Here is a 72,089-nt window from a genome sequence, read left to right on the forward strand (position 1 = left end):
TCTCTGTAAAACTCCCTCTCAGTGCCAATTCCTTTTTGACCCTTTCAGTGGCATTCAATAATGTGTCTGGATCCTTGCCTTTAAGATTCCAAACACACACGCTCTGCTAAACCAACTGCTGCAGGGACGCGACTGAAAGGGAGTGTTTGCATTCAGGACTCGTCTTAGCTGCTATTGATAGACCTTTATTAACTTACAGTAACTAAGTTCAAGATTTGCTGCCTGGTTCCTCGTTCATCAGGGGATAAACCTGGTCCCCTCAAGAACACAGTGGATTTGGCTGGATTTTGATTATCAATGTTGTATTTTTTTGTTCCCATTAAAAATAGATAAAGAGAACGTTTAGGGAGAGCGTCATGCACTGTCACTCCAGCAACAGCTTCTCATGGACAGAGAAATATATGATATGACCATCTAACCAGGAGCGCTGTTATTCTATTACAGCATTTGACATAGCAGCAGGATGATAGAGATTTAAAATGGATGTAGTTCATTCATGGTATCCTTAGAAACATTAGCAACTGGCCCATGAAAAGATCCATCATGACCAGAAGGCACATTAAAGAGAGAAAGCTGAGCACAAAGAACAGTAATACTGATAATATGCAGTTTGGCAACTCAGTCGAAAAGCTCGACAGAAATAAACATTTGCAAAAGAGAAATTCCAGTAAATAAAGCATGTACTGTTGTAATTAGAAATCCCCTCAATCATACTGTAGATATTATTTTTAGAAAGCTTATAAATAATGGAGGTATTGGGAAAAAACAGTTCTGTGTTTTCAGGCTAGTTAACATTATGTGTCCCCCTCTCTGTGTGAGAAGTTCAAGATGACACTTGTGCAAGCAGCATTGTGTTGAATAACCGCATTGCTGTCCCTCTGAACTCAACATTTGGTCACACTGATCTTTGCAGCTCACAGCAGGAGTGATGTGTGTTCAGCACAGTCACTGTAATACAGTGACTGTGCATTTGCAGAGTGGTCATGCCATTATAATACTCCATAATCATGTAAACTCTGGTTGGCATATCACAAGCTGTTTCAAGGTCGGTTTTGGTTTGTTGCATGACTGTGCAGCAACATGCCATAAAGTTATAATATTTAATTTTTTTTTTCATATCAAATCCCATTATTGATACTATTTCTGGTTGGCGCTGTTTTCAGCGTAAGCCATTCCGCACACGGTAATTGCTTCTGTATTGTAGTTTCATTGTTACTGATGGGGTTGGCCTTGTTGCAGGATTCAAATTGGCTACCAACACACAAGAGATTCACAGGAAATGTGGAAGACAAAAGTCGCCGTCAGACGACATTTTTTCCTTCTTCATTAAAACGATAATATATAGGCCGCAGCTGGTTTGGGTGAGTGTTTAATTTAAAAATACTTGCTATTACAATCAGCAACCACAGGGGTCCCAAAGTCAACCAAGACTAAAATCTTAAGTCCCGTGTGTGGGGAAAATGCCACTCTTTTACCTTCAAACTTCTGTCACAACGTACACTGCTAAAATGCAAAATAGAGAGAAAAAAAAAAAAAAGATGTACAAGCAAAATACTTAAGTATCTTCATGTGTTGCTTTAAACACTGAAAACACTCCCAAGGAATACACAAAAATACCTGCAAGAGCTTGCTAGCTTATTTTGAGAGCTTCAGATGGATTGATACATTATTTACAGTGATATTATATGGGTTCATGTACACTCTTTTAATTATTAGGACTTAAAAACTTTCAACAACAGCTGAGTCAGTGCACCGAAACTTCAGTCTGACACATGGATTCAGGATGCTAAGTCTGCAGGGTGGGTGAAGATGAGACACAGTTCTAACGGACAGAACGGGAGTTGCAATCTTGGCATGGATCAATGGAAATCTTATTTTGGGCACATTTAGCAAAACACCCACTGCACCAGGAGCTCGTTTGTCCTATAAGGAGAAAGAGCACTTGTAGGGTTTCAAATTAATTTGTAAGTCTATGCAAGAGCACTGAGTCATCTCCTCAAAGATACAGGTTGCATGATGGTCCTTTAAACATGCAGTGAACCTAAATGAAACAGTACACTGATTAACAATGTATTCAGTTTTTTTTTGGTTTTCCCTGTATTAATCAGCTATTTAAATGAGCTAAATCCAGCTTTGGCACGTAGGAAAATTATAAATCCACACAATCCGAACTAACTATTTTACCGCTAAGTGCTATAAAACATATAAACAATATGTCTAACAAATATTCAAATATCAGATCCAACGGTCATGGGAATTTTTAGGTTTCTTCCCACGAAATCCTCATATATAATTATCCTGTGCTTGCATATACTTAAGATAGATATAGACAAAAGATATAGACATACTTACATATACCAGAAAATGTTGAAATATTAACGGAACAGAAACTGGAATACCTCGAGGTTTTTCTCGTCATATTTATGTTTATGTTGTTTTTGTTAGTTTGGTTTTCGTCTTCCACGCTAGTAGCTCATCAAGCGAACAGACATTTAGCTTCGTTGATAACATCAGTATGTGACTATATTTAATGTTGACAGTTGAAACTATAATTTAAGACATGTGGTCCTTCTGTCTGACAGAATTATAATGTATTTTTGTTATGCATGAGTGTAATTTTAAGTGCTATTATAAATAGAAGCAGAAATAGCACAAAGAGGTGATGCAGCAATTGCAACATCAGGAACTGGAACAAACATCCAACCATAAAAGTTTAATCCTACATGCCTCTGATGTAAAAACAGTTTCTCTATTTTGTATGATCAGCTTCAGCTTTTTGGTCTCAAAGTTGTATTTACTGTAAAATAGAATAACAAAATACTGCAAAAGCATAAGCATCAGAATTTGTCTCATAAAATTAAGAGGTGCAATATATATGTAGTATCCTTTAATGGTGTACCATGAAGTGATGCATAGCCAACCCCTGAGCAAAAATTAAACCTGTCCACTAGCTTTTAAACACACGGAAAACCCATCTTCTGCTTAATGGGAATTCATATTTTAATCTGTAATTAGACCTTAGTTACCCTAGTAGACAGATTTAAAGTGATGTGTTAATGATTGTGTAGTGATTAATTACATTATCTCGAACAGTCAGGGATCATGTATTGAGATGTGAAGGGGGAGTAATTACAGTGACAGACACGCAAGCAGTACACTAGCAAACACACATGCACACAGACACGTCTGAAAACACTAAACCCAGCACTGTTTGTAAATGAATTCTGTCCTTCTGTCCCTACATTACATCATCAAGAGGCATGCTGAGGTTGGCAGTTAAACATCAGTTGATGAAAGAGCTGGGGAAATTTAAAATCTTTCCAGTGTTTCAACTTCTATTTATGAATAATTGATGTTTTTTTACAGTACATTCACATTGCCTTGACATTGCAAAACATTGTGCTCTGCTGCACATTATTGTAGAACATTTCCATTTCCTGACCATGGCAATGGGGGGGGTGGAAATAGTGATGGTGTATTATATTGTCTGTGGTATTCAGTTACGGAGTAGACTGTTAAATCAAACAGGAATACTTTCTGAGTCACACCCACCTTATGACAAATAAGGACCAATGACCACTTTGATTTAGTTGTGTGTAAGGAGGGCGTTTTTCTAGGCTGTAGTAGATGCAAAAAAATGTTGCTTTCAGACTGAAAGGAACATTTAAAATTGGTGCACAGTTATCAAAAGGCCAAAGTGGACAGTAAATACAAGGATCTGCCACAAGGGAAAGGACAAATGTCACAGCACAACAACAAAAACATAGTGCAGAAGCTGCACATTCAAAAGAGAGAGTGAAAAACAGCAGCTATTTCAAGTTACCTGGAAATGTCAAGGGGTTTTGTATTGCATAGACATATTCTTTTACATTCCCAGAAATTATAAACTAAAATCAATGACACTCTTTGAGAGTGATGGACATTTTTTATTGTTTTGTTTCCTTACTGTACTGTGTGTATGCACACTTTTAGCCAGCGCAAGTTTCTACAGCTGCTGTCAAACCCACATATTTAATAGATTTGACTATATGGAAACCCAAAGTGGTTGACCTCATTCTTGAGGACTGATGCATTATGGGACCTTCTGATCGGAAGGGGTTTTCTAATAATTTCTGTCTTTGTGGCTTAATGCTTATCAACGTATCCTGGCGCTGATTAGGCTCCATTCCTGCTTTAATCCAGACAACTTAATTATACAGGAGATGTCAGACTTCCAAGGACGCTCTTATTCCATGTGTGGTAAATCCAAGTGTGAATATTTGATGTTGCCATTCTCCTGCACCATAGAAATTCAGTCTTCTGGGAAGGGCGGAGGGAGATATATGCAGAGTAAATGTGATTTATACATACATGTATGAAAAAATCTCATGTTCAGAGATTGATAATCTGAACCATTATGTGTATACAGCCAAATGAAAAATGTTTTTTTCATTATGTAAAGCAAAAGATTTTGTTTTTTTTATTGCTGGTGTACTGTATATTTAAGTTTAACATACTGCCTGAAACATCTGTAAATAAACAAGAGTCCATAAACAAAATCTGCTCTGCCATCTGCAGTCATCACAGCAGGTGCTGTTGTTGTATGAGCAAGAGGTTACGTCGATTAATGTGGTTAATATTGCCCCTGTCCTAATAATAAAATTGTAGTGTGAAACCATTCAAGAATCGGTATAAGTTGCTATAGCAACCAACCTTTTCCCTGCTTGACTGTTTTCCTGTGAGTGGATGATGCTTTGATCTAGTAGCCAGTGGCTAGGTGAGGAGTTTAACTGCGTTATAACCAGTGGGAGAATTCTCCCTATGGGAAAAAGGGAACCCATCAAGATTGCAATCAACACTCCGATTAAAGGGGAAGAAATTTGATGTAATCTGTTCGTGTGAGTGTATCATCTTCTAGGAATCGATTGCCATCTTTGAAAGGTCTGGCGTGTTTCATTGCACGACATTTATCAGTATGCGGAGACAAAAAAACACATCCATGTTCTGTTTCTTTTTTTTTTTTTTTTTTTTTTACAGGATTGCTTTGTTAAATTCCGAATTTTTGAATTAAAAGATACCATGAATATGCATGCAAACCTCCACACAAACTTGGGTATTTTCGAATGCAAGATATGTGATGAATTATTAACAGTCATTGTGAAATCTAAAATAATGTCTTTGAATAATTTATCTTACATTCTTATGAGTTTCATATAGTAAACTGGTGTGGAGATTGATTTGTTACCACACATTTTTAAGGAATTTGTATTAATTTTTACACCACATTAAATGTACTGTAATTAGCTTGCTATGCAGAGGAGCCGAATCTGGCGTCATCATAAGAGGTCTTTCACACGTTCAGTGAGCTCAGCTGCAGCAGGTGTCTCCGGTGTTCCAAATGAAAAAAAAAGATATTTCCATTCTTTTTCGGAGATCACTTGCATTACACCCTGCTGCGCTGCCACGAGAACGTGCTGTATTTTCAGGGGTCTCTGCCTGTGGTGGTAAGCTCACGTTCTTCTATGACAATTATCAAAAATACAATGACATGTATCTTGTTTTCTCTATGTATTAAACAGACACACAGTCAAGCCACTAGCTTGTTTTGTGTTGCATGGGCATCGGAAAAGGGCAAAAAAAAACAAAAAAGGAAGGTTTTAACTAGGAGCAGATTTTATTTTATTTTCTAAGTAGGCACAGCTGAATATTGAGTTTTGTTAAGTGATCTGTATGGAGTGTGTCAGGCCCGCAGTCACCTGAGTTGCTGTAGCTGACGGTGCAGAGGCAGATACAGCTGCGTTCAAGATTCAACAGGGATTGAGAGTGTTCTCTTTTAGTGTGTTCGGACCATTTTTAGTGCTAACCTCAGCTATATGTGTGGCACCACGCTCGAGCTTGAAAATGACAGGGCTTCTTTTTGATTAAATCCTTGATTTTGAATTTGGTTTGAGGAATGAAACAGACACACGGTAGTTTTTCCTTTAGCCTTTAATGTAATTGGAGATATGTCAGTGTGGATGAAGACTGATTAGACACTCATTAGGTTCAAAATTCTGAATCACTTTAATTTGAAAATCCTGTCTAATGTTTATTTTCAACGGAGTCAACAGTTTATCTGCTGCATATTTTCTGTTGGCCGTTATCAAATGTTCAACATATCATCCTGTTTATGTCAGTTTAATCTATGCTGATTTTCATCTAGTCCTGCAACATTCACAATCACACGACTGTCAGTGGACTCCTGAATTAAGCTTTAGGTTTAGGCACAAACTGTGAGAGGGTTCAGAACTCAAAAGAATTTAGGGCATTTGTTAGCCACAATTTGTTGATTTTTTTATGATGTTTTGTCATCTTTCAAAATACTCCAAAGACATACGTTTTTGTTTGTAGAAAAACGAAACAATCCTTGTCAAAAGCGCTTAAGTCTTTTTGTGGTTGGCTGGACAGAATTTGACATGTCTTTTGGGAGAGCTGGGAAATCTTGGCAGTCATCCAACAATAGCCTGTCAATTATCCAGTCAACAGTGAACAACTGAAGTAGCGTATTACATAAAGTGCGAAGAGCTGCATCAGTATTACCAGAACTGACACATGCAGAGCTGTGGCAGAGCTTCCTCTCAGTCTTTTGGCTTGTTAGGAGTTGTATAGCTGCGTGATACTTAGGAAACTTGAAAGAGCTGTTTTGATGCACTTCCCACCAGCCTACAGTACACAGCCTTCGGCAAATAATGCTCCCCAGTGTAGTTAATGAGGAAAGATATGAATGGTCAAATGTAGTTAATGCTGAGGCATTGGCTTACCACTCTTTGATGTGCTGCTTTTTGAATATTAATGATATTCATGACCTATTTGCTACTTCACTTCATGGAAATTCCTGACGGCCGTGTTGCCCTGATGCATTCATAGAGGATATGAAGATGCTGTTGGCACAGCAACAATATAATTAATACGGGGAGAGAATGCATAAACTTCTCAACAAGACCCAACAATTTGGCATTAACATCGTATTCATAGGTCTTTTGGATGTCTGAACAATTGTGAAAATGAATGTCAAAGTCACAATCTCAATATATTATAAAAAATAAAACTCAAGGTGAATACATTTGTTTGACAGCTTGTATATGGCAGTGATCCCTTGGGTTCAGAAGATGCTTACCCAACACCCCCATCGTGCTTTCTGTCGGGATCTATTGTATCTTGTTGCAAATCCCACAAGCACACTCAAATTGAAGAGAGACAGAAACACGATAAAGTGCTTTTGGGAACCACAGCACACCCTGAGCCTGTCACAGGAGCTGATGACATGAGAGTCTTGTAATGCCTTGAACTATACGCTGCTTAAAAAAGTTATTTTCAAGTTTAAATATAATACTGTCTGACTGGCCACCAAATAACAGAGAGGAGAGTTTTTCTTTCAGTGTTTTTGTAGACAATGCTCTGTACATAAATATCTCTTTCTGAGTGCTCTACGATGCACCGAGACATGTGGTAATGCATAAATAGGATGACTAATAAGTCACACTTGATTTTACGGCGGTGCCTAACTAACTTTATAATTTGTCCCAAGTGAAGATAAGTAACAATGGCTTATGAACAGTGACACAAGAATAAGAAATACAGAAATGCAAGGATAACTAGCAGGTATTTGCATTTTTTCATGAGTCATCTTGAAGATAACAATGATTTAAGTGGACAATAGCCTGTGTTCGACTTGTCAGGGTTTTATGCTGCAGTTTGTTTTTTTTAACTATGTCCCGTGCTGTTAAGTTATTGAACCACATGCGAACAGCGAGCGGGGTGTTGTGGGTCACAGTAGTTTCCTGTCACCCCAAGTGTTTATGCCCCTGCAGTGTCCTTGAGCAAGACACCAAATCCATATCAGCTGAGTAGGTGTTGCATCATTTATCTGACACTGCGCCAGGGTGAAAATATCACACTTCCAGAAAAGTTGAACATGTTTATGGCTGTCACTCATACTGTCTCAGTGGGGTTTAGTTTAGCCATATTCAAACATGAAGGGACTCCGGAAGGAAATTAACAAATTACATATTTCCCCAAACAACTTGAAACAGTGTTGTTGAATTGATATTAAAATGAAAAGCTGATACCAAATGAAGACAGCAAAGTGAATCAGTTTCTCACAGCAAAGGTGCACCACACTAACAATCCATTTAACTTCTGAACACACTTGTACAGCTACATGAGCTGTACCTCTGAGCACAATAGTTAGATAAGAGGCCTTGGCGCCAGCTGGTATTTGCTGCAATGTGCTCAACTCCTTTCAGAGGGGTATGACTGAGGTTTTCAGATAATATTTCCACGCAAATGCTCAGCACTGCAGTCGGAGTCCAATCTGTCCACAGGAACCTCAGTAATGACAATACAGAGCACAAACTGATTTGGAAATCCAATGATAACCTTGACAATCATGAACTAAAGAAAATGGTTCAGTAATCATCAAATGAAACTATTTTTTTTTTTAATATCCTAGCGTACTGTTCCCTTATATTTGTTACACTACACCCTTTTCTGTGCTTAGCTGTTATCACTCCCACTGACTACTAATTTGATGTATAAACTCCCACAGTAAAGATTGAACCACAAATCCTTTAATTATGGATCGAATGTTGAATATCAGAGGGAATGCAGGACTGAAGTGATTTTACCTGGACTCACTTTAGTAATTTATAACAAATTCCAATATTAATTTGGAATGTCACCTTTTTATGCAAGTATGGCCCTTGAAGAAATACTCAATAGGATATGTGGTGGGGGAATACTTCTCATAGTTAGTTTTTCCCACTATGGTAAGGTATGATCAGATTGACTGCTGCTTGTCAGAACAAACTGAAAATTTGAACACTAGCAAGTGAGTGGTCAGTCGCCTTCCTCCAGTTGTCAGTCTGGTTTTACAAGATGGCCAAGAAAGAGAAGAAGGAAATGTGCAACGGTGCAGCAGAAGCTGCATTTAAATTCAGGCTGCCACAGCACATGAGCAATCTGTAATAGTCCACTCACACATCATAGCACTTGATTCAACAGCGTTACAGCGAAGCCAGATTTATCTCGGTGTGTGGAATTATGGAATTGCGACACTACTAAGGAAAAAATGTATGAAATAATACAAAATATGACTGGAAATTGTTTTCAATTTAAATTAGACTAGACTTTAAATATAAATGGATAATATGCCCTTCACTTTTGTTCAAATGGTCAGTTGCCAGTTCTTCTGTAGAAAATCATGCCCTTTGCAAATGTCTCTTATCTTATACCATTATTGTTCAGGCAGGGCTGCTTTTTCCCTGTGAGATTTGTGTCTCTCCCCTCTCTCAACTGGATGAGGAAAAACAAACAGGGCCCTTTCAGGTCACATCTTTTTCAAATCAGGAGGAGACACTACTGTAGTGGATCACACTGTTGTGCTGCATTCATAATTAAATCCAACATGAGACAAAAAAAAACGTTTGTTTTTTTGTTTTGCTTTGTAATAAAGACATATTTTATATTCGCAAAAGCAGTATGTTGCCCATCTGGGCCTGTTTATTGTCACTATAAATTACAGGCCAACAAGCATGCCAGTCTTTTATAGCAGTTATAGTGACACTTCAGGCTAAGATACAGAGAAGGACATGCCCTTGATGTGCTGAAGAGCCATGAGGAAAAGGGGCTGATAAAAAGAGTGTGGGTAGTGGGCACGGGCAGAGGTTAATGCGGGATGAGCGACTCTGCAGGGCAGCATGAGCTGCACAGTATGCTAGTGACTGAAGGAAGGAAAACAGGATATTCAGAGTGGATAATTTAGAATTGGGGAATAATAATAATTTTTCTGGAGACTGTCAGGAAATCTCAGAGATTCATATAATGCAAACATTGTAGTGCAGAGCCCTCAAGAGCTAAGAAAGCCTCTTATAAACATCAATTCACTGTATTCACAACACAACATTTTATTTTGCTTTATGCCAAAGCTTTTCTCTTTGCTTGATGTGAAATATCATTCTCATGTTTAGTGTAGAGTACCATAAATGGGAGGATGAAGAAGGATTTTGTCACTTTTCTCAGGTTGGCAGTCATAAGCCTGGATAAGCCTTCATAAATATTGGTGTGTCTCACACATACTGTTTCCAGTTGTTGCAAATATTCTGGCAAAGTTTAGCACATCCTGATTCCAAATCCTCCTCTCTAGGTTTTTGTAAATACCTCTACAGCCCAGCAGCATGTAATTTCTCTTCAAATCATTCTACAACAATGGACAACCTGGCATACATTATTCACAAGCACACTGGACATGGATAAATGGGAGTTTATGTTCAAGATGTAACGCATTAATTATTACTGAAGACCTTTACTTTGCTTTTGAGTTTTCTGAAGGTTTTTGAAACAAAAATGTTGAAAGAGGAAAAGAGTGGATAAAGGTATTGCCACGTTGGTTGGCTGAAGTCCTTGAGGCAAGCATGAATACACTCTGAGTCAATAATTTATGCACCCAGACACACACATTCAAACACACACATAAAGTGAGAGACAGAGAAACGGAGCATTGCTGCAAAGGGAAACTGAAAAAGCTCCAGGGACAGAAACACAGTCTCAGACTAACAACTGGAAGCCTTACATATGTCACCAGATGTGAGATTCCATTTTACTCTCCACTGTAAAATAAATAGCAGCACATCAAGGAGGTTTGAGTCAGTGGTATTATTTACCGTGTTTGCTTGCCTGGTTTAGGCAGATAGTTAAGGTTTTTCTCTTGGTGAATACTTACAGTAATATGCTGTCTTCAGAATGCCTGACACATCTCTTCAAGCTTACATAATACAGATCTGCCCTGATTTTCGTCTCCCTGGCAAATCTGGGGTCTTCAAGAAGCCAAGCAACGTAACCCCGCCAATCTCAGTCAAAGGTCATCCACAGGGGCTAGGTCTCTTCTTAAAATGGAAACTTCTCAGACACAGATCCTGTGTTCATCGGTCAAACCTAAATGCAGTGCAGGAGATGTATTTCATGCAAGGTGTCTTCAGTCTTTCATATGAAAAGTGTACGACTTAGCGACATGCTACATACAGTAATCGCATGCATCTGTCAAAAAGCTGAGTTACAGATGAGTTCAAACTCTGTGTCGGCGTAGGACCTCTTGCTCTCGAAATTGTTTTTCTGTGTCAGGTAATTGGATGTTTCCATGGATACTGGGCCTCCTGAAAGCTATGTCAGCTAAGAATATGATTTCTCTGTAAGTGTCTGCTGGCATATGCATTCAGATGTGTTCATACTGCACAGTTAGAGTAATTTCAAATTTTCTTATTAAACCTTTAAACACACCACAGCTAACTAAGGAAATACATCCTTTGTTGCTATGAGAAGCTCGAGATCAAATATTCTGAATTCAAACTCGTACAAGAAACTCAAATTCGGTATGTGCATGTCTAGTGATACTGCCCTTGGCTTCTACTGCTGCTGCTATTTGTGCAGCTATTTGAACACTTTGGGCATTAGATAATTGTTTAATTTATACACGAGAGAATTGACTATTTAAGTTTTTAGTCAAAATGTCTTTGGGTGATACTGTGCAAAGCTAAGGCATCATGAAGTACTAACTATGCCATCTCGATGTTGGTTATGTAACACAGCCCCTCTCGTTATTTCCCATTTGCCTAATTGAAACCATGACAATGGCCTGATCTGAACATTTGAATAGGATATTGTGATTTCAGTAATGTTCTGAAAAATGCCAGTGGGGTTTTGTGTAACATTTCAAAATCTGTCCCCCATGTGCACTATGACATTTACTGCAAACCACAATAAGAGTGAAGGGAAAACAGAAACAAGGGTATATCAAATGAATGCAAATCTTTTATTCATCAGCTAACAACTAAAGAAACAGCACACTGTAGATATATTTACCCCACATATTCCTAGTTGTACTATGTTTTTTGCAATACCAGACCAGGTTTTTGCTTTTCAGAGCTGATGCAAATTTGCATGGAAATGCTGATGAAGTGTTCTATTTACAAATTAGAGGTTGACATAGAAAATCACTGTTTCATATGAAAACCAAGCACACAAAAATCAAACATAACAATTGGAATACAAATAAAACACCAACTGGACCTCTTCCTCATTGCAAATTAAACATTTGCACATATACAAAGGACAGTCACGCTTCAATTTAACATATTTTTGGATTATCAGTATTTGTAGTCTCACGTGTGACACAAAAACATTTGCATTTGGTCATTGATTACAAAACGATGAAAGAGAAAAGAAATTATTACAAATTGCTTTTATATACAGTAAATACTGTGTTTCCATTACACAGTTACCTTACCAAGATACTTATAAACAAGATGTTAAAATTGATCTTAGGAAGAATTTCCTCTGAATGCACTGGCAAACTACATTATTTGCCCTGCATTGATGTGCTATACTCATCTGTTGCATTAGTTTGGTTGTACAAAATTTACCAGATATTGAAAAAAAGTATGAATCGTCAATTTTAGAACTGAAACTATTAACTAAATGCTGGCCACTGTTCACAATTTAAAAAAAAACAAAAACATTTTGTGTGTATCTGTCTGTGCCTGTTTGCAAGTTTACAGTGTGTTCACCACTAACTTCACAGCAACATATTGATATATAAAATCCTACACGTAACACGTTTTCAATGTACAAACCTGTGCAGGTTTACATCATGCATCACTGTGTAGATTTCATTTCATTTGTTCTGAGGAGCAGACACAGTTCAAGTGACAAAACAATCACAAAATGACTCCGAACATGTGAAAGGCAACAAACCAAGACTGTATCCTTGATAAACAGCATGACTAATGCTGCAGTGTAATACTTGGTGACATGCTGAAAGGGTCCAGATACACCATGTCCTCTAATTAGCTGACTTAAGACGGCAGGTTCAGTGCATAATACTGCGTATGATGTGAATTCACTCTGTGTATTAAACTCTCAGGGAAAGTCACATGTCTTGGCTTACACTATTGACCCAGAAATTGGTTAGGCTCCATTATGACTGGCTGATGTGCTTACTTTCTTTTAGAGCACAGAACATTTTCATGCGTGACGATGACTCTAGCCTTTCAGCTGCTGCATTCATTTGTTGTGCTTTTCAATCTAATAGCTAAAGCTCTTGTACCCTGTCACACATCTGTAACAGTATCTATCCCTCCTTAAAAAGAGGGACCAGTAATTAAGTCAAATTGCCAGATTTCATACAAACCCACACCAAAAAGATGAGACAAACAATGCCAAGTAATGAGACGGTGGTTTTCATTATAATGCAGTACGTACAAACCCACTTAGTATTCCCATGGAAACACATGTATTTAAAATTATATGACGTTTTAGAAAACTGATGAGCTGTGGGCTTTTGTACAGATTGTCTGGGTATAATCTATATCTATGCATAGTGCAACATTTTTTTAACATGTGTTACTTTTATGTATGCAGTTATCAAACCTACTTCTATGGCTATATGCACGTGTTACCATATTGTGCATTTCAAAAAAAGTGACATCATCGTTGACCTGTAGGTCAATATTGCATTTTTTGCCAAAAGAAAAGGAAAAAGAAAAAAATGAAGAGAAAGAGGCTCAATATCCATATTTGTTTGTATAAAAATATGCAGTCATTTAAGATGTGTTTATATGGGCCTGTGGCCCATATTTTAAAGATTTTCAGATTAATCTTAAACAGAGGAATAAGGAGGTGTAACTGACTCTTATTATATTGTAAATCTACTCAAATGCACTGAAACTGGAAGACAACTGTAGATGTATTCAGACATATAATAACATATAATATAATTCATGTACTCTTCTGGGTGTCTAAGTTTGCATATATTGTCAGCTGATCTCTGAAGTGTTCTGGTAGTGGTACAAATGAAGACACTCATTATAGTTCATCAATTATGAACATCAAGTGTGTTTGTAAGCTGTATGTTCACGTAAAATGCAGGAACATGCATTTGTACACATTTGCGACATACGGTACACATCATCAGTCGAAGCTTATTTTCTTTCTGTTGCAATACATCTGGATACAGTTGTGATTATATTCTTTTAGTTTCAACATTTCTGAGTACAGTCACAATACTTTAATATTCAACTCAATACAAGTGCAACATGTGTCCATAATCCACTAGCGCAGTTGGTTTGGAGATGAGGAGGCTTCCGGGGAACACCACTGATTTTCACAGATTACCCTGCATTACAGTAGGTCGGTTCAGTTTACTTTAAGGATGCATTCATTATTCTCATCCAAATCTGCAAACACGAGAGCAGAGATTTACTGATCTCATAATCTGTGATCTGTGATATTACATTAGAATTTGTTTTATGATGTCATGCTTTTAATATTATCACCCAAGAGCTGTGTACCGTGGAGGACTAACTACCTCTCTAAATGATTCCCTATTTTACTGGAGCACAGTATCTTCACAGATGTGTAGGCTATGTGACTTTTGTCTACACCTGCACACAGGTCACAGATATATTTACTTGCAGAATGAAATTTGATTGAGTCTCATGTCTGAGTTTCATCTTGAATAAATATGTAAAATACAGAAGTGGGAGTCATACATGTGTCTGTAACAAAAACCTGGTTTATAATATCGTCTGCACGCTTCATTGACACTCATGAAATGCAGCTAATTTGAGAGTAAAGCTCAGTCTCACGTTATTGTTTCATTACTCAGTTCTGTAAAGCACGATTCCCGGAAATGCGTACTGCTGCTCACAATGGACTCTACCAATAAAGGATAGAAAATACTTATGCCATTCTTTTTTTAACATGGTCTGATTCCTGATTAAAATGGATACACTGCATGAATGCATCCGCTCTGACCGCCCAGGGTCCAAGTCTCTTAAAACTGTGTAAATGTGGTTCGTTTTTCAAGAACCTCAAGGTAATCAGGATCAATATGAAGCTTTGCTTTAAGTTCCCAGTACTCGCTCCGGTTGGGCTCCGCATAAACAGTACTTGGTGCTGTGCAATAGAGTATTGTCTGTTGTATTCTCTCTGGGTGCATGTATTGATGCCTTGCATCAAAGTCTGAGGTATACTGACTCGATGAATGCGCTGTATGCCTGCATGGTAACGTATTGTAGCGTGCTTGTTTGTGAGGCTCAAGTACATCTCTGTAGTAACATGGATCATCTTGGTGAGGGATGGAGGGCTTGTTAAGAGGCTCTGGAGTAGTGGCACTGTATTCTGAGCTTATTACATTACTGATTGCCTCCTCATCTGAGTTACCCAGAAAAGCACCGCTCAACTCATCAAAGTCTCTGAATCCATCAACTGATTTGCTGTCCGTCGGCGTGTGAGCAGTAGTTCTGCACGTGGATTCTGTGGGAGGTGGGATATACTCATATACATGTCCAGCAGAGGTTCTGACTTTGGGAATGGATCCCTTCTTGTAAAGGCCATATTCCATGTTCAGAGAGCTAATGCAAGCATTCATGGAGTTATTCTGCTCATTTTGACTCTTTTGACGTCTCTTTTTCATTGCCACGAACAATCCCGCAGCGACAAACACAGAAACAATGAACATGAGGAGAAGGGCAAGAATCATCACAGATAAAGGAATGGCACTGTATTGTGTGTCAGAGTCCAAAGATGTTTCTATGGTGATAGTGCTGCCAGGAAAAGATTCTTCAGAGGGTGGGATCATGGAGGCAAGTAAATCAGAGTTATTAGGGCAGAAATTAGCTGTCTTAATGTATCTCATGTCCTCCCCAGCTAGTCTCTTAGGCGAGCCACAGATGACATTGTTTACGACTGTGCCTGTGCTAAGATGCTCCAGCCACACCTTCAACTCCAGTATGCTACAGGAGCAATCCCAGGGATTCTCAAACAAATCGACTTGCACCAGTGCTGTAAGCTGATCTAGCACACCACTGACTGGCAGATATCGCAGATGGTTGTTGCGAAGATTTAGCCTGGCCAATGTCAGGCCATTGAATGTGCCCACTGGTAAAGTTTTCAAGAGGTTATTGTTCAGAAAAAGAAGCTGAAGTTTGGGTACATGCTGAAAGGTATCAGGAGCAACCTCTTTAATGACATTGTATTCTAAATATAAGAACTGAAGGCTTTCCAATCCATAAAACATCTCAGCTGTAAGATGGTCTATCAAATTCCCATTCAGGTAAAGTCTTCTTAGATGTGTCAAATCGCCAAATGCTCTGTCATGTATGCGAGCTATTCGATTATTACCAAGATGAAGCAAATCTAATCCAGTTGCCTCAATAAAATCTGATCGGCGCACCACAGGGATGTAATTCCCTGTGAGATACATCTTTTTTGGGTTGTAAGGTTTGGGATTTAAATCAGAGATATGCTCAATCTTTCGCTCCTGGCAATTCACATTCAGGCCAAGGTCTGAAATTTGAAGATTGCAGGTACAGGCAGTCGGGCAATCTAAAGGCACAGGGGATTTGGTCTGATATGAAATAATCTGGCCGTAATTTTGCGGTTTATTAGATGGGACACGAGCAGTGGGTCTTGATTTTAATTTGCCTGACTGTCGAGGTCCCTTGGTGGGTCTTGATGAGGACCGTGCAATCCCAGATGAGGTGAAAGAAGCTGTGACTAGAGCTGGCGTGGTCCTGTAGTATGCATCACTGCTCAAATGTGGCAGGGGTGGCATCTCATATTCAGCAATGGCTCTCCTCGGGCACAACTCCTGTTTTGAAACCTCATCAAGATCTCTCCCATGAAGCCGAAAAGGGAACTCACAAACAACATCGCCGACTAAAGCTGTGTATGATATGCTCTCGAGCCAGGTTTTGAGAGCAATCAGCTCGCAGGAACAGTTCCACGGATTCTCCTCCAGCTGTAACTCCACAACACTGTTCATGTGCTCCAGCAGACCTGAGTAGGGAAGCACTTTGAGCTGATTCCCCCTTAAGTCCAAATGAGTCAATGGTACATATTGGAAAATATTCACGGGCAGAGTAGTTATTAGGTTGTCGTTTAGAATCAGGACCTCCAGATGTCGAAGTCTGCTGAAGGCATTTGGCGCCACATGAGTGATATAATTATAATCAATTTGTAGATATTCCAGACTTTCAAGGCCAAAGAAAAACTCCCCCTTCAAGGCATCAATTTTGTTATTGTTGAGATGTAATCGTTTTAATCCCTGAAGTCCATTAAAAGCTCCGGCTTCAACTTCAGATATGTCATTATTTCCCAGATGTAATATTGTAAGTCCTCTGTACTCAACAAAGTCATTGGCAGACAGCTTTTTCAAGAGATTCCCTGTAAGCAGCAGATGATACTGGGAGAAGTGCACTGGGCTTATGTCTGAGAGACTTACAATTCCTCTGTTTTCACAGCTCACGGTAAGTATCCCCTCTCTCTCCTCACAGGCACACAGTCTTTGACATATTTCCCCATAACTGCCATACATCTGAACAGTGCACACCGATGTAGCACTGAGCAAAACACATGAAATCCAGAGATGCATTTTCCCGCAAACGATGGCCGAGCTCACAGTCCTGCTAAGGTATCCTCAATGTCATCTAGAAATAAAAGACACACACGGGTGATGTAAAACAGGCAGACTGCAATGACAGCAACTTCCACACAACAAGCTGGAGCCTGCATGAGTCGAGGCTTCATTTGCTGTTACCCAGAGGTAACTTCTGGCTGTGCGGCTGCTGATTTAAAATGGCTCAAATGTAGCAGGATAGAAAGCAACTCCTTCGAGCTATGTAAATAACAAAAAGCAAGGTCAAAGCAAGACATGAGCACAAAACAATGGTCGAAATCCGCTGTGAGGGGAAGCCATATCGCATTGGCGTGTTAAGACACAGAACGCAATTTAATACTGGTTTGAACTGAAAGCTACGTGAATTACACAAGGTTTGCTGAAATCCTGCATCGCACTGCGCGCCTTGCCAGACATGAAGACAGCCCCGCATCCTTTCTGTTCAACTCCTGGTAGAAATACATACCTCACGCACATGGACGGAGCTGTAGCCTCGTGAGGGTATTTTTCAGCGCATCTTTTATTTTTAGTCCGTCAAAAAGCGAGAGAGAGGAAACGGCGTCTCCTCAACGCGGGCACGGTCGTCGTCTCGAAACGAGAGGCTGAAGGAAACGCTGATCAACCATGACTGCCAAATGATTCTCTTTTGCCACGGTGTGAAGAAGGTGACACAGCTATGCCCGGTAACAAAGTTGCTTCTTCTCCCCCTCTCCCCTTCCCCCCCCCCCTCTCTTTCTCACGCACTTACGCACGCACGGGCGCTCGCTCGGTGGTCTAGAGGATGTCAGGTTATTTCATGCACAAAGAATCAGCTCACTGGAGCATCATGCCGGAGATACATTCTCCAAAAGATGTTGACCTACCTACAGAAAAGATGTTCCAAAAAAAAAAAAGAAAAAAAAAAAGCATCAATAATTCAGCGGGCCCGGAGCGTCCCAGCGCTCTAAACGGTTTGTTAAACCGCTTATCGTGTTATTCTCCCTGAAAACAAAGCCTTCACCTGGAACGCCAAGTCATACCAGCTTTTCATAATCTGTCAATCCTGTAACGGTGGGTAGCCGTAAAACACTGATGGATCTGAGTCTTTACTTTCACCTGACCGGAAATGATCTTTCCAACATCACAGCTGATATGTGTTGTTTTTTGTTCTCTTGTCTTTTTGGACATCTCCACCTTTAAAAAAAAAAAAGCTGCTCCAAGTCTCAGTGCAAGCCCTTGTCTGATCGGATTCTTAACTTTTATCACTCCTGCCGGTCAGAGGTTAATGGGTTTTATCGGTTTATGGTTTACTCAGAGTATTTTGTCAAAGTCCGGGTAACAGAAAACCATTCAGTGAACTGTCCCACTGATCCCTTCTCAGCTCATCAAAAAGCATCACTAAAGTACTTATTTGGGCTGCGCAGAACCGCCTTTATATTCATGTCATCCCTTTCAAAATACATGAGCACGCTGCGACTTTGCCACGGTAGGATGCGTATTGATCAACCCCACTGTGGCAGTAGACCGCGTGAAAATGAAAAGGAATACTCTTGAAAAGGTGCAATATTTGCCAGTTGGTTTACGCAGATTGAATAGTAAACAATGAGTCCCACAGAGTGTGACTCATTGCTCTTACTGAGTTTGTTTTCACCTGGTCTTAATGAAAAGCAAACTGTCCTGGCAGGTGTATAATTAGCGTGAATTATCCACTTCTTTCATTTTAATGCAGCCGATGAAGCATCTGAACCGGTGGCACTTAGCGATAGGGGGAAAGGTAAAGAAGCAGACCTGTCATCCCCTTCTCCACCTGATGTGTTGGCACTCATGTGGAAAACATGTCAAGTATCATTGTATATCGCTGTGTCCTCATGGAGTCATATCCATCATCCTCTCCACTTGGCTCTTGCTCACATGGGAGGAGGGCAGGCACATCAGGGACACTGCCTGTGGCTCATATTAAAGAGTATGAAGGCTGCATTCAGCCTGCATGCAATTCATTTGTGCTTCTGTTTCCCCTGCCTACAGAGATTTGTGCTGCATATTGGGCTACACCCTCAGCATTAGCTAAACTCCATCATTACACGACTATTTCTGCATACATTAGCATTCATGTTTGTTACAATATGATTAGCAAAATGTGCAGCTTGCTCTGTCTTATTGCACTAACATAGCTGTCAACCCAAGCATCTCAAAGAGATTTTTTCAGATAACAATTCAAAATATTTTCGAATTGAGTTTTGCTAATTTTGTGTATTTGCACTTTGTTTATGTTCACTCGTATGTTTGCGTCTCTCTGCACTATGATATTCATGTTTATCCATGGCCACAATGTGCAGAGGAAACATGAGGCACACACAGAGGCGATGCATGATACGAGCCTCATTTAATGTCTCTCCAAGTCTTCCATGAGACTGAACATAATCTTCACCAACTGGGAGCAGAGGATGGCACTCTCCACACACACACACCCACACACACGCACACAAAAGGAATCAGCATAACAAATTACTTGAAGAAAATGATGATGACTAACAATAATTTGCTCCAAGGTCAGAAATACACAAATGGAGTTGGAGCCATGCCACAGAAGATGATGGGTATGTTCCTTACAGATGGTGCATTGCACTTTGTCATCTGTGTCCAGCTGGAGCATACAAAAACAATCGGCATCCCAGTGAACTGTTTTGCCATTGTCTGGCAGGAACATTAATTCCAGGGCTCTCACAAGCCTTGCATCCGAAGTGGTGTTACACAGCAAACAACTAGACAGCACTGAGCTTTTTAAAATTGTAATGTCAGTGCATTATGCAAGGATTTTTTTTTTTTTTTTTTTTTTTAGGGGTACTGTCATTTTGTCTGAGTTTTAGTCTATACAGACAACACTCTAAAGCTTTTGTTCCTAGCAATATTTGGGGAACACTTTATAATACGATCCGAGATTTACAGTATGATTTCACTGTATGAATCAGTTACCAGTAACCAGTTCCTACTGGTAATCAAATTTAGGTACAGTGGAAGAAAATAAGACTATGGGAGAACAACAACAGCTGGGTGTTTTAAAGGTAAGGAGAAATAAATTACACTATTTTTTGTAAATACTCAGTACCTACAGGGTACAGTATTGGGAAACAAAACTGAAGTTTGGAAAAAATGGTGTTAACAACACTGATATTCTGCAGAGCCTATAAAGTAATGGTGTAACATATAAAACATATGCTGCCAAACAGCAGGGGTTGAGAAAGGTAATGAAAAGGGGATTTAAGAAAATGTCTCAAAACTTATATGTTATTAATAAACATTGTATGGGTCGCATTCCCAAAATGACCATCAGGGCTGTGGCACAGCTTCAGTTTTGGGGTACGATGTTCGAATCGTGGAATAATGAGGGACTTGTCAGTCATTTATTACCACCCAAAATTACACTGTAAATCACAGACTTTATAATAAAGTATTACCAATATTTTTGCACAAGTGGAACTAATGAATTAATATAATATGAAAACAGAAAAAAAAACTTTAATCAGCATTTTCTGTATTTGTACCTTGCATAACGGCTAAAGCTGTATTTGTAGCCTTGTGTAGAAGCCTCTAGTACTGAAACAACCTGTGACCACATTGAGGAGATTGTGAGATGAGGCTTCGAGAGGCATCTTCAAAGCAAGTGACAAGGAACTGTGAGCTTCAAGGCCAAGTCATTGCAGACAAGTCTGACACACTGCATCGTGATAATCCTTGAAAACACCGTGTCTTTTGTGTCTGGGACAAAGAGGAACTGTGGTGTGTAGGGAAGAGGCAAAAGGGGACGACCAGGGAGGGTAAAAACTGTTACAGGAGGAAGACTGAGGACAGAACACAGCAGAAGAACGTGAGGGAGTTTGTAGGGGCATGCAAAACATTCCTGAAACGACATCTCTAACAGCGGGCGGTCTGAGAACATGCCTCCTAGGGTTTATCTGCTTTCCCCTCGAGAAGGTGGGGTTGAAAAAGGGGATGGACACAACATCAGCCGTCATGGCTGACACCTCGCACCCTCCATATGGATCCCTAAGTGCCCAGGGCAGCTCCAGCTCCATAAATAACGGTATAGCATGTTTTTCATCTCTGCTCCCACAGGGCTCTACAATCACCACTGTTCTCAGCAAAACATATTAATCCCTTGACAGTAATGCATAATTCTACATAATAGCACCTTTTGAACTGTTAATATGAGTATCCAGTTTCATAATCATCCAGCACATCTCCTCAAACCTTTTTGCTGCTGTTGAAATTGCATCCATTGGATATCGTTGCTCTAATGTAGTCTGTTATCTATGAACACTTTTCCCCATTTATTTCAAAGCACACTCACACATCTGTTTTTTTACTTTCACACACTGTATGTAACGCTGTGTTTTGTTAGTATGAGTCTTTATCTCACATATACGGTGCACATCTATCTTGTTTTCTAGACGCCTGCTCTCTTCCTCGTGGCTGTTTTGAAGTGCATGGAGCTTCTTCATCTTTCAAGCTCCCCTGTGCCCGACTCCACCCAGCATGACTCCACCAAACTGCACACTTACTTCATCTACCCAGACATATGACATATCCCCTAACATCACCAACCTGGCACCTTGGACTTATATTAAACTGGACTCCTGGGCTTATTCCATTTGACCTTCAGCAGACTTCCCGCTGTTTTTTGTTTTTTTTTTATAACTGCCATTTTTCCAACTACAGCTCCTATTACATCCCCAGTCCCCCAGCCACCTGAGGGGACAACTTCTTGGTCACTTTATCTTCATTTCAAACATTATAACACAATTTTTTTATATTTCTTTATTTGTATATTGTATTCTTATTGGTGTACATCAATTTATCTGACCTAATATTTCTCACTGTTTTTACCAGGCTGCCCCGTGGCTCTAACACTTAGATTTTTCCCTATAAAATATTTTTTTAAATTTCATAGTAGCCACAGTTTCACACACTCAAGATCATAGCATTTTTTTTTTATATCAAGTGCCCATCTATTGATACTCTTCTGTGTGGATGCCCATTTGAGCTTTAGAAGACGTCTTCTGTTGCATGGTCTGTCTGTGATGTGAGTGGCAACGCTATGTTTAAAGTCCCTCATTTTTCCATTAAGTGAAATTGAGGTGAAAATAGCTTTAACTTTAACTGTAGCTTTCCCACATCTTGTCTGGGAGCATATAGGAAATGCCTCCAGGGCCCCTTGTAGTCCATGAACCTCAATGTGGATACCACCGCTATTGACGACAATAAGAATCAGAGCCCGTTTTATTTTTATTTTTATTTTTTTTACGAGCTGCTATGGCACCACCTGTTGGACAAATTCAAGAAACACAATAGAAACCACAGGACAATTGAAGATCAACGACAAGGATTGTACCTGAGAGTGACTGCTGGTTGAGGACGCTAGCATCCATATGCATCCACATCTGTAAGCAGAATAAAAGCGAGGGGGAGAGGTACGTGTTAGAAAAGACAGACTTTCAAATCAAGTGCATTTTGAATACATTCTGATAACTAACGTACTTAGTGGCTGACCTGTTTATATTAGTCTTCATCCATATAGATGACATGGTCATGGCAGTTTGCAGGGAAAAGTCAGCCTTTGCTGGTGCTCTGCCTCCGCATAATTGCTTAGATACAGGAGAGCAAGGATATTTGAAATCATTATTTTTCATTACAGGTGAGGTCAAATAATATTGCACGTTATATTTTTCAAAGATTAGAAATTGAGGACAGGAAAAAAAACCTGAATTCCTTTTTAACTTGCTTGACCTTGTTAACAGTTGAGATGTGCCTTTGAGAAAACAAGAGAAATGCCTGTTGTCGAGGTGAGTATAACTGAAGTAATGCTGAAACAGAAAATGCTTCTGCTTCATCTTTCTTCGTTTTGGTCTCCTTTTTTTATTCTCATTCTCAAACTTATTCTTACCATAACTCCTCTTACTCTTGTTGTTAGAGTAATATCGTCATTTCTCAGCAACCTAAACCGGATTAAGCAACCAAAGAAAAAAAAAGAAAAAAAAGACATGTAATTTTACCTCAAACCTCAGGGGGTCAGTGCTGACTTAGGAAAGGAATCTTTAGCATCCCTCCAGTATCCCTTTGTCATTCCTTGCCATCACCAGGCTATATGGACATTCACTGATTATAGATATAAATCGAATACAGACCGATTATGTCAAGAAAAAAAACAAACCAAAACGAATTTATTGTGTATGGACCAGCTCCAAAAACTGTCACGTGATTGAACGCTCAATGCAGTTCTTGATGCTGTGATTTGCAGCTTAGGGTGACAGTTTTTGTTTGAATTAATGGCCTAAAGTAGCAGAATGTATACTCTGTTTACAGGGGATTTTCCCTTTAAGTCATAAATTAGTCGCTTGGGCAGCTTGCGAAAACATTTTCTCCTAATTTGATAATGAATCCTGGGCATTTCATTTCAATCTGTCACACATATTTTGAAGTGAACCACCGCAAAATTCAGCAAAAAAGTTAATATTAGTCGTGCAGAAAAAAACAAGACACGCATCAACTGGAATTTAAGTCACAGTATTTTAGAAGAAACACTATGACAAGAGGCATAAAATAATGTCGCCTCACTTGGCTGAAAAAATAATATCCAAAACAGCATAAGCCACCACTTGAAAATGGTAAAAGTCTGTTTGTGGGAATCAAAAGGCTGTCTGAGAGCACAGCTATTTACTGTCTTCACAACTCCTGCTGGGGGCTGATTGGAGCAAGATAAAGTCTTGACATGTTCACTAAGGTCAATTGCTGTGTGGTATCTGTATGTACCCAGATACCAGGAGGGCTTCCTAGCCTCTTAATTAAATACTACATTCACCTTATCTCTGTTCCTCATGCTGACAAGACTCTCCTGCAAACTAAAGAGATCTTTTCATTGGCCGACAGATCAAATGCTAATGAATAAACAAAAAAGCAAAAATCACCATGCAAGTCCAGAACGAACAACTGTGCTGTTGCTCTCAGAGGATTGGCAAAACCGCACTGCTAATCTGATGTAGAAAGATCTCTGCGGGCTTTATCTTTGACTCCGATGACTCAAGAGCCGAGGTAATTACCTTGGTCAGAGAGGTCGTTGTGCAACATAATGGAAAAGTAACCGTGTGGGGAGTTGAACTTACTCACATTTAACCAAGCCACGGCAAGGACACTGAATGAAATGGCAAGATAAAAAAAAGAACACATGAGCTCTGTGATTGTGTCAGATCAGTCAGTAAATGAGCGAGCAGAGACTTAGCAACACTGTGTTGAATAATTACTGTCACCTACATGTGTGACAATCGAAATTGGACAGTTTAGTTGTTTTGTCTTCGGAGTAATTGTTGTAAAATTAAATTCCGGTTAACACAGAACTACTTTGATTGTCGAGTGCTGATACTTTGCCTAGTTTTCCCTGCAGAAACAGGTTGTTACCGAATTCCCCAGAGAGAAGAGACAAACAGTGGATTGTAAAAGTGTGGCAACAGAGTACTTGAGCTTTATTTAGCTGTGTGCCTTTAATTCACAGGGGGATTGGGTGCAACGTTGATTGTTCACAACCCCGGCATTAAAAAAAAATGGAGGTCTCTATGATGTTGCCACGGTAACACAAATATTGCCTCTAATGACAGCCTCTGTTCACATCTTTTTGGTGATCATTTGCAGCCGTTGCACTTCGCTGATTCTCTGAAGTTATAGGGTTACGTAGTTTTTACTGATTAATATGCATTTTATAACAGAGAAAACACATAGTTTCATTCGTTTGTTTACTCATGACAATTAGCTCACAGTGTGTAGGTTTGCATGCGTGTCGGGTCATGTTGTCTGACAGTGTGTCGCTGTGTATTTAAGAGTCTGTGCCTATTTGCATGCATACATCAACACGTGTTGTTGTTGCTTGGTGTTGTGTCCCTGTTCCGCACCAGCGGTGATCGTTCAGCTGACCATCACCTCTCTCCCTGCGCCCATGCGGATTTAGTTATAAAGCAGGGAAGAGCAGCGACTGAGACGACATAAACAGCATGAGAATTTCCATCATGTTTATCAAACCATCCACCATCCAAACAGTTATGGAGTTGCTTTCATTTTCAGCTCATATTTGTATAGCCTTAGGCAGTAACCCAAAGTAATACCTGGTGGCAGGCAGGACTCAGTTGTACATCACTGATGTATTAATGTCTCTCCTCGATTTTGTGAAATGTTATCCCTCCTAATAGACCAGGCTTCTTGCTGCCATTCATAATCAGTATTTCATCTGGATATGCATAGAAATAGGAACATATGTTGGTATCCTCGTTTTGCCTGAATTCTCTATATAAGATGACGGTCTGCGCTGCATACTTAATTGAAAATTCAAAGGATAAGGGGATAATAACTTGCATCTATGTGTGTCTGCAAGTGTGGATATGTGAGAATCTGCAGTTGGCAATACAACTCAAGGTCTTCGTGAAATAGAGATTAATTTTCATTTTAGAACATTATCCCCCTATTAAGTCATTTGGAAATCGGTAGTGAGCACTCACTGGAAAGCTCAGCCTGTTCAACTCAGTACAGAGCTATACAGACTTTATTTATGGTTACCTTGAGGCAGCTGTTTGTGTTTGTGCGCTCTCTTGAAAACCTCCCTCAGTCAGCAATGTTGGTGTTATGAGGATTCAATAGGCGCACTTTACTATGAGTTCAGAGATAATCTTTGGAAGTTTAATTTTGGCCTTAGCATACCTTTGCTCAAAGAAAAGGTTTGTGTATTATTTAAGCTCCCGGAAATTACACACACTCCACGCTTTTTCTTACTTAAAACAATGTGCTTTTGGGGATTTATTTTGACCTGTTGGAATTTCAAAGAGAGAATATTCCAGCTGTGGGCTACCTCTTAGGACCCCAAACACTTAAAAGGACCATGTATTCACATATTTTGGGGATTGTTTTGGGGCCTCGGATTTTACGAAGACTTCAAAGTATAATGGGATAATTATTGCACTTACCACCAGAGGGAAAGAGAAGGGGAGAGAGGGAAACACACACTGAGACAGACAGACAGAGAGAGAGGGGCTGGGAGGGAGGAAGGGAGTAATGAGAGTTCAAAATAGACAATAAATCTAATAGTGTGCAAATTAAATGGAAATAACCTTCCACAGGAACATCAAATCTGTGATTATTATTATCAACTTTAATACTTTTTTTTTTTTGGTTTATTTAATGAGAATTTCATATTGTTAGTTTGAAATTGTCGTAATTTTTTTCCCTCCTTTAGCCTGGAGGCTTTAGCCCTGGTAACACTAAAAAAAAACAGCTGGTGCAAGCGTGCTAGCTGATAGCGGCATGCTCGCGCTGATTAAATTGCAATCGATTTCTGCAAAATGTCAGGAAACGCTAGGGTCTAGTGCCATTTAATGTGTGTCAGATGAGAGCTGAAGGTAAGGGTCTGTGTTATCACTCATATGTCACAGAATGTGGAGAATGACAGGGTGGTGCCAGGGGTTTAATTGGCGTTAACACTTGTAGTGTAGAACGCAGGCTGAGTCTCCTAGGCAATGGCCAGTCAATGCAAGTCAAGAGAAGCACTCAACAGGCTTTGAAGGGAAGCAGTTATATTTACTTACTGAGATGGATTTTGGGGGGATTTTTTATAAAGCCTCACAACAGTCTGCAGAGTGATAGAAGGCATGAAATTCAAAAGAAATAAAAACAGAAAACGATAACTTGAGTACACACAGATCAAGATCAGTCAACACCATGGCTCTCCTGAGGAAAAGAAAGCCTTAGCAGATAAAAACTGATTTTGTTGTCTAATAAAACAGAGCCTATGATCAATATCGCCGTAAATTGCTTTTGTTGGATAAGGTGCCACCAGAACTGAATAAATATAATCATGCAAAATAGCTTCTCTAAATCTACTGGTTATCTAGAACCTATTCACACATGTGGCTGTTATTGCAGTGGCAGAGATAGGCTCATGAGCTACCATAAAATAAGTCATTTGCAAATACAAACACAACTGAAAAGCAAAAAAGACAACACAACTGACTTAAAACGTCTGCGTTGACATAAACCATAAATACTAATCAGCGCAGTAATTGACCAGGAGGGGACGGCCAGCCCTGGTCAACCTGCTCATTTTAAGGTTTCAAAGACATGAGAAGATTATTCTTGGGAATTACCTGAATAGCTTTGGAGGGGGAAAGCCATTAATCAAAAGCACCCTCTGGTCAGGAAATAGTTCCATAGAAAATATCTACAGCCTTCTCATGTAAGCGCAGAGATTTCTGGCAAAGCTGACTGGCCCCTCTCCAAACCCATTAACGATGTGATGATTGAACTCTCATTCACAGAATAACCCAAGACGCTCAAAATTTCATATCAGGTTTGTCAGCAAAGATTGTTCTGACGGACCAAGGTCACATACTGGAAATGTGGTCTTGATGTCGCTTGTTAACGTTTTGACTTTATTCGCTGAGGCATATTTTTGGTAAATGTTAGATGGCAGTTGAACACACATCCCACACACTTGGCACTTTTAAATGTTTTAGTCATACATAATAACTTTCAGAGCACATAAAGAAAAACCTGACTGACACTATATGTTGGCCACTGTCAAAAAGAATAACTCTGTCAGACAGTACATAAGAGCTGCGCTGAAACACTCCCTTATAAACATTATACATCTCCCATACAGATGAGGGATCCATTTCCCTATTTTTTTCATAGACACGTGAATTTCCAAATGAAAGTTACTCTGCAAGCGGAGCTGTGTTTCACTCATGTAAAACACTTTCCTCTGGATGCTGTCCTCCTTTGAATTGACTGGGGGAATCTCCAAAAGTCCCACATGAACCATGACAGATAAATTAAGCAGAATTCAGTCAGCAATTGTTTCAAACACAAGATAATTTATTCTCCTTTGTTTCCTTGTTTTTTATTCTTCTCCACAAGGGGTAGGAAATGCAAACATCCAGCAGTGTGGGTAAAGTGCGGGGTAATTCATCACACAACAGTGCAGAAGATGGAAATGATGCACATCGTACTCTCTGTGAATTATATAATTATTGTTACGGCTTGTATGTTTCTAGAAAATGTTGAAGTTAAAATTCTTTACAGTTTGTAGAGCTGTGAGAGTGATGATTGAGGTGGTGTGGGCTGGATGACAGGGTGAACTGCATGTGGGGGAAGTTGTTTTGTGTATTATTTTGCATTCTGTCAGTTGTATAAACATTGGTCACAAAAAAGAAACTATTCAGATCCTAAGAGCTCATTTGTATCTCTGAGCTATATTTTTTTTAGTTTTAGCTCTAGCTTTAAGAATAATTCCTCAGCTTTACGTTCTCTATATTTCTGCACTGTACAGTGTCATTTGTCAGAAGATGCATTGCTGTTATATTAGTTTTCCTCCACATCAATTACCTTATCCACTGGGCTGCTGCTTCCTCTCTGTTCTTGGCCTGGGGAGGGTGAGGACAGTTTCATGGATCAGCATGCTATCAAAGCCTCATGGGAGGAGTAGCTGCTGACTGCTGACAAAATAATTGCTGTTTTATTTTAGTGTTAAAAAGATGAGGTGATCAGGTCCTTTGTAGCAAATACAAGCCTAAATTTAGCTCAGAATATTGGACAGAAAAACCCCAGTTATCATGTTGCAGCTTTTCAGAAAGGCGATAAAAGAAACTCAGTGTGAGAAAATGTGTTGTGGAGCTGAAGTCAGTAGAACAAAGGCTAGCTTAGAAAAGGGGTGAGACTTCTGCGCTCTATGTGAAACTGCCTTAAGATAAAGTTCTTAAAGTGGCTGTCAGATGCAACACCGAAGTCAATAGTAAAACTCCCATATGAGCTCCTTCAGTGCTCACTTTTATTTCCTTCAGCCTGAGAAAAACCGTGTCCTGAAAGGAAGGAGGTATTACTGTCCCCACCTGTCCTTTCTCCAGCAATATTTTAAAGATGACTCTCAATTCAGGTGTCAGCTCAAACCACTGTCTTTTCATTAGATGCCAAGTTTTCTTTTAGCCGGATTATTACAGCACTCAGCTTGTATCTCTCCCCAGCGTAAGATTTCTCTGCTGCACATTTCACATTTTCTTGACCTCATGACGTGTTTCCATCAAGGTCGAAGAGAAGTGCTCGTGGAAAAAAAAACAAAAAAACAATAGTATTCAGATCCAGCTCTAATCTCCTTTCTCAGGATGATGGAGGGAAAGGATCACATATGACAGAAGCGTCTTTATAATGGATTGGGGAAAAAAAGATGACGAGAGCCCACGCAATCGCTCCACCCTCTGGTGCAAGAACTAAATCCCCAATGGAAACTCCTCATAAACATTCAATTTGTTCAAGGCTGCTCAAAATGTGTTCAGTTTCTCATTTATTGTACCTTTGGTGCATACCCAGTGGAGCGCTGTGGTAGCGTGTTGACCAATCAAATAACCTGGAAACAGGTTTGCCGACTCTGACATGGCTGTTATAAGTTCCACCCCTCTGACAGGCCATCCATTGTAATTTAACCGAGGTAAGTTATACATTAAAATTAATTGTATATGGATTTCAGTTGATTTGGGTTTAATCAGTGATGTGATTTGTTTTTTTGAGATCAGCAGCAACGTTCACAGAACTGCTGGACTGTGGGTTTTAAACATCCTGCTGGATTCTTACGTTTCATATCCCTCACTAAAGAGAGAAAAAATAAGGGATCAAGGGAATGTAAATGCTCCCTCATCTCATCTAAGCCAGAATGAAACTCCACTTTGGCTGCAATTTTCATCCACACATCTGGAGTTTTCGGGAAAGGGAAGACTGAAAAGAAACACATTTGGCTTCACCAACTACATGAAATCCTGCCCAGGATTTGGTGATAAGGGTTCAGGGCTTGAAGAGACACATACGTTTTGTCAGTGAGGCTTTTGATCGATGCCATGAAAGCAGTAAAATAAGTTACACTGGAGAGATAGTTGCCTAATTAGCAAGGTTATAATAATCAGATTAATAGTGTATGTGTGTGGGGTTTTTTTTCTTTTTTTCTGGGTTAGATGCAGCGTCCTTGTTGCAGACAGGCCACGATGAGAATTGAAATGAGAGTGGATTGGACAGGAGGTACTGCATCAGAGTCTAATGGTCTAATGTGGAGTCTACAGTGTCAGTTAAAGCATGCAGGGGGATGGGGGATGCAGCTCATTTGAGTGGAGCTGCCTATGCTTTTGGCTTTGTTCAGGCTTTAGGTAAACAGTAAACAAACCTCAAATGATCTGATTTTGGATGTTTGACAGCATAATTACTCCACAAAATGACTATTTGCAAAACTTAATTGATGAATGTTTAATTTCACTGTGACAAATTCTGGGAGAGGCACAACTGTCAAAGCTGGATCTCACTGTAGTTGCGGCTCTGAGGTCAATATTGTGAACAGTGCTGTGACGCCAACACAAACAATTTTGATCCAAGTGCTCCCACTGATCCAAACAGTTACTTATCCAAATTTACTTCCATTTATTGCCCGAAAAGACAAAGTAGTCCTTTACCCGGCAAAGTGCGGATGCTGTTAAAAGGTGTTCCAAATGATTGATGACATAGCATTTGACATGTTGTCTGTCAACTAGTTCTTTAATTGTGTTTTATTGCTTTCATACAGTGCTCCTTCTGACACAAATTTAAGATTCAGGTCAACGATAAGATCTTTTTAACCTCTAATCAGCATAGATGTAGCACTATGCAGTCACTTAGGTTTCCTGACTTTAATTATGGACTATTATTATCAATGTGGGACGAGCACAGAGGTCACTGAATTTTTGCAAATTGACCCTTACAATTCTTTCTTATTCTCAGCTCTGACTAATGCAATTTCTGTGGTATAGAGAAAGACAAAGAATGATGAAGCATGAAGAGCTGAAGCCCAGCGCAATGCATCTTTCAGTCCAGTGTCTTAACTCTGTCTGCTTGTACTCAACAGTCTAGGTATGATTTAAAATTGTAACAAAATGACAGAAATAATTAGAAACCATCGACGAAAGGGCATCTATTGTCCATTAATAGATACTCCCAATGGCAGGTGGGTTTCTATATAGAACTCATCTGTCTCCATCGTTTTGGTCTGGTTTTTAGAAGTTCTAGTGACAGTAAACAGAGAAGAGATGAAGATGAATTGAGAAGAGAGATATAATAGTGTTGCATGCAATTAGATTCAAACCCATGCAAGAGCTGAAAATGGATGATTTCCCAGGAGGTTGTACTAATCCACTCAAGTGCCATAGCACCTTGTCATGCACTTCTTTAAACAAATCATATTTTTATCCTGGCGTAAGGTCACACTATTTACATGCATTTCTGCTGCTGCCAAAATAATTAGAGTTGGCATCACTTTTTAAAATATTATAGACTATAAATGCTCTGTGCTTGTGGAACAATGGCACCATAAGACATCGGTGTCAAGTCTGTGGGTCTCAGAATCCCATTGTAGTAAATGAATGTATTCTGCGAGACTCCATCATCAAGCAGCTGCTGGTGAAACTGAAAAGACTGGCAGCACTCATCAATACTTGTACATTAATTCAAGTATGCAGTGTGTGTCATGACTAAATAGGTTCCACATAATCATGAGCACCACGATAAAGCTGTAATAGCACAGATGCTTACCGTGTGTTTCTCTGTGCCGATAAACCAATGCATGGACTGTGTCAGTGGCTACGTGTATTTGCATGGAGATTCTCCTTCCTAACCGAGTTACCCAAGTAACTTGACTTTTGGGTCAATGTATAGAGCTACTATAACGGGCCTAGAGTAGTTCATAGACAAATGCTCTCATTATGAGGTGAAGAGGCTTGGCTTGCTGTGATATTTACCCGACTTGCACAGCGTTATGGTTAACCTACTTTTGCTCATTCAAAGAGGGAGGGGGTAGCTGGCAGCTGCTTTTCATACTTATATGCCAGGGGACTGACTCTATCTGTGGGTGAAAGACCATGATAGGTGGATAAGGATATTCTCTTAAATGCTTTATTTATAATGGCAGTGCCTCTCATTTGAGGGGGTTATCAAAATTGCATGAAAACAGCTTAACCCATGTACCCTAACCAGAATATAGCTAATAGCCAGATTATCTGTGTATAAAAAGCTGCTGGTGTGTGAGAGAAATCTCTGTAGCTATACTTGTAATCTCTCAGTCTACCCATTAATGCAACCAGTGAACCTTAAAAGTTTGTTGCTGTTAGATTATTTTGCTAATGTGTAACCAACAGATGAGCCAGAAAACTTCATTTTAGTCACAGTGTGACGTGTTGATGTTTTATCGACTAAGCTGTACAATATAATGATAAGACTGTGACTTACTCGTCCCTGGCTACCAATAAAAAAATTTGTCTTTTGAGCGTTACGGTGCACCAACTGTAGCACATCAGCAGAATGGAAAAATCTATATTTAGCATTTTTTACAGAGACTAACAATAAACAAATCAAAATATCTAAATTACTGCCAACATTGCACAACAGCAGAAAGCTTTTTAGGGCAATGATAAAGACAGTGGAAGAAAAGGCAACTCAGGAATAATTTAAGTTTCCATGCAAATTTATAGCTTTGAAAACTATATATATAAATATATATATATAGGTATGAGAATTATGAGAGTTTCCAAAACTCTATGGACTGACCCTAACAGGTGCAATAAAACTAACAGCAGACTGAGGGGGGATGTCACTTGAGCACTCTGTACACACCCACAAGAAAATAAGTGAAAACACCTGTGTGGGTGGACTATGGGTGTGTAAGAGCTTTAATGCCAGTGGAACTGCTGCAAAAAAAAAAACAACCCAAAAACTTAACATTATCTTTTACACAATATCCATATCCACATTTTTTGTCCTCTGAGTTTGATTTCCTGACAATATTTGTCACGAATGCAGTGTTTTTTGACAGCTGACTTCCAAATCAAGGAGTGTTTTTGTGTGCACAAAGGAGAAGTCTTGTACTTCACAAGTGCAACAACAAGATGATGAATAACTCTAACAAAGTAAACAGATCTGCATTTTGACACTCTATATCACCTATCCCTAAAATGTTTCAGTTCTCTGCAAGGTGATTTGGAAAATGACTTGAAAAGGATATAAATCAGTGGCTTCCTATAGCGTGTAGGGATCAAAAATATTTATGTAGTCAATGTACTGATGCATTCAAAAAAACAAAGCCCACCTAACTCACATTGAAATCACCTCCACGGTGGCTGCAGAGGCCTTGTGACACCCCTCACTTTTACTGTTACCTTCAAAGCGTCAAACAGCTGAACAGTTTGGAGGCCTGCTGTGTCTGAACAGCCCAAGGTTGGTGCACTCATGCCTGCATAACACTTAATCGGGCCATCCTATTCAATGTCTTCCACTTTAATCAGATAGACAGGTTCTGCACTACACAAAACTGCGCATTGATTCAATAAACTGTCTATTGATTTTAAAAGGCCTGCCGTGATTCTATACAACGTCAGGCTCTGTCTAGCGCTTCCTTTCTCCCTCTCTCTCACCTTTAAATTTTCCATCTTATTTGTGATGGCAGACAAAGCACTTAAAGGGTGAAGCCTTTTAGACTCAGGACTTTGGAGGATATGACAGAGCGCATTAGCTTTTCCACTTTATGCATATATTGGCCCACTTTGTCACTAAAAAGGAGTGTGGAGGACTATTTTTGCCCAATTCAAAGTACGGAAAGTGTGTCATGACCCAGTAACACATAGCGAAACCTGTGTGAAGTCCTGCTCGTTCCCTCCTGCTGTATCCTTTCTTGGCGTTAAACATTAATCACGATTGACAGATTGGCATGCATTTGAACTCCTTCCAGAGGAGAATGTCATAAGTACCGTCTTATAAACAAGCAGTCAGAGTGAAATGGTTGTCTAGTCTAGAATTTTCTGTCAGACGGGGTCAATAAAAGGAGTGTTCATTCCTGTGGGTCTGAATAAAAACTAAAGGCAGTCAACAGAGTCACACTCCTCTAAGAACGGGGGGCAGACGAATGTATAAAGGACAATATTTTGCAAAAGCCTCCCAGACTGCCCTGTCAAGTCTGTCTACAGTCACAAAGTGAAAATAAATTGTGAAAGTGCAGTTACTTCAACACATGCATATCATTACAGTGCCACTTTGAATACAAATCAAGGCAATGATTACTGAATAGGGAAAGTTGGCATTTACATTTATTTCCATGTCACTGTGCTCAGTAGAAATTTAACAACACATTAATCAATTTGGTTAACCGTTTGGCTTTTTCTCAGTGTGTTTGCAAGAGGTTTTCACAATCATCTCCTTTGACCGCTGTACTCTTAGTTTCGTCAGTATAATATCTCTATTTTCTTTCTTAAAAACCATTGGTGCATTTGTAAGCGCCCATCCATGCACAAGCATGTGATGCTACAATGAGGACAGTGAATATGCTACATGTCAACATCACTGAGTCATGCAAGGCTCAATATTTCTCCTGAATTTGTTTGGAAAACCTAAACAAGGTTAGGTGAGATCTTACATGGTTAAAATGTGGATAATGTTCTGTTATGAGTTTAATAGTCTTTCTATAATCTGTTGATAACCCAATGCGTGATCTTTAAGAGTGGCCATGTACTTCCATGCAGAATTTCTGTCCTGTCCAAGTAAGTCAAGTAACCTTTGTGAAAAGGATTCAGATTTTGCACACTGGGTTGTAAAACCATGAAAGAGATGGATAACATATTTTAAGGTTTTGAACTAAAAATCCCCAGTATTTACAGGAATAGTTTGACGTTTTGGGAAACACACTCATTTGCTTTATTGATGAGCAGATTGATATTCTTATATTTGTATGGTAAATGTGAAGCTACAGCAAGCAGCCTGTTACCTTAGTTTAACATTAAGACTGGAAACACAGGAAATAGTTAGCCTGATTTCTAGACCCATTAAAAATGAATGTGTGTGTTAATGAATAACTGATTAGTTAATTAATGGTGTGTATTGTACAAAGTATTCTCAAATGATAACCTCTTTAACAATAAATTCAGAGGCATCGCATTTAAATGATCTAACTGGGTACAGTTTTAGTGATGTGCAAGTTTGTTTTCTACATGTAAAACAAACCCAGAAGCAGCATTTTAATATTTTCACCCTAAAGGCATCCACGCTGCGTTCAATGACGTCTCTTGGTTAAAATGAAAACTACACTCTTAATATTGTTTATTTGTTGTGTTCACCGTTGTTTCCCCACCAACAGTTCTCAGCCAAGTGGAACCATCTCCCATAGCATTTGGTGGAGGTGGAAGACAAGCTCTTAATCGGCTGTGTTATTGAATTATTGAATTAAAAGCTTAAGTACTCAGGGTGAGCATGTCAATTTTTCACAACTGAATGGTACACTGCTCATTCCATTTTCATCTGAATAGATCATTTGTGTATGTAGAATGTAGAAGAATGGAGGTATTACACAGATCAGTTTCATTGTCTGTAATTCCCTTTCAATATGACTGTAATCATTCTGAGAGACAAGTCATATTCATCCAACACCGCATGCTAGTCCTTAATCTGCATTCAGTTCCCCTCAACAACATAGCACTTTTTTGTCAAGCAGCTGTACTGTTGTGTAGTGTTAATTAAGAAAGGGGTTTACTTCAAAGTAAATTTTGCGTAATTATGGCAGAAGTGGAAGTTTAACCTGTTTTACATCCGTAAGTGTTACAGTATTAAAAAAAAATTGGAGGAGTAAGAGTTGCAGCAAATGGTTCAACCCCTTTCCACTTGACATTCTGCTCACCTGTCTTCATCCCCCGTGTTCTGAAAACCCTGGGACAGATACAGATAAAATGATGTGATGTTTCTGTCTGTATTTCAATGGGATGAGTTGCTGTGACCCACGCAATCTCCCTCTCAAAGAGTATTTCAACTTATGCAGATGAGCTCATCAGAGCTGCCTGCTGAGATGAGACATCTAGCTCTGGAATTGTGTCAATACCAGCACCAAAACAAATGCAAATCAAAATCCAAATTAATGTGTTTTCCCTGAGGAGAAACTGAGTCGTACTTATAGTCAGCTCTCAGTAGATGACAGGATTCTGTTATCCATAGCTCATGAAAACCCAGGCATTCTCAAACTGCTCACCGAGCCGGGGCACAAAAGTCAGTGTCTCCAGATGGAGAAACTAAACTAAGTGAAAAGAAACAGAAGGCTTTTGTTTGAATGTTTTACAGATGAACAATACAAAACATTTCTACATTTCCGTGCTTCATAAGTTTAGTGATCTGTCTCGGTAAACATACATCCATGTTTATACTTAATTGTTCTATACTATATAGAATATGTCAAGCAAATGTAGAGGATATGGTTTGGGTTTTGTAAATAGTAACATTCAACTGTCCTTATCTTCTGCTGGAATGAATGGGCAGCAGCCTTGTTCAAAAAACAGGTTATGTTGGGAAGAAAATGAGCCAGTGGATGGATTGCAGAGATTTCGACTGTTGTAATATGTCTGCAGACCATGGCCTTCTGTCACTACACCTTTCCTTTCAGTATTTGATGCAACGGTAAATGATGCACAGTGCATAAATAAAACAAATTCGCGCATGTGCTCTTGTAAATCTAATGAGGAAGAGAGCAAATGATGGACATTGAAATTTCAGATATTAAATGCCAGTGTCCTCTAACCTTGAAATCTTTTCAGCAAAGATGCTGTATTTTTATTTGTTGTATAATTCTCTCTCTTATTTTTATATTTCCTTGTGATAACCTTTAATGCACTATTTGTTCAATCCTTTGCTGCTGCAATGACCCACTTTCTCCCACAGGAAACATTAAAATTTCATTTTATCTAATCAAAGAACTCATAGCAAAATGTCTTTGCTTGTAACTGCTAGTTGCAGCAGAATGTTAAGTGTTTCATTTTTGTTAGATTCATGTCTTGTCATTTGTCAGACACATTCATATTTAAATAAAGCAATAATCACAAGTAGCCATGACATGACATAAGCGACAGCAGCTCTGATGACTTTGAATTTCAGAGAAAGAGAGAAAAAGCATGAGCAGGATTTCCATGTCCACCTTATGATGCATACTCACAGTACAATATAAGCATTGAGCAGAGGAAGTCAACTCATCTTCTTTTCGGTGCACTAATACACAGTGCATGTTTTTATTGGAGTTTTTAAAAATAAATAGCTTTGTAAAATGTTGATTGTGATTTTCTTTTGAAGATCCTCCAACTAGGATCCAGACTACTGCTAGATAACATGTGCTGGTATACAGTATATAGCTAAAGGTGGCACATTTGCAGAGTTGCTATTGATTTTTGTTAACACATTGTGAGCACCTTGAAAACACATAAGCACTTCTTTCAAATAAAAAAACAGATAAGCTTCCGAAGTTGTCACCAGTCAAAAATAATTGCCTTCCATGCACACAGTGTATAGAAATTTAATAAAATACACAACAAGTACAGTAGCCCACATTCACGTGTAAGCTCATCTTATTTTCACATAAACTGCAGAGAGGACAACAATAAAATTACAAATACATTCTTAAAAAATTGTTTTTATAGGAACCTCAAATGGTTTTATGAAAAGGGACATTCCCTGTTGCACCACCATTAACAGTTCATAAGACACTTCACTTTTGTATTTAACGTCACTGATATGTATTTCAGTTGCCTGTGATATTCAAAGAGATGTTCCTTATACACTAAATGGAGACAGAAAGCTTCACTCTACAAAAGCAGACAGGACTCAATAGCTTAACAGTAGCAATTTGTTCAACAGCCTCACAAAATTGGAACTTGAAATGTGTAAAACACAGACATCTAAACTGACAGACTACAGTACACCATGAAAACACTTGAAGTCAGGTAAGCACTGATTTCCCCCCCAAACCTTCACAGCAGTCAAGGACACATATTTCACCTTAACACAACAAGTCACAAACTCAAAAAACATACAAAGCAGATGGTTTTTGGTTATACAATGCGTGTCTGGACACCTCTGTGGGTGGAGAAAAAAAAAAAAAAAAAAAAAAAAATCACCTCTTGGTCATTCGTCTGTGATATCATCATCGCACCCCTGGCAGGTTATTGTGAGCAAGATCATCTGACATGTCAGTTACCAGAGTCCCGTGGATCGAGAGCATAATCTGACCCCCCACACTCCTGGCTGATGACAGAGCTGTGAATGAGACTGCTTGACAGGGACTTAGGCCTGAGCTCACAGGCCAGGTAGGAGGGCTCCTCCAATTCAGTGTGCAGTGGGGAGCACTGGCCATCTGGAGGGCCGTAGGCACTGCTGTCTGAATCCCCCTCCCTCTCTTCTTTGGACCCTTGCTTGGCCAAGTCCAGGGGCATACTACTCTTGGTCGGACTACTGGATGCAGATGGACTCTCTTGTAGCGGTGGACTTAGGGCTCGCTGCGATTTTAAGTAAGGTTTGACATTGGCCACAAGGATTGTACTGTCCCGCTGTTCCTTTCCAAAAGTGCTGAGGGTTTTTCTGCTGCTGCAGCTGATGGTGCCATAAATCTCTGTCTCTACCATGGCATCCATTCCCACAGGGATGAAAAGGTTGGTGCGATTATCGGCGCTGTCTGCTTGGCTTCCTACCCGTAACTTTGGCATCCAGCATCTGTCAGAATGTCCCAGTGCACGACATTCATCGGTGCAGTGGACGGATTTGTCTTGCTCTGCAAAAACAGTTAAACATTAGTATTGGACCCTGCTGGGGTGAGAATAAACAACCTAGAAGAAAATGTAGATGAGAATGAATAGAGCACTGTAATCTAACACAAATTCCAGTACTATCCTTGAAATTCCACTACTAACTCTAGTATCTTTTTTGTTATTAGTTATTTAGTATGCATCAGTTGAATTTTTCAGAATCAAATAAGAACCAGCAGTATGTTGCGATAGATATGGGGGAGTTAGATTTAGCAATGTTGTTTTGATTAACTAAAGTACAACCTTTTCCATTCTAGAGATTTACTTAAAATTTTAAATAATGATACACAACATTGTGATAGAAAAAAAAAAAGTTCATTTTGCTTTTTTTCCTTTTGCTGGTCAATGTAGCAAATGATTCAGCCTTTTCAACATCTTCCCTATGCTATTCTCAACAACATGTGTAGGTGTTTCCAGGAAAATATCATCTGGTGCAGAGGAAGTGATGGGTTTTTCATGTCCATTTCCAGCAGCAGCAGTTTGTGTGGGAATAAACAGGAAAAAAAAAACTGTGAAATTGGCATGAGCCTGGGTATCCACCATTTCTGATTAGAAAGTGGTGAGAAATTCTGTAGTTAGGATGTTGTTAGTTATAATATTGTTAGAGCTCATTATTGTCATTTTTTTTGCTGTGTTTTTAACACTTCATAGGTATTAATTTTGCATATAAAAAAAACTGGGTGAAAATCGGTCAATCAAATCTGGAAGAAAACATCCAAGTAAAGCTGGATTTTGGAAACTCCATTAGCTGCACAAACACTCATTAGTTTGACCTGTGGTAAATTCTCTAATTACTTTGAGAGGCTCTGGTGCATAATCAGCAGCTCATTTGCATTTCCTGACATTTTTCTTTTCACTTCTTCTTACTGGACGCATATTATGACCTGTCTTTGCCACAAGAGGACCTCAGCGATCAAAGGTTTCCTCCTGTGGCAAAAAAATACTACTTTTGGATGTGTGAATCATTTTCATGTAACTTGGTCTAAGGATAGCTGTACAGCAGTACACCACTCGTACAGTACTAGAGGTAGAAATTGACATTTTTGTCACTTGACACAAAGAAAACACACAACCTGTTCTTCATGGCATTGTAAAGGTGATTGAAATGGGTCCCTGATTATAACATGACTGTAGTATCTTTAGCTGCATTAGCTGATGCCGCAAACCAAGCCAAACACCACAGGACTGTACAACATGTATGTTTGACTGTATTAATGTCAAAAGTGGAGCAATAGTTAAGAATCTCTTTTTGTGCCCTAACTCAGTCTTTAGCATTTCATACCACGTCTAACTCTGGCAGACATAAAATAAGTACACAGAGAGCGACACTTAGAATGAGCCAATTTCCATGGTGTTATAATGTACAGGGTGTTCTTCGTATCTGTAGCCACTACACTATGCTATAAAAATTAATTTGAAAATGCATCAAGGTATTTTTCATGTAAACACATGAAGCAAAAACGTCAAATGTGTCTTTGTAAACTGGTAGAAAATGATGGTTTCCCTTCATTTGTTATACATGAAAGTGAAACATCAATTTCATTTGTAAAAGTATAAATTTAACCTTCCTGTTGTTCTGTTGATTTAACTTTAATAAATGTGTTTTCTTTGCTCTCATTGCAAATAGGTTGCAATGACATCACTTGGGTTTTGTCCATTGTGTTTCCTGTTAAAAATGTCCAACTGTGAGAAATGAATCAATACGCTTGTAATACACATCCAGACAAATACATATACAAAAACAACACACACCACATCTGGAACATCCCTCCCTTCATGTAGATGTCTCTCCCCAGAGGAAGATTATGACAGAAAACATAAAAGTTCTCCCATCTAGTTGCAGCCACACATTAACACTTCACATCCTCTCTCTCTCATAAATCCATCTCCTTCTCCTCCATGGAAACTAAAAATTCCAACCAAAACAGTAAACCGGTTTTTATGGGAATGTCCACAATATTTCATCCAATCACAACATAACTCGATAACACACTGATCAGCTCTCATAGCTTTGGTCTATAAATAAGGCTTCTCTATCTTGCCCACATGCCATTCTATGATATCAAAGACCACGAGCAAGTGACTAACTGTGAATGAGGCACTTGATCTCGTTTCGAAAACTGGCTCTGATGAGGATGAGAATATCAGCCTGGAACAAGGGGAAGCTCCACAAGATGAGGCTCTTTCCTAGAAGTGGTGGGGAGATCCTCTTGTTCAAAGGCAACAGCGCCTTCCTCGCACACCAGCCTTGGCCAGTTTTCTGGAGGATACCCAAACCCAAGGAGGAAGTTCAAACAAAAACAGAAACCATCTCTGTGCCACAACCCCCAAGAGATGTGAAAACCAGCACCATGGAACATGCGTACAATGCGAGCTCCTTTGCAAACGACATACCACCACTATTGCATACTGCTGCTCAACACCATGAGCACTTACACAAACACACCCACATGTGCACTTGCAGCCATAGGAAACAATGGAACTGTTATATGACTGGACAGTGATTTCACAAATTGAAGGGGGCTGTCAATTTTACACTACAACTTTTACACTACGAAAAAAAACAGTATTACATCTTTCCTACACGGGCTACAGTAATTTTTTTCATTACATTATTTGGTTTTATGTACTTAGTATGTTTTTGAATAATGGGAGTAATTTTGTATCATGTGATATAACCTAATTGTAAATGGAGCTGTCACTTTTTGTTTGTATATACTGTACATGTGCTGCATCAATGCATTTTTTAGGAGTGTGCAAACCTTCCTTTCCTTTGTATGCTGTGTTTTTTGTTGTACCCAGCTGGAGGAGCACCCTACCCACCTTATTTGCTTCACATAAACAATGCCTACATGAAAACAAATGCGGTTTGTCTCTCAATAAAATCAAATCACTCAGTCTTAACCACAAACAGCTGTGTTTGTGGTTAAAACTGAATGATGCTAATTTTATGTAAAAATGTTTAACCTTGGAAGAGTCTTAATTTGTATCCTGTTCAAAGCTACAGACATAGAGTAAAATAATACATGAATTTACTCAAAGAAGTAAAATTTCAACTAAATGAGACATAAAATTGTCAGAGCTGATTACTCTAAAATTGTACACTTGGTCAATGTGTTTATAGTAACATATACATAGACATTATATATATATCCAAACGCATCTTAATGGGAAACTGACTGCTATGGGAAACTGAAGTCTGTTATTGTATCTTAACTGGAAATTGTGTTGTTGTTTGTATTTACTGTTGTAACATTTTTTTTTTTCCCTCTTGGCCAGGTCTCCCTTGAAAAATACTTTTTTTTCCTGGGAAATTAAGGAAAATGAAATGAAATAAATTATCATAATCTCTCATATGTAGTTTAGATGAAGATGGTTAAAGGGTTTAAAACAAGTTAGATCGCAACAATTATCATAATTTGATCTATTGTTCTTTCTAAAAAGTTATATCTGGTGGGGAGATGCTAGCTAACAAACAGGGAAGCATGGTGATTATAATTACAGTCCTAAAGTCTGTAATAAAGAAGTAGAAGTAAAGTCTGTTTTTAATAATTGATTGGTTACACATCAGTATTAAGTTAGTGGTGCACCAAACTGTAACCACAATTTTCTACAAACCATTTTTAGTCTTTGTATTTATTCTAATGCTTTCTTTGTCAGGACTAAGATCAAGGAGAAATACATATTTGAGTTCAAAATGCATTCTACATCAAAAGGAAAACTAAATGATGTCTCTGATTTGGCAAAACTGTAACACAGGTTCTGCATAGTATAAGTGCTACATTGTGAAGTATCTACACTCATGATTACAGTTTGTGCCCTGGGTATTTGGGTGTCTCCGTCTTTCTTCTAGAGCCATAGAGAAAAGTATTTTTTAGGCACAGATACATGAGGCCAGAACAATAAGCGTAAGCAATGGAGAAGCAGGGAGATGCTGAATTCATTTCCATGCTACCTATCACCACTGCAGATGATGTTGATGCAAAGGGATGTATGTGCTTAGAAGGTTTTGCAACAACAGACTATGGTATTTTTGTAGTTTATGCTATTGTGTCTTATATAACCAGAATTAATTGTGTCTGCATGTTGACATTAAATATAAATCTTAATGCAGTGACACTTTAAGTCGCCCTATTTAGCCTTTATTCACTACATAGACACTCAATAAATGCTTTACAACACAATATAATGCAGATATAAGCAGATAAGGTAAGTGCTTATTAATGTATAGTATTTATCAACATTTCTAACTTCTCCTGTGGAGACTATTATTGTTTATTATATATAGTTGTTGTCATTCATTATCTGTTTATACACCAGCCTCCACTTACGGGCACCCAGAGGAGGAGCTGTTAACAAAAACATTAATAAATTCTTATATCTGCTTACAACTACATGAGAATGTTAGAGTTGCATGGGGTGATAGAAACCATTTATTAAATTTTTATATACTGCTTATGAATGCTTATAGGGGGAATTCAAGTGTAGCGTTACCATTAATGCTTACAAGGGATTAAGATTTTCATTTTTTATTCTGTCAAAATCACACCTTTATGATCACACACTATAGTTTTTTTTGCATGCAATGTATAAACAAGCTATTAACTACAAGTGCCAATTTGGAAAAAAATAATATTTCACATTACTGTTAGTAGATTTATAATCTACGTTATTTTTAACAAAATTGCTTAAGGAAGAGGATGAGGAAATAAGGATGCTTTCACCTATTGTGCCTGCCATTGGCTTTCCATATCCATTTTCCATTTCATCACTGAATAAAAATTTGTTAAATTATAGTTCTAAAATGACAGACTTATACAATTTTAAATAGTCCACTGCATTTACAAAGTCACATAATAGGATCATGACAAAGTGACAAAGGAACTGTGATTTTACGGGCAACTGTGAATGGAACAATAACATGTTCAAAAACAAAGAAACTGCCTGCCCATTATAAATAGAATCAGAGAAAGTCTAGCAACATACCCACTGTGCATCTGGTGTCTGTGAGAGTGAATAAATATTCAGACTGCATGATAGTGGAAGCTGCACAGGTGCATATATTACCTGTATCAAAGCAGCCGGGAGACTAGAGGGAAGGTAAAGGTAAAGACATAAAAGCAATACTACTTAACCCACAAGCTTTTGTGTTGGTGCATTTAGAACTAACATTCTGTGGTGTCCCCATTTTGGATAATAACGCTATCTTGTCCAAATCTGCAAAACAGGGGCTTTGTTGTTGTGTAAATGTATCTGTACCTGTACGTGTGAGTGTGTGTGTGTGTGTGTGTGTGTGTGTGTGTGTGTGTGTGTGTGTGTGTGTGTGTGTGTGTGTGTGTGTGTGTGTGTGTGTGTTTGAGCAAGAGACAGAAGGAGTGTGTGGGTGTGTGGGTTGGAGGGTGATGTTTTTGTGTGATCAGGTCTAAGGCATAATGCATAATGTAGATCTTCCATCTTGTAGTCAGCAGACAGTGACACCATTTAATGTTCAACTGACTAACCCCACAAGAGAGAACACTCTTTAATCTAACCATTAGTTTTGCTTTTTAACTAAATTTCTCACCTACAGGAAAGGCATTAGCAAAACCCATTAATATTAAAAGCAATACCTCACTTTTTTCTTATCTTACAAATGCAGGTCTATAAATTAACTGACACTGCTGTCAAGCAAGCGTCAGTGCTGCACATGTATATATTCAGTCTCGCATGTACAAAACATCTCTTTCAATATCTCTGAATGTGATTGGCCTTAGAACTTGGGCTGAATCAGTTTCAGAACTGTGCAGCAAAAAATTGTGATTGAATTTACACCTCCCACAGAGTCAAGTTTGGTCTGCCATAATTCCTCATAGCAGATACAAGCACACACACACACACACACACACACACACACACACACACACACACACACACACACGCACACACTCACACACACAAGCACATTCTCCCACATACACAAAAGTGAGATAGATAGAGAGAGAGAGAGAGAGAGAGAGAGAGAGATTCACACATCCCTCTGGCAGCCACAAGAGTGTTTCCATCTATGCCCTCCTGAGTAAGCCACAAACAAACAGTTCATAGCAATGTAAATGGTGTGGAAAGTACTGCATAGGGACCTGATGACCAAAGCCATTCTTCTCCATGGCTCACACAAGGAAATGAGAAACATCCCCACTTCACTCAAGTCCCCCATTATCTTTTATCTTACCAGTGAGAGTTGCTCTCATATTTTCAGTTTATATCCACAATAGCTAAATATATATCAGGCCCTATCAGGTCAACCAGGTTGCGACAGATTGACAATCATCTATGATTGTACTCCTGACAGTGCGGATCGTTTCAGATTTGTAAAATAAAATTCAACATTTCTATTTTCAGTTTTAAAGTAAAGCTCCTTTCAAAACAGTGTAACCAAAGCAAAACTGATAATAACTGAGAATATCTTTCAAAGCAAAAGGTGGAAACACTCTGTCATGTGCACCAGAAATACCTGTCATTTTGCACTGCAAGTGTCTATCTTCCCTTCTTGTCTCTGTCGTGTTATTCAAGACATGCATGCAGCGAAGCTGTGTTCAAATAATGACATGATCAAAAAAGAAAGAGACGGAGGTACACTTTGCCATGCATATGAGCTTGTTTGATGGCTAAATCAAACAGAAGATGTTTGAACATTCTACCTTCAGCCAATGGACTCTTTTATCCTTTTAAACTACCATCTACCTTCCACTCTGGTGCCTTCATGTCATCTCTGCAACACAGCTCGGGCTGTCTGCAACGTAAAGCGGTACAAAATAACAGTACCGGCATCTGATAAGTCTCGATTTACCTCTTCCATGTTAAAAGTTTGTCTGCGTTAGCTGTACGCAGACGCTGATGAACCTCCACTTAAACACCAGCGAGCTGCGTGCATGTTCTCAGTGCGTAAAGTATAAACAATGCCTGGTACAAGAGTCAGTTAGGCATCTTCAAGATGTCAGGAGGAGAATGCGTCCACTCACCCTGCTCAAAAGGCTGGCCATTAACTGCTGTTGCTTTCATCTTGAGGGCTTCCCTGGCAGACGTGTCGCAGTGTGAGCCTTTATTAGTATCCTGGTCACTATCAGCCTGGTCACTATCACCATGGCCACTGTCTCGGAGGCTTGCTCGTTCTGCATCCTTAAATGTTGAGCTGCAGCAGAGTAGAAGGAAGAAAAAAAAAAAACATAACTTGCCATTACCTCTGTGTAAGTGTTCGTATTTAATAGCCGTAGTCAGCTGGCTTGATAAAAAGATGAAAAAGCTAAATGCACTGGTCAGGAAGCCTTTGGATAGACCTCTTACCTTTGAACAAATGGTTGCCTGCTGCCAGCATAATTGGACTCTGAGGGGAAATTTTCTGTCTAGACATAAAAGAAAAATAATATTTTGCATTGACCATGTTCAAAATTTCATGCAATTTTTCAACAATAGCCTGAGTTACATGAGGTTCAGACAGGAACAGAAATGTTTTTGTCAGGTTTTCAGTTTCTTATATTTTTTATTATGGCACCTGCAAGATGTCAGTAAAAGCCACAGAGCACCTGCCAGTGATGACGGCATGATAAGAGCACATCTCCATTGTGACCATATGTGTCTTCTTGGCAAGGCAAGGGAGTAAAGCATTAGCCACTGTCATCAGCCTCCTTTCCCCCCTATCCTGAGAATAATGTGTTTGTGTTGATCACACCCACATACCCTAGTGACTGGTGACAGTGCCAGGCCTTGTCATCTGTGTTATCATCTCCAAATGAGACTGTCTGTGAGACTGTCCTAGATATTTACATCGTTTACAACAGATAATTCTGGTGTGCTAAACAGCACTACAAGACCATGCTGTCAAATTAGCATGTTAGCTGGCTTGTGTATTCAACCCTGCCTTCTCTACAAGGCAAGGCTGGACCCTATTAATGGCCTTATCGTGCCAACTTTGGATACGGATGGGTGGATCTGGCCCATATTTGTAGGGAGTAAAAAATGCAATCGTAAGGTTATGCTGTGTGCATCTAACTGTCTAGTGCACACTGGTTCAGTAATGTGATCGGACAAGCTGCTCAAACACCTGTCCAATCCCACATTTCAGGCAGGGTTTTGTTTTCACTCTATAGCAGTGGATCTGGCAGGGTCACTGCAGCCTTGTTCAAGACTCACACTGTTTGCATGTCTAACTGAGAGGACTTTCTGATTATGCGGACCACCTGTACCATTTTGCAAGAGAAGACTTACAATTGAACAGTTTCTAAAATGATTTTCACTCCTTAAAAAAAAAGCTTGTCTGAGTGAAATGCCATTTACAACACATAAATACATTCTGACACCAGGTTGCCATATCATGCTTTATATACAGAGAATACTTCATACTGTAATAAGAGGGAAAGAAAAAATGATAATAATGATGTTTACTCAAAGTGACAGAGCTCTTCTTTTTCAGTCGATGACTTTTCTTTTGTCAGATTTGTATGGTAAAGCAGCGGGTGAAGATAAGCGAGAATAAAGGCCAGATAAAGAATACAGTGCGGCATCCTCCTTACCTGTATCACTGACATCCTATTCGCTGGTGTGTCTGTGCTAAGCCCGGCAAAGCTGGAGTGGCAACCTGCCCTGGGGACTGTCAGGCTGTTTGGGGTGGTTTTCAGGTACATGACTTCTGACCTGGGCAGCGTGAGCGGCAGAGGGCTCTGGTAGTCAAAACATATTGGTGAAGTGATGAGAGAGGGGCTGCTCACCACATTCATCCTGCTGGCAGAATCTCTCTCCTCCATCTCACTCTGCACCAACATGATGTCACTCTTGTTGATCCTTTTCTTTTTGCCCTTCCCCACTGGAGGATTGGAGTACTCAGCCATGCGGCAGTTATAATTCCCAGCCTCCTTATCTTGATGCTTGGACTTGACAGCAATGGCGGTCATGACTGCTAAGAGCATGACAGAGATAATGCAGAGGGTAACTATGAGGGGCAGGGATACATCCCAGTGCTGCTGTTCCCCGCTCGCGCTGGAACCCCCTCTTGGTGCCGTTTCTGTGTACGCCTTAATGATCAGCTTAGCCACGGCAGATAAGGGGGGCTTGCCATGGTCAGTTACCTTCACCACCAGCTCAACCACTGGGGCGATATCTTCCCAAAGAGCATGGGCAGTTCTGACCTCTCCCCCCACCGGATCCATCTCAAACAGGTGGTCGTCATTTCCCTCTGTAATCTCATAGGTCAAATGTCCACTTTCTCCGTGGTCATGGTCCACCGCTTTCACTGTAGTCACGATGTATCCAATGCCTACGTTTCTAGGCACCGGGATTTCAGCTGTATCATTCTGCAGAAGGGGTAAAATAATAACTGGGAGATTGTCGTTGACGTCAAGGACATTAACCCTGACTGTAGAAGTGCTCTCCATGTGAGGAGATCCTCCATCTTTAGCCTGAACTTTGAACTCAAAGGATTTTGTTTGCTCATAATTGAAAGAGCGTGAGGCATATATGGCTCCATTGGTGGGATTAACAGATACATAGGTGTAAACCGAAACATCTCCTATATGTGACGGCAGAATGGAGTATGACACTGTTCCATTACGACCTACATCTGGGTCGTGGGCCAGAACCGAGCCCAAATACTCCCCTGGGATGTTGTTCTCAGGCACCTGTAGCAAATACATAGTCTTTGTAAAGCGTGGTGCATTATCATTCTCATCCAAGATTTTCACAGTAAACGACTTAGTGTAGTTTAAAGAAGGAATCCCATTGTCTCTCGCCACTATTGTTACATTGTATTCATCTTTCATTTCCCTGTCCAGAGGTCTGTCTGTGAGCAGCGTGTAAAAATTGTCATTGTTTTCCTGCAGTCTGAAGGGTACATTTCCCAGCACCCGACACTGAAGCTGACCATTTCGGCCAGAATCTTTATCTGTCACTCTGACCAGTGCTATGACAGATTCTGGAGGTGCTGCCTCACTGATGGCTCCCTGCCGGACAGAAACAAAACTTATTAATGGCGAGTTGTCATTTTTGTCAAGCACTTTGACAGTAATTTTACAGTGGCCTGGTATCGGGTTGGGCCCCAGATCCTTAGCCTGCACATCAAACTCTATGATTGGATTCTCTTCATAGTCAATTTCTCCCTGGACCTTGATGACGCCAGTATTGGGGTCAATGGAGAACAAATCTTGGATTCTCTCAGATGCATATCCAGTAAAGGAGTAGACCACCTGCCCATTGCTTCCCTCATCCTGGTCCGTGGCATTCAAATCTATGAGTACTTTTCCAGGGGGCGAATTCTCTGGAATCTCGATCACATATGAGGATTTTTCAAAAACCGGGCTGTTGTCATTGGAATCAGTGACTCTGACGTTGATTTGCATGGAGCCTGATCTTGGATACTCCCCACCGTCAATTGCTGTGAGGAGCAGGGTGTGATGACTCTGATCCTCTCTATCCAGAGGTCTCTGAACCACCAGCTCTGGATATATAGTCCCATCACCCCTCACTTTTAAATCCAAAGAAAAGGTATTGTAATCATCTCTTGTGACCTGGTAGGTCTTTATCCCATTTTCCCCAGGATCTGAGTCATGTGCAATAGTCAGAGGGAAGCGTGTGCCAGCAGCTGCGTTTTCTGAAATATCAATATTAACATGATCGGAAGGAAAACCAGGCGAGTTGTCATTTATGTCCTGTATATCTATCTTGATCATGCATATTTCTTTGTCGTTGGCAAACACCTCCATAGAGAGCTGGCACTTTGGGTTGCGCCTGCATAACGTTTCCCTGTCAATCCTTTGTTTAGTGAAGATTAGTCCACTCTCCGGGTCAACGTCCACCAGGTGTGGTGCAGAATTCTCCAGGACTCTGAAGTTGGATTTTCTCCCTCTCTCCATGGTCCCATACCCGGCATCTTTTGCTATATTACCTATAACTGTGCCAGGTCCTTGCTCCTCCGGGACAGAATAATTGAGATTTTTCAATGTCAGGGCTTTAACCCACAGCAGAAAGAAAATGGGTACAGAGAGACGCATCCCTTCAACTGAATATGCGGTGGTGGCAGACAGAAAGAAAAAAAAAATCCTCGTTGACTTTCAACCTGTTGATTACGGCAAACCTAGAGGACTAAACCCGAACCAGGCGTGTGGTTGACGCCGATCTCACACTAATTGGGTATTAAATCGATTTGCGAACCGTTATCTCCTTTCAGTCGGGATTTTAACCTCTTTCACATGCCGTTCGGCTAGGATGAACTCTTTGTGTAAACAAAGATGACCGCCCGACGACACATAATGCATGAATTAAAGATCAAATTCAACCTCGGCTATTGTGCGGGAAATGATTTGTTTTTTCCTCACGTTGGGGGGGACTTCATGAATAATCGATGACTATAAAGTATTAATATTCCCTACTGCATCCAAGGTTAAAGCGTTTGAATCTCTGTGATGAAGGTTAGACCGTAGCTTACAAAAGCGCATTGCCCTCATGCGACATCTACACCTAGGCTACGGCAAATACTGACATGCCCGTTCAAAATGCAGCATTGCCCGATGTTACCATTCACGTTGCATTTACTTTTTCCCCGTGCGGCACACTGTTGCATATGGCTTCTGCTCGCGTAGCACATACAGCCTGCCCGTGCCACAAAGTAGAATTAAAACAGGATACCGAGCTGTCACTCCAGTCCAACCTTTTGTGTTCCCGTCATTCAAGAGCATCCACAGAAGGGCTGCGACTTTTGCCCGATGATTGTCCTATAATCAGTCCAATAATCCTATAATCCAGTCCAATCGGAGCCAGTGCTCTTGCCTCCTTCATTCGGACAATGCTCATCTGCACTGCCCCCACGAACGTTGCCAGGAAAACGCAAAAAAAAAGGTGCTGGAAGATTTCACAGAATCAAAATTAATCGCTTTTCCTGCGCTCAGTTCTCTCCGCGTCAACTGTTGAAACCTGCTCCCTTCACAGTGAGATCTGACCGGAATCCTCTCGACGCCTTTATATCATACTCCAGTGTATTTCTTGGTGCATTTAACATAGTTTCTGATCGTCTTCCAGCAAATGAGTGAACAGTGACAGATCTTGCCTTGCGGGGGTTTCTCCAATAGGTCTGGCAAGATCGCATGAAGAAGGGCTGTTCTAGTGCTACGTGATTCATTTACTGATGTGCGCGCAGAGTAGCAGCATCAGAGAGAAAACGTGCTGGAGGATGTTGCTCCTAATACATGTGGATGTGAACCAGGGATTATGAATTGATCGATGAAATGTGTTTGGCTGGGATGTAGTAAAAGCGGTAAGGACTTGACAAGTAGTCATTCTAGGGAGAAGTGGATCAGATGGGCAATGTGGTGTGAAAACATGTAACATTAACGCTGAAAAATGTTTCAAGTATAACTGGGTATCTTCCCCTCAGAGTGCTATGCTGTCAGTATCAATGGAGCTCTTTGGATATCCAGAACTAAAGATCCTTATCAATAATGAAAACACCACCACCTGTCTTCTGTATTGTACCTCGTTATCATTAGTTTGAGAAAATTCAGCCACAAGATAAAGGTGCAGACAGATTGATAGTGTTCTCAGGATAATCGCTGTAAAGGACATAAGAGAATTGCTTATACTTCTAAAAAAAAAAAGGGGGGGGGGGGGGCTTATTTCACAGCTCAAATATCACAGCTGTTGGTATAACCTGCCTTCTGTAGCTATCACACTTGCCTTCAATAGCCTGTTCACATCAATCTCATATCTCATATTGAAAAGACGGACTGACATTTAGTTCACTCGGTATTTCAACAATATTTCTGGCGTTTGCATGTTTAGTCTCACATGTCCAGATCTCGGGGATGCATGGGGCTCCTTGGTGATGCAGGTACCCGATGAAAACAGTTCTGAGAGGGAGCTGTGTCAACATTAGGGCAAGATCAGTGTGCCATAGTTCCGCATTTAATTCCGTGTTGCTCCGGATCTAAATCAACCTTGAGTTGTCCCTGAGTTCATTCCCATTGTCTGAAACATGGCTGCTTTGCTACTCCGGGGAGCATCAACTTTGCCTGGCCAGGGTGCAGCCTGCATAAATTGGCCATTTCTGCAGGTAAGAGATAAGGACAACAAAGGGAAACTAATTATCATTCAGTCTCTGTTAAATCCTCAGGAAAAGACTGCTATTGACAATTGTGTCTGCATTGTCACAGTCATACCCTTTAATATGATCTGAACTCTGAATGAGATATCCATAATAAATAGGCAAAATCCTAATGTGTGGCTTTGGCTGCCTTGTTTTTGTACAAACTGACGACTTTGTCATGGATAACTTTCACTAATGAGACCACTGTACCTGCCCCCGAATGAACCACAATTTCTGCTGCTTTGTTGGCAGCAAAAACACACGGATGCATCAGTTGTTTCATGACGAATTGATTTTTACCTCAAAGCAAATTATTCTGGTGGTGTAAAATCATACCTGTTGTAATTCCACAGAGGTTAAAATGCCAAACAGTAGCTATGCTCATTTAAGCATACAGACGATATCTTGGCATCTCTTTCATGCAATTCAACTACCACTCTGCACAAGCATGATTAGAAGTGAGATTAAGTTGTTTATCATTCTGTTTTTGCGCTCGTTGCTGTTTGCAACACACCTCAAGCTGCACACTGGAATACTGATGGTTGTGAGTGGGAATGATGATCAACACAAGCGACTGAGTTTTGCCGCAGAGTGAATGCGTGAGAGAAAAACGGTCTGTTTGGAACAAAGTTCTCCACGAGACATCGTGCAGACATGTTAATTATATAGATAAAAGAACTTGTGCAGCAGAGTTGGTAAACAGTTATACAGAAATTTATGAACATTATCCTTAGTAGTCACAGAGAAAAACTTAAAAGAGTTAAAACTGTATACAGAAGAACAATAACAAAATTTAGGATTGTCAAAGTAAAGACAGATAATAAGTTCGTTACAGTAGCATGGAAAAGTTTGTCCACCCCTGGTCAAAATTTCTGTCTCTGTGAATAGTTAAGTGAGTACAAAATGAATTGATCTCTAAAAGGCATAAAGTTGAAAATGAAACATTCTTTTCAACATTTTAAGCAATATTAGTGTATTATTATTATTATTTGTACAAGTTTGGAGTGAAAAAAAAGGAAAGGAGCACCATACAAAAATTTGAGCACCCCGAGAGATTTGAGCTCTCAGATACATTTTTTACCAAGGTCTCAGACCTTAATTAGCTTGTTAGGGCTATGGCTTGTTCACAATCATTGTTAGAAAAGGCCAGGTGATGCAAATTTCAAAGCTTTATAAATACTCTGACTCTCTGAACCTTGTCCCAACAATCAGCAGCCATGGGCTCCTCTAAGCAGCTGCCTAGTACTCACTACTGCCCACAAACCAGGAGTAGGCTATAAGAAGATAGCAAAGTGTTTTCAGGTAGCTGTTTCCTCAGTTCGTAATGTAATTAAGAAATGGCAGTTAACAGGAATGGTGGAGGTCAAGTAGAGGTCTGGAAGACCAAGAAAACTCTTGCTAGAAAGGAAAATCAAAACTATTATTGGACTGCAAAAGACCTTCAGGAAGATTTAGGAGACTCTGGAGTGGTGGTGCACTGTTCTACTGTGCAGCAACACCTGCACAAATATGACCTCATGGAAGAGTCATCAGAATAAAACCTTTCCTGCCTCCTCACCACAAAGTTCAGTGTCGAAAGTTTGCAAAAGAACATCTAAATGAGCCTAATCCATTCTGGAAACAAGTCCTGTGGACACCTGAAGTTAATATAGAACTTTTTGGGGCAAAGAGCAAAGGTATGTATGAGAAAAAAGGCAGCAAATTTCACAAAAACAGCACCCCTCCAACAGTTAAGCATGGGCGTGGATCGATCATGCTTTGGGCATGTGATGCAGCCCGTGGCACGAGGAACATTTCACTGGTAGAGGGAAGAATAGATTCAATTAAATATCAGCAAATTCTGGGAGTCCACATCACACTGTCTGTAAAAAAGCTGAAGTTGAAAAGAGGATGCCTTCTACAACAGGATAATGATCCTAAACACAACTCAAAATCCACAATGGACTACCTCAAGAGGCGAAAGCTGAAGGATTTGCCATGGCCCTCAAAGTCACACGACCTACACATCATGGAAAATCTGTGAATAGACCTAAAACGAGCAGTGCATGCAAGACAACCCAAGAATCTCACAGAGCTAGAAGGTTTTTGCAGAGGAAAAGGTGCGAAAATCCCTCAGACAAGAACTGAAAGACTCTTTGCTGCTACAAAAAGGATTCAAAGCTGTGATACTTGTTAAAGGGGGTTTTGCTAAGTACTGACCATGCAGGGTGCCCAAACTTTTGTTTTGGGCCCATTTCTGTTTTTTGTTATTTTAAAACTGTAAAAGATGGAAATAAAAAAGTAATCTTGCTGAAGATATTAAAGGAATGTGTCATCTTTAACTTTATGCCTTTTGGAAATCAGGTCATCTTTTACTGGGTTAGCTACTCACAGTAACAGAAATTTTGACCTTGGGTGCCCAAACTTTTTCATGCCACTGTAATTAAATACTAATACTACAATAAATCAATATTTCTATACAGTTTTTATAGTTTACTATTATGTGTCTTCTACCCTCTAATTATGATCCCTATCCATGCATAATCCATATGCCATGACTCCTCAGCATCTCATCTCATCTTTATAAGTCAGCTCACTCAATTCACACACAAAAAAACTCTATTGGTATAAAGTCATACAGAGATTTTCAGTTTTATGTGTCAAGGTTCTGAGAAATTTACCTCTGAAACTTCTGCAGTACAATGGAAGTACAAGAAATTGCAATTTTGCTGCTCAGGGAGTTGAAGAAAACACATCTGAAAAACTCATCAGAAAAAATTTCCCAGTTACTGTTACAATTTCCCCGTACAATCCAGAGAACGTGTTGTCTACAATTTTCATAGGAAATATTTCCTCCGTAGAAAGTAGTTCAGAAGAAAACTGGCCACAGAGGTTTGTGAATTATCCAAAGTGACCAGAATATTATTTCTAAAAAAACATGTCATTGTTGCGTGTAATTTTCCAATGCTTTGACCACCTTTAAAAAAATTCAGTTCACTCTCATTCCGACTGGGTGGTGGCAGAATGGGAAATCTTGAAAATGCAGCAGATAAAACTGACACTATTTGCATGGCTCAAAATCACTAGGGGCAAGTGGGAAAGTGGGTTATTATGTGAACTGACCAGTAATGTGTCCATTTATAGCTTACCTTCATTTAGTCAGCATTTGCAGTGAAAATCATGTTTTTCTTAAATTAAAGGATAATTGTCAAATTCCTCAGAAAGAGCAAAACCAACTGTGAATTGATTTGATGAACAAGTATTGCTTGTGTCATCAAAGCCTTATATAGTTTATTCCTCTGTGCCTAGACATCCGTTGATGACTAAAAACTTATAAAAACTAATCGATGAGCCACGCTGTCAACCCGGTCTCCCAGAAATTACATTTATAGAGTTCTACATTTTTTTTTCCCAATTACGTTGTGGTGACAAATGTAGTGACCGCCTGGATTATGTTCACAGGCAACCTGTTCCTGAGTGAATGAAGCAGTACACTTATGAACTGCACTAGACTTGCAGGGTGGTGGTTGGGGTGGATGGTGGCCGTTGAAACTGCAGGACTGTGACACCGGAGACCAGGTTCACATCCTGAGACCTGTCTGGGGTTAGGTTTAAGAGACAAAATCCTTTTGGTTAAGATCAGGGGAAAAACTATGGTTTTGGTTGTCTTTCTAGTCAGTGCATTAAGTTCATAATGTTCATCATTATGTTCATAGAAAATGAAATTGGGGTGACATTACATTTTAAAAGTTGTATATAAACATCATTTCTAGCAGACAGGGTTTACAGTAACACTGTGTGGCATGTTCCTTCATTAAGACTAACATGGGCGCTGGAGTTTATTTTCAGTCAGTCCTCTATATACAACATCCAGCTGCCATAATTCACTAGCAAACATCTCACTACCAAAAATGTATTAATCCGCAGCTAAAAGTAGTCCCCAACAAATGCCCTATTTATTCCTGTTTGAGCAACATTTGCTAAAAACTATAGCCCCCAGCTGTTTTAGAAACGTATTTATCTTTTCATCTATAGGTTTTATTTGTTTTATGTTTATACAATATCTGTGGTGAAATGCAGAGTGGCTGTGCTATAGAAGCGAATAATAATAATTCGAATGAGTACAAAAAGGTATTAGAAAAAGTGTTAAAAATTAAAAAACATATCTATTAGAAATATATGTAATATAGTATAAAAAGCTTAAGTATGTAGTGGCTTGGTATTTAGGTGAGCTGTTAATAACAATATATAGAATATCACCAGTCTTTAAGTTTATTTTTTACACTATAGTGGACTGATTTGTCATATTTGTTCCAAAGTAATTTTCAAGGTACCTTTACTGATATGTATTAAAACACAAATCACACAATTCAAATCACACTTTTGTTGCACGTCATTCCCATTGCTTTCTTGCTTTGTCCCCTAATTTTGCGGGTATCCCTACTGTCATCTATAGAATAACCGCAAACATGTCAAGAAAAAAAAGGGTTTTGTTTGATTGTTTGTGACACCACATGTAGGTATTGGATAGAAATATGTTTTTTGTTTGATTTTCCAATTCATTGGTTTTCTTCATACAGTATGACCAGACCTTGGTCTTTCACTACGGATCACTATTGTTCCACCTTTACAGACGGATTTGCTTGCCTGGCTTTGAATGCAACAAAAGCAACCTCAGACATCTCACAAGCTTTGTTACCATGTTACATGTCGAATAATTTTTTTTTTTTTTTTTTTTTTTTGTAGACCAGCTGTGGATTTGCATATAAATGCAAATCCTCAAGGGTCATTGTGCCAGTTCTCCAACATTTCAATTCTGAATCAAAACTAAGGAGTCAAGCCTTGCTCTCCTGAGTGTAAAGTTGATGTTTTTGCATTAGATTTTTTTTAGGAACACTCTGGTACCCCAAGAGCTAAGACAACCTTCTGCCAAATTCTCCGAACTAAAAGTCCAACTCGAAAGCATTTGGGATTTTTTTTGAAGCTTCCAGTAGAGTTGCAGTTGGGGGTCGGTAAAATGGGTTTAATAAATTCTGAACATAATCTGCGTTTTGAGGCCAATTCTCCAACATTTCAATTCTGAATCAAAACTAAGGAGTCAAGCCTTGCTCTCCTGAGTGTAAAGTTGATGTTTTTGCATTAGATTTTTTTAGGAACACTCTGGTACCCCAAGAGCTAAGACAACCTTCTGCCAAATTCTCCAAACTAAAAGTCCAACTTGAAAACATTTTGGATTTTTTATAGCTTCCAGTAGAGTTTCGGTTGGGGGTCGGTAAAATGGGTTTAATAAATTCTGAACCTAATCTGCATTTTGAGGGGAAGGAGCTAAGAGTGTGAGTGTCTGCTGAGAGTGTGCCTTTTAAAGGGTTTATGCAAATATGCACCTAAAAACTCACAAATTACCTGCTCATCAATCAGTCTGGAAAACAAGCGTGTAATACACTGCTCTGATCCAAACACAAAACACATTAGGATTGTAAAACTACCTGCTTGAGCAGAATTCACATTCAATTCACATCATACATTTGAGACTGGCATCATGAATATAATTACAAGAAAAGAGAAAACAAACCACATAACCTGTAATGCAGGCAGACTCTGAACATATAGTGATGTTCAGGGGTCAGGGTTACATGAAAGCATTTCTGACAAGTTACTAATTGCTTTTAATGTGACAAAATGTCACTAGGTCAAACATGTTTGTTAGGATGCAAAATAAGGCTTCATTTTGTTGTGGTTGCTGGTTTTATCTCTTGTTCACAACACAAATGACAACATTTATTACTTAGTAGATCTTTAAGTCAAACTAGTTAACACAATACTAAAATACAATCAATTAAAGCCCGCCATTAGTGTCTGCTTGTAAATGAGAGATGGTGACAGTATCATTAAACATTTCAGCAAGTCTAAGCTCCTTACCATTTAATCAAGCAGGATTTATTAAGGATTCTGGAATTTGTATTACTAATTAGTCATGTAATCGTAAATAGCCTCAACCGCAAAGAAAGTATTGCGGTCATAAGGAAGAATCTGGCCTCTCCTGGAGATACATTGATTATTCATCTCAGTAATGTCCTCATGTCCTAACTTTTTAGATTTTCAGTACTCTAAAACTCGACATCTAGCTTCAGAGACTCCAGTAACAATATGTGATCAAATTTCAGAACGGGCTTACAACACACATTTGCAATTACTGAAAGAGTCTTTGTCTTTGAAGATAATAGGAATATCACGTAATATTTTTAAGTGTGAAATTATGATTCAGGCTTTCAACCATTCAGTGGAAGGCATTTTATTCTTTCTCGCGAGCCTATTATATCTCCAGAACATCTAGCCAAAGTCACAAGGAGTCAGCACTTACCACAAACCATTCAGCACCTTGACATCTGTGCTGGTTTACCCTAAAGGTAGTGCCCACCCTGGAGTGAAAAACTGGAAATGTGTATGACATCCCATTGGACAGCTGAGGCGACCATTACACTGATGAAATGGAAAGCACCCTGGGCTGAGGACTGAATGAAAACTGAAAACAGACAACATCAGCTGTCGGTGAACACCAAACCGAAACTGGACACAGCGTGGACCAGGAAAAGGGCAAAGGTCATCGACCAGGAGGCTGGCGAAAGATCATGCACAGCCTACATCAGAGAATTTCCTTGAACAGAGACAGGACAGATGATAAATGTCGTACTTCAGTATGGTGATGACAGTTGAATTATAATCTCCCCAGAAACAAGCTGAAAATAATGATAATGATAAATATGCTCTCAAGGGTAGCACTTGAGGAAGGCAACAAGTTATGGGCCTCTTTTAATTTTGGCACCCTACATAGCCATTTTAATGAATCATCCAGCTTTTCCAATGTCTAAGATTTAAAGGAATAGTTTGACGTTTATTTGCTTAGTTTACTGGAGGTAGAAGAAAGGATTGGTACCACTCTCAAGCCCATGCAATGCGTATGAGGTGATAAGCTGAGCGTAAAACCTTTGTTTAGTGAACCTTTAAAGCTAACTAAATAAATCCGTCTATCTTCTTTGTTTAATCTCTATACAAACAGTGATTTAAAAATTACAAACAAATGTGGGTTTAGAGGGAGTGACATGGCAACTCTTTCTTTATCCATTTGCCCAGCATTTCTGTGCAGCATCTTCACTGGTTGCCTGGCAACCTCACTGTGATGACATGGTAGCCAAGAAAAAGTTACAGTACGTAATTCCACAGTTCTCTTTTTTTACATTTCTCTTTGTGTAGAAATTAAACAACAAGATACAATGTATTAATTAGAGAAGCCTATTTCTTTTGGGACAGATCTAGATCTTTATGCTCAGCTTACTTAATGTCCTCCTCGCTTCAGCTCCACAATTGAAGCATAAACATGAGCGGTATCAATCCTAACTGTCTATCTTGTGGATAGAAAGTCAAGGGCACTTCCCAAAAAGGATGAACCGTTCCTTTAACAATCATCTTATGCGGAAAGCTTACGTGTTTGTTTAGTGGGACTTTGGGAGTGCACAGATTTGGAATAAACTAATTGAAGACATAAATGTTTAAATCTATTTTTATCTGTTTTTTTTTTTTTTTTCAAACCTTGAACTCGGTATCGAAGAGTGGGTTTGATTTTTGCCACAAAAGATCCATATATTATCAAGATAAATATAACGTGTGCCACTTTATTTTTGGGGCCTCTGTCTCAATTTCACTGAGCTGAATCTAGTGCACAGTTTCACGAAGGTTGTGCCAGATGCCTTGTCTCACTCTCAGCTCAAGTGTCCCACATACAGTCTGAGAGAATTGCTGGTTACACTGCTCTTTGGACTGGCAGAGAAGCAGCAGGTTAAAAAAAAAAAAAAAAAAACACCTCCCAGGAGAAATGATTCAGGGTATTGGAGAGCCGGAGAGGCGAATAAAGTGAATGCAATTTCAAAGGGGAAATAATGGAGGTCATGGCGTTTGATGTTCCTGTGCTAGCCACGAAAATAACTTGGTTGATGATGGAATCAATCACACTTCCATGGCACTGAATGTTAATGAAGATATGTTTTAGTTGTTTTTTTGCATTTTTAATAACAACGGTAACATCAAACCTAGCCATCCATTACTCCAAACTGAATGACTTGCAGTTATCTGCAGTGTGCTGGTTGATATCAGCTGACTGAAGCAATAACATTTGAAATGTGACAGGTGAGTTTTGTTTTGTTTTTTTTTGGGGGGGGGGGTTTTCGGTGCTGTGCCTCTCTCTTGTTTTTGTTGTGATGAGTGAGCACAAGGTCAAAATGGAGTTTATCCTCTGATATCACCTGCCAGTCCAGACAAGAGAAATGCTCACTCAAGTTGACATTACTTTGGTTTCTGTACTCAGCATACCACTACATCTTTCATTTCCTGCGAGTTAAAATTTACAACTCATCCTTTGACAGGGAGGAGTAAACATGTCTAATATGACCCAGGCTGTGATCTTCCGGAGTAAACAACAGAAAACCTGCCTCAGCTTCAACATCCCTGACAATCCCAAAGAAATGCAGAATTTTTTGTTTTTAATATACCTTCAATATTAGACATAAGTCTACAGCCCTGGAAAAATGACTTTGAAAAGTTCAGAGAATTAATCAAATTGAGTAAAGATGGTAAAATAAATGGATTATAAGATTTGTTATGTTGACAATGACTAAATTTCTGTTTTGGATTACTGGAAGGTGAGAGCCATTGAACGAACAGCACTTAGATAATCAGATGGAAATGGTGATGATAGAGGGTTACAATGGCGTTGTGATTTGGGAGAGCTCATGAAATTTCCTTATTCTTTCTGCAGTGGCACTTTATCTCAGGCCAGGTAAGTTATTTAGTATGCAATGGATCAATCACCATCCTCAAAAAGTCATTTAAATTAACTTTCCGTGCAGATATCTATCCAGAGAAACGGCCAACAGAGGAAAGGTACTATCAGAAAATTAAAAAGGACATAACGTTTTTCTGTGTGAAATTGAAATGGAACAAAATTTACCAAAGCATTGGCTACACAAACATTCCAAGATGTTCTCCACTAGATTATCTTTCTTTTTTTTTTTCTTTTTTTTGGTCTTTGGGTGTTTTTCTTTTCACAAATTCACACCATGACGAGCAGAATTTTTCTCATATATGGGACTCATCATTTTTTTTCTCTGACAACACATTCAGCCTTTCCATTGACAACCAGACAAGCAGTCTGGTAGTGATTGTGTCCTACAGTATGCCACTGATACAGCAGTCGTCACAACCATGACAGCTAAATTCATTTTTCAGTGAAACACTGAATACTTAAAAAGAACTGAGAGTAAAACCTCTGCACCAAGTGTGGCTCAGTCTCTCTTTTTAAATTCAGAGGAGTCCAAAGTGAATGTTTGATTTTCACTAAATAAAAATAAGCCAGTGGCCATGTAGTGCATGTCTAATTGGAGATGAAGCATCAAATTAAAATGTCAGGGACTAGTTGGAGAAGCAGTGGCTACAGAGCTTTAGTGTTTAAATTTCTGTGCCATTTTCAAGGAAGGTGTAATTTGTGCAGCAGCATTACCCAAGCAACACCATGTTATTAGTTTCGACAATTCTCAGTCATGTTAATGTCGGGAAGGAAGGAAAACAGCATGCCACCTAGTGGGATATGAATAACCCATATATCTCACCACCAATTAGTATTTGGCTGTACTGTAAAGTGACAGGAAACTAATTCATAAATACTGTAGCAACATGAAAGAGGAGGGAAGCCATCCACAGAAGAAAAATAAACTGTCAGTCCCATAAAGATAGGGAAACATCAACCAAGCCTTTCCAATTACTTCAAGGTTAACTGTGAACCACTAATAACTTCAGGGAACCGGAAAAACAAAACATTGTTAGCTAATTACATAAGCAAGTCATTTAGACTGATTGATGCAACATATTATTCTGTGCTCCCTTTCTCTCTCCCTCCCTCTCTCCCTCCCTAATTTTCTCTTCCATATAGCAGAGAACTGCATAAAGGCTCTGTTTCCTTTGGCAGCTGTCTCCATGACGGCCCACACTGACACAATGAGACACTCTCCCTGCTCAGCAGTAAACCACAATCAACTGGTGAACAACTGGCACAGATTTATCATCGTCAGCTCAGGACCAAAGCTCTGCGTGTGAGGTGACACACTCTGTAGATAGACAACTGCAGGCAGTGCCATCCCTGTTTAAAACAGAGGTCAACCAGTCCGTTACCGGAGTGGAAAAGCAGCGTGGACTCCGTGTGCACATTTATTCAGTGATAAACTAAAATAATACTCCTATGGTTGTCACCCTGATGAGATGAAGCATTCTGTTTTTGAACTGTTTTATATAGATGAGGCCAATTTACAAAGAGGCTTAGAGGGAGATCATTTATGGTTATTGTTATTTTGTGTTGCCTCTTCTGTCACTGAGGTAACATTCAGAATACTCTGTTCAGTCATGCATGCAATGATATGTGTTATTTCTAAAGATGCATAATAACAGCTCATCCTGTACAAGTCCAATCAGGATTTGAGCTTTTGTTGTACAATATTGTAAATATGCTCAATAGGAATGTGAATAAGTTTTCCCGAGTGTCATGAATATGATTTACAGTAAAGGGAAAAAAAGTTGAATATTAATTTCTTTCTCTATACAGTGTGTGGGTCTGGCTTTTGGTTCTGTTTTATGTGATAAAGATGAAAGAGCAGAGTATGGCATTTATGGCACTGAATTACTCGTAGATGTGCTTCAGCTGAAAATGAGCACTTGATGGTCTGATTGCCACAGCCCATCAAAGTGTACTCGTATTTTGTTTGCTCACCTGACTTGAATGCAACATACCTTTAACCCTCCAGATGATGCCACCCTTGACTGAGATATTTAAATCGGTTAGTACTGTCTGGTGAACCTCTCACTGAATTCACCAGCCATAAGAAAAAAAAAAAAGAAACGCATCTGAAATACCAGCGAGAATGTAAAAGTACTGATACATTAAACCTACATTACCGGATGTTATTGTTGAACTCGTGCCATGCCGTTGGAAACTGGTGTTTTTAATGGCATGGCAAGAGCTCGTGAAATAAACTTCCCTGCCTCAGCAGAGAAAGATTTGCTAGTTCTAATGAACCAATCCCAACAGCAATAAATTTAATGTGGTATTTAGTTTGTTGACTCATATTGTTCCGATCACATCTTAGCCAGCTTGCTGTATGTACAGCTGTGGCCCATATGTGAAAATGATGTTTGGGTAGCCTGTCATGTTTTTGGAGGTTGCATAGCATGATGTTTCCCCCTAGTGGTACAAGAACCAAAATAGAACAGACATTGGTAATGCTATTTAGTGCTGCCATAGGCTACGTACAGTACAGCATCTACTGATTAATATTTTCTCACAAAAAAAAAACCAAAACAGTGAGTGTCTGTGCAAGTATACTCCACCTGTATGAATGTTTGATTGCTGCGCAGTTTGTCGAAATATTCTACACTCAAAAAAAACTGTATAATGAGTTATTGTTTTAAAGGGGCATACAGCTACATAAGTTGCATACTTTAACCATCAACATAACAGGCTTCCCTTTAAATTACCTTGTGTCCGAAGCCTTACTGAATATCTGCCACTTTTCTTCATTTTTTTTCAAATTTACAAATTTAGGGAGGGACCTACAATAATAATGTAAAAACAATAATGATTGATTTCGAAGCTGAAATGAGCTACAAGACCACTGCATCATATCATCTGACAACATTTCCTTTGAAAAGAACCTTTGGATTCTTTTTACGATCTCCGATTTTAGTATCTTACTACTTCTCTCTCTTTATCATTATCTGCATCTGACAGCAGACGGCTGAAATATGAAAGAAATTAAACATGTCCCATTAAAGCAATACATACACCATAAATATATCAATCAAATCAAATGACTCAATTCAAAATTGTACAAGCACAGATGTCTAGCGAGAATGTCACACAGCATCTCAGTTATCTTTATCTAAATTATATTTGTATGTTTGTATGCTCATAGGCCTTCCACTAAAAGGAAACAGAAACATGTATCATATTCAAAATTGTTTATTTTTATTATAAGCATTTTTTTGTGTGTGTTCCTTACATTTATTTTGTCTATTTAAAGCTACTGTAGCATTTAGCATTTAGTGGACAGACATATTTACAACATGTTTATTTTTGCAAAGATCACTTCCAAGTTTAGCTGCACTTCGCACTTCTAAGAATAGTTAATATCACACTATATTGTGATATGAACCCATTACAGATTTTTTTCTCCAGAAATGCTGCAATGTGTTAATATCACTCTTTTATAATAGTGTTACTGTAGTTGATTACCTTAAACAAAACGCACATGACTTATAGTCTGTTGCATTTTGCTACCGCATATCCACTCTCATTTGAGAAGTTGGCAGTGACGTCTCTCTCCATAGTTCAATAAAAATATATGATAAGACAAAATCAGCAAATTATTTGGCCATCCAAATTCTCTTGTGTTTTTAATTTTCTTTGTTTGAATTAGTAAACAAAAAGTATAGCTTTCTTTTAATGTATTGTTCTTAAACACTACAAAGGTAACCAGACATTACACAGCCTTCAAAATAATCTAAAAAACCTGTCTTTAACCGACTAGCAACTATACAAATGATAAACTATGTGGTTCAGAGTTGAAAGATTAACTCAAATTACTTAACATTTAAGTGCAAAGAAGCTACTGCAGGAGAAACTGCAGTGCAACGGAGGACAGCAGGCTGTGACCTGAAGACTGAGGCTCTGATATGTCTAATGCAGTGGGCAGCTTGGTGGTTGTGATCCAAACCCTGGACCCAGATTCCCACTTGAACATCTTCAGACTATCTCAGACATAAGCATATGGCATAATTTGGCATAGAGAGGAAACGATGCTCTCAGCTCAGATTCACATATGATGATTTGAATATTTTTTGAACTATTCAAGTGAGCAAGAAAAGAGAAGAAAGCGTGTCCATAATATGTGAATTTTAGGTTAAAATAATAGTTTCCGCATTTTGGGAAATACACAGTTAAGCGGGTAAGCATACTTTCCAAAATATCGAACTATTCCTTTAAATGACTTCATACAACTGCACTGGCCTAGAGAATAACTGATTAAAGTGAGGTCTCAGAACCCAAATTCTAACCTTGTGTTTGTAAGTTTTCTTTCACTGTCACAATTATATGCATACTGTATGGTGAGGTGAGGTGAGAGAAGACTAAAGTACAAATCCAGGCCTCTCACAGAGGACAAGTTATATCCACAACATACTCTTTAGTAGATATTGTTGCTTTGACCTTCCACGTGTCGCATGTTTCACATCAATACGGGAATGAACTTGGTTTGATACAATGTATATACGGTAAATGAACATACTATAGATTCATCTTCTCCTTCTTTAAAAACTGTCAAGTGGAAATTAAATTGTGTGTTGTTGTTTTTTTTTCCGCATATGCCACACAATTCAAAGCATCCAAAAGTCAATATCTCCCACTTGGCAGTTGAGACAAAGATGAAGAAAAAGTGCAAGTAGAAGAAAACATTGCATTGAGGGGTGGACCTGAAGCCCCAAAATGATATTGATTCAGAAAGGCTCCATGTTTACATTCTGGGGAGAATGGGGAAATTGCGCCCCAAAGTTTAGATGCTAAAGGGGCATAAACAGATAATCACAGTCATATAGTTAGCCATTTGTCAGAAATAAACCTAACACCAACAGGTGCGGAGGCTAGAAATGATATGCGCAGTTCTGACTCATCTGTCAGCGGACTACTGATGAGCTGAAACCGGCTCTAAAACACCCCTTTTTCTATTACCTGGGGAGATTTCAAATATGCTGTGAGAGCTGCTGCAGGACATTAATGTGAAGTCCATTTAGATATGAATGAACACAGTGTCTCTCAGCAATGGCTTTTCAAACAGACACACAAACTGTGCAAATGAACATTCCTCGTGGCACAAATTGTCAGCTCATTGCACGACTGTTTGACCCAGAAGGAGCATATAAAGCAATGATGAAGGGAACTGTATTGTATTGATTGATAAATGCATTTTCCCTCTGTGTACAATCGGCTATCTGTCAGACCAGTGCACATCACTGGGGGCACGAATATGACCTTCTTTCTTATTGCTTGCCTTTTGTACTGCATGGCCTCGAATCCTCGGTGGACTCTATGCCTAAAGTTAATAACTTTGAAAACATTAGAAGTATTAAATGAAAATGGTGATCAGGTCAGCATAAATATGGAATTAGTTTTGAACATCCGCCTCTATTCCTGAGGCATATTGTGGTAACGTGTTAGAACCCTGTTTAGTTCTTTATAATTATGTAAAAGGCATCTAATCCACTCTATTCCCTCTTTTATCACGGCTATCGAAAACCACAAAAGCAGGTATTTATGCTTATTCAAATGAGCACAGCTCTTAGCCCCCCCTTTTCCTTGCAGATGAACAGAAAACGGAAAAAAATAATGGCTCGTTCTGCCATTAGTTTCCACTGATAGCTCTTTCTTGGCAGCGGATTTGGAAAGTATTTATTTTCTCTTCAGGACTGGCCCTTAAATGCCTATTATGTAATTTGTAACAGTCCTTTACTCTTGTCTCATTTACTTTAACACATCACAGGCTCATTTACAGTGACCTTAGAAATAATGAGGACAGAATACTGTGACGGACTTGTACATGAGCAGATCATAATCAGCATGCATTGAATATTGTTTAAAATGCATATTTTCAGTCAGCCTTTCAGTTACTCAGCTGGAGACCAAATTCTAAAATGTTGATCAAACACAATATTAAAGCAGGCCTGTACATTTGAAGTTTTTGATGAAAACCCCTGCACTTCCCTATGGACATTGTCCCTTGATTGAGAGATTTATTTAATTGATTTAATCTTGCATAATTTAGTTGCAGACTTCCTAGTTTCTTGCAACTGTGTGTCATGTGTCATGTTGCTGCTTTAATGTGCTCTAAGATTGAAAATAGCGCAAATCCTGTATAATTGGTATGCCACAGCTACATATAAAAGATGAAGAACTACAATAATAACCAGTATTTAGGCTGATGTTTGTCAGTGTTGGTTAAGGTTTTAAAACTCATCAATGTCTCATCAATAAATCATTTGAGACCGGGGACAGTTTGCACTTGCCCTACATATTCATGGTTGAATTAAACTTAATAATAGTGACCAGTTCTGCAAATATGACAGTACAGCTAGGCAAGCAAGTTCCTTATCAATGTCAGAGTATTCAGAGGAAGTGTTTCATGAGCAAACTGTATTTCACTTTGTGTATATTTTGTCCCATTTTTCTGGGCTAGAACACATGAGTTTATACACAAAAAGGTGAATATCCGCCCCGCATGGCAACAAAAGACAGCCAGGAATTTGTCAAGCAACGTAATACGCGTGTACGCTGATGTAAATTATGCAGAAGACCTGAAGCAGGTGTGACAGAAGCCAGCATGATTGTGTAGAAATAATGGTTTATACTTTATTTTCCACTTGAGCACCAGCTCTACTCTCTTATTTGCATGCAAGAAACTCAACTGAGCAACCTAGGAGTCTTCAAAGCCAGTCTCCCAGGTAACAGTGCAGCTTGGGGATTTTTACATCGGATCATCACTGACTGGAGTCTTGATCATGTCGACTCAAACTGGGTGAAGAGTCTACACGTTTGCAAATACAGACTGGGATTTCTGGGAAGGGGATATTATTTCATTTTGAAAATGTTATATTTCTCAATTAAAATGATTAATTGTCTCATTTCGATATATAAGTCACATCGTCATATTCGAGAAAAATTATTGAATAAATGACAATTTTCATGATTTCAATCACTCGTTTAATGGAAAAAAGAAACACCACTGTGCATTATAACATACAGTTTGCTTAAAATCAAATAATGTAACATGAATAAACATACTCTGTTCATTAAAAATACACAAAATAGACATATGTTAACCCCATAGTTAGAACTAGTTTTACAAATATTTACATCTTCCAGAAACATCTTAATCAGCTTATCAACAGTTTTTTAAAAGATAGTTGCAACCTCTAATTCCGTAGCCACAGTTACAATATTTGGACTCTGCTTGTGGATTTCAGCTACTCCAACATCAGTGTCATGCTGTTGCTGAGGAAAGTAGGAAGGGAGGGTCCCAGTCCGGGAGAAGGTCTGCATGCTGCTCCTTGATTTTGGGCAATTTGTGCCATAACCAGAGTCCTTCCAAGAGTGGGGATACCCGTGAGGATTGCTGAAGACCGGCACTGGGGAGAAGCCTATTGTGTATGCGCCGTCTCTGGGGGTTCTGAAGCTCTGCGTTGGTATTGCACAGTAGGTCCTTTGGCAGTCCCCAGATAAACTGTTAGCAGTGCTGGATGAAACTGAGATAAAAATGAAATAGATAAAAATAAGGATGAGAAATTGTTGATGCAGATATTACATTACCACCATTTATCATTTGTGTCATTCTGGTGAATGCTTATGTTTTATTCAGTAGTGTGTGTTGTCAAAACCTCAAAATTCAGAGTGGAAAACTCACTTTTCAGCCTCGGTTGGAAGGTACTGAAGCTCTTTTTGCCTCCATCGCCACTGATATCAGAGTCACTGTCATTGAAGTCACTGTCCCCTTTGCCACTGTCCTTCACACTCAGCTGGTCAGTGTTGCCGATGCCACTGCAAATACAATCATCAGATACAGTATGAGCCACCACTGCACCGCATTAGCCTGATTATTGATGTGATGTTTTTTTTTTTTTTTTCCTTTCACATACAACGCGTGTCTGACTCTTTGCTACCCATCTAACCTCATTCCACAAGAATGCCACGAGCGGCAAAATGTATGCACGGTGCATGTTAAGTACCCTCTCTGTTAAGAAAGATTTGACTGTGAATAAAGCAAATCCTATCTGAGAAAAGAAATTGCATTTAGTTGTCTTACCTGACTTGCAAGCAGTATTTGTCACCTTGCCACACAGTTGTTGGTTGGAAATGCTTGGAGGGCAGGAACATCTAAAAGAACGAACAAAATGACAGCAGAGAGCTTAGTTTCCAATTCTGGCACAAAGATCAAGGCAGCACTTGGGAACATCATATGCATATGAAAATAAAAGATGAAAGAATACTCTTCTGGTTGACTCACCTTTGTCTCTGAGTCCCCACTCCTCTCCTCATACAGGCAGGAATCATCCAGAGATGAGGAGGTCCTCTCATGGAAGAGGCTTCGTTGACCCGTGTATATGTTTGGTTCTGTGGAGCCCAGCATGGGCACGGGCCTGCCCTCAAACAGGCTGTGACACACTTCCCTCTTGGTGCCATGGCTTCTCCCCCCACGGCTGAGTTTGCATGTGACAACAACAACCACTATTGCAATCAGCAACAATGCACAACCCCCACTGAGCATAACAATGATAATTAGTGAGCCATCCAAGCCGGAGCCTTCTTCGTCACTTGACCGCAACACGATGACGACTTGGTCCTCTGAGGGCTCTGTGTCTGAGACAACAAACCTAATGGTGGCACTGCTAGAGAGCGGGGACCTGCCATTGTCACTCACGGCGATTTTAATTTCCAGCACGTCTCCGATTTCAGCCGTCAGCCATTGTTTTAAAGCAATCTCTCCAGTGTCCTTGTTCACTGTAAAAAGCTTGGGGTCACCTTGTACAATTTGGTAGGAGAGCTCGCCATTCATTCCCTCGTCCTCATCTTCAGCTGATAGGCGAAGGGCGAGATAGCCGGCGGGTGCATTGAAAGGCAGAGGAATATCAGCAGAGTCATTCAGGAGAACAGGGAAGGTGAAGTACGGATAGTTGTCATTCTGATCCACGACTCTAATTCTGATTGTTGATGTGCTTGAAAGAGAGGGGGAACCTCTGTCTTCTGCCTGGATTACCAGCTCAATCTGCTGAAGAGTCTCATGATCAAAGGACCGTAGAGTAAACAAAGACCCTGAGAGTGAATCTACAGAAACATAAGTGGACAATAGGGATCCTCCCAACACCTCTGAATCTAAGAGTTTGTAGGAGACCTTGGCATTCTTTCCCACATCAAGATCCCGGGCAACAACAGTGGTTACATATGAACCTGGAATGTTATTTTCCAGGACTGAAACTTCATAAAGTGATTTACTGAAGAGAGGGGGGTTGTCATTCTCGTCTGTAACACGGATAGTGTACTGTCTGACAGTTTTAAAAGGCGGGCTTCCGAGGTCCTCTGCAACCACAGTCAAGTTGTACTCTGGGATTTTCTCTCTGTCTAAATTAGTGTTGGTAACAATCATGAAAGTGTCCCCATATGCCTGCTGGAGGGTGAAATGCTCGTGGCCGAGCAGGCTGATGCGCACGTACCCGTTGGAGCCAGAGTCTCTGTCCGAGGTGCTGATCAGAGCCACGAAGCTCTCTGCAGCTGCAGCTTCGGTGATGTAGGCGACTCCATCGCTGCTGGAGGTCATCGGTTTGATGCGGATCTCAGGCGCATTGTCATTCACGTCCACGACCTCTATCACAACTTTGCAGCTGGACGGGACGGAGTTCGCCCCCAGATCAGAGGCTCTGATGTTCAGCTCGTAGGACCTCCTCTTCTCAAAATCAACCAGCGCCTTCAAGGTCACGTCGCCGGAATAGGGGTCGACGTGGAAAAGGCGTGAAGCCTCGGGTGACCCGTCGGCAAACGCGTACATCACCTCGCCGTTTATCCCGTCGTCGGGGTCAAACGCGTGCACTTTGACAACTCGGTGACCTACCGGAGAGTCCTCGTTCAGCTCAACTCTCAGAGAGCTGTGTTCAAATGTCGGACTGTTGTCATTGAAGTCCAGTACTTTGATATTTACAGTCATTGACCCAGACTTTACCGGCACTCCTCCATCAGATGCAGTGACTTCTATTGTGTAGGCGTCCTCCACCTCCCTGTCGAGTTCCCTCACCAGCACCAGCTCAGCAAACTTCACTCCATCCTCTCTGTCGCGCACTTCAATGGCAAAATGACTGGAGCTGGAAATGTTGTAGCTCTGAATGTAGTTGTCCCCCACATCCCGGTCGAGAGCGATCTGTAGCGGAAACCTTGAGCCCAGTGGAACATTTTCGACTATCTCCAGGTCTGTCTCATTGCGCGGAAAACGAGGAGAGTGGTCGTTGATGTCCTTTACCTCGATCTCAACGTGGATGAGCTGAAACTTTTCTCTGGAGAAGGCCACGATGTCAAAGGCGATGAAGCAACGCGGAGACCTGGGGCAGAGCTGCTCTCGGTCAATGATTTCTGCAACACTCAGAAGCCCGTCGACCTCCCTCATTTGAATCACGGAGGAATTGTTTTCTTGCATGAAGCGGAACGACGTGTCAGGGTCATCGGCTGGATCCATCTTTAGATCTTGGGACAAATGGCCTATCTCCGTCCCGGGTGCGTCCTCTTCGTAGGTGAAATACTTTGTGGTTGTACACCGAACAGAGTGTAAAAAGAGAGCGAAAACCAAGCATGGTCCAACTCCTGCAATCTTGCAAAATCCCATTTTGAGGGGGCTATAAAGTACTGCCCAGAAAAGTCATAAATGGCCCAAACACTTGTGCTGTCAGGTCGAATCAACTCTGTGTTCAACTCTGATTCTGCCGGGGAACTATAAACCCCGCTATATGCAAATAGCCTGCCCCATCGACCAATGGCCTTCTAGTGGCCCACCAAAAGGAGAACGTATGGCTCTGCAGCAAACTGCTGCTCACCGTTTTTGGTTGCAAATGGTTGATTAGATAAACTGATTGCGGAGCTTTAACTAGGCTGATAACAGTGTTGCTTGAATAAATCTGCAGATGGCAATTAATTAACTAATTACTTACAGGACTGCGTTTAATAAGACTAGGCCTACATGCCATCAGA

At 39.7% G+C, this 72,089-nt stretch overlaps 3 protein-coding genes across 3 annotated transcripts; all 3 read right to left on the reverse strand.

Annotated features, from left to right (window-relative positions):
- Positions 1 to 14,845: 14,845 nt before the first annotated feature.
- On the reverse strand, positions 14,846 to 17,455 carry slitrk5b (SLIT and NTRK-like family, member 5b). The gene has a single exon (XM_040148972.1). The coding sequence runs from the start codon at positions 17,444 to 17,446 to the stop codon at positions 14,846 to 14,848; it is 2,601 nt and encodes an 866-aa protein (XP_040004906.1). The 5' UTR covers positions 17,447 to 17,455.
- A 21,071-nt stretch (positions 17,456 to 38,526) lies between these two features.
- Positions 38,527 to 50,153, reverse strand: LOC120801737 (protocadherin-17-like). Its single transcript, XM_040148952.1, has 4 exons — positions 47,685 to 50,153; positions 46,459 to 46,517; positions 46,137 to 46,306; positions 38,527 to 39,104 (listed from the first exon to the last, which is right to left on the reverse strand). Exons 1-4 carry the CDS (start codon positions 50,151 to 50,153, stop codon positions 38,527 to 38,529), a joined length of 3,276 nt encoding a protein of 1,091 aa, XP_040004886.1.
- Positions 50,154 to 68,258: 18,105 nt separating this feature from the next.
- On the reverse strand, positions 68,259 to 71,727 carry pcdh8 (protocadherin 8). Its single transcript, XM_040148826.1, has 4 exons — positions 69,367 to 71,727; positions 69,166 to 69,236; positions 68,767 to 68,900; positions 68,259 to 68,608 (listed from the first exon to the last, which is right to left on the reverse strand). Exons 1-4 carry the CDS (start codon positions 71,725 to 71,727, stop codon positions 68,259 to 68,261), a joined length of 2,916 nt encoding a protein of 971 aa, XP_040004760.1.
- Positions 71,728 to 72,089: the final 362 nt, after the last annotated feature.

This window comes from Xiphias gladius, chromosome 16 (genome assembly GCF_016859285.1).
Source record: "Xiphias gladius isolate SHS-SW01 ecotype Sanya breed wild chromosome 16, ASM1685928v1, whole genome shotgun sequence".
Classification (NCBI taxonomy): domain Eukaryota; kingdom Metazoa; phylum Chordata; class Actinopteri; order Istiophoriformes; family Xiphiidae; genus Xiphias; species Xiphias gladius.

Bases quoted from the DNA above. Each gene is read 5' to 3' on its own strand.
- slitrk5b (XM_040148972.1), bottom strand. From the start codon at position 17,446: ATGCATCTCTGGATTTCATGTGTTTTGCTCAGTGCTACATCGGTGTGC.
- LOC120801737 (XM_040148952.1), bottom strand. From the start codon at position 50,153: ATGCGTCTCTCTGTACCCATTTTCTTTCTGCTGTGGGTTAAAGCCCTG. The intron at 46,307-46,458 runs GTAAGAGGTCTA...ACTCTGCTGCAG, and splicing joins AGGCAACCATTTGTTCAAAG to CTCAACATTTAAGGATGCAG. The intron at 39,105-46,136 runs GTGAGTGGACGC...CTGTTTTTGCAG, and splicing joins TGGCCAGCCTTTTGAGCAGG to AGCAAGACAAATCCGTCCAC.
- pcdh8 (XM_040148826.1), bottom strand. From the start codon at position 71,727: ATGGGATTTTGCAAGATTGCAGGAGTTGGACCATGCTTGGTTTTCGCT. The intron at 69,237-69,366 runs GTGAGTCAACCA...TCGTTCTTTTAG, and splicing joins GTGGGGACTCAGAGACAAAG to ATGTTCCTGCCCTCCAAGCA. The intron at 68,609-68,766 runs GTGAGTTTTCCA...TTTTTATCTCAG, and splicing joins CTTCCAACCGAGGCTGAAAA to TTTCATCCAGCACTGCTAAC.